The 51,601-nt window shown below is 57.3% G+C and overlaps 10 protein-coding genes across 10 annotated transcripts; 6 read left to right on the forward strand and 4 right to left on the reverse strand.

The window, feature by feature from the left end:
• Nucleotides 1–1,448: 1,448 nt before the first annotated feature.
• BESB_070780 (uncharacterized protein) lies at nucleotides 1,449–2,975 on the forward strand (the record flags this gene model as incomplete). Its single annotated transcript, XM_029365451.1, has 1 exon — nucleotides 1,449–2,975. One exon carries the CDS (start codon nucleotides 1,449–1,451, stop codon nucleotides 2,973–2,975), a length of 1,527 nt encoding a protein of 508 aa, XP_029217935.1.
• A 1,946-nt stretch (nucleotides 2,976–4,921) lies between these two features.
• On the reverse strand, nucleotides 4,922–6,895 carry BESB_070790 (PP-loop family protein; the record flags this gene model as incomplete). Its single annotated transcript, XM_029365452.1, has 1 exon — nucleotides 4,922–6,895. The coding sequence occupies one exon, from the start codon at nucleotides 6,893–6,895 to the stop codon at nucleotides 4,922–4,924; it is 1,974 nt and encodes a 657-aa protein (XP_029217936.1).
• A 1,079-nt stretch (nucleotides 6,896–7,974) lies between these two features.
• BESB_070800 (putative elongation factor P) lies at nucleotides 7,975–10,623 on the forward strand (the record flags this gene model as incomplete). The annotated part of the gene is made up of 6 exons (XM_029365453.1): nucleotides 7,975–8,368; nucleotides 8,781–8,845; nucleotides 9,424–9,493; nucleotides 9,882–9,970; nucleotides 10,251–10,305; nucleotides 10,538–10,623. 6 exons carry the CDS (start codon nucleotides 7,975–7,977, stop codon nucleotides 10,621–10,623), a joined length of 759 nt encoding a protein of 252 aa, XP_029217937.1.
• Nucleotides 10,624–13,030: 2,407 nt separating this feature from the next.
• BESB_070810 (uncharacterized protein) lies at nucleotides 13,031–14,773 on the reverse strand (the record flags this gene model as incomplete). The annotated part of the gene is made up of 1 exon (XM_029365454.1): nucleotides 13,031–14,773. The coding sequence occupies one exon, from the start codon at nucleotides 14,771–14,773 to the stop codon at nucleotides 13,031–13,033; it is 1,743 nt and encodes a 580-aa protein (XP_029217938.1).
• Nucleotides 14,774–14,964: 191 nt separating this feature from the next.
• Nucleotides 14,965–16,466, reverse strand: BESB_070820 (uncharacterized protein; the record flags this gene model as incomplete). The annotated part of the gene is made up of 2 exons (XM_029365455.1): nucleotides 14,965–15,062; nucleotides 15,548–16,466. The coding sequence occupies 2 exons, from the start codon at nucleotides 16,464–16,466 to the stop codon at nucleotides 14,965–14,967; spliced, it is 1,017 nt and encodes a 338-aa protein (XP_029217939.1).
• Nucleotides 16,467–19,116: 2,650 nt separating this feature from the next.
• BESB_070830 (uncharacterized protein) lies at nucleotides 19,117–25,252 on the forward strand (the record flags this gene model as incomplete). The annotated part of the gene is made up of 3 exons (XM_029365456.1): nucleotides 19,117–22,404; nucleotides 23,020–23,655; nucleotides 24,002–25,252. The coding sequence occupies 3 exons, from the start codon at nucleotides 19,117–19,119 to the stop codon at nucleotides 25,250–25,252; spliced, it is 5,175 nt and encodes a 1,724-aa protein (XP_029217940.1).
• A 1,950-nt stretch (nucleotides 25,253–27,202) lies between these two features.
• On the forward strand, nucleotides 27,203–29,821 carry BESB_070840 (transporter, solute:sodium symporter (SSS) family protein; the record flags this gene model as incomplete). The annotated part of the gene is made up of 3 exons (XM_029365457.1): nucleotides 27,203–27,457; nucleotides 28,048–28,505; nucleotides 28,723–29,821. The coding sequence occupies 3 exons, from the start codon at nucleotides 27,203–27,205 to the stop codon at nucleotides 29,819–29,821; spliced, it is 1,812 nt and encodes a 603-aa protein (XP_029217941.1).
• A 2,603-nt stretch (nucleotides 29,822–32,424) lies between these two features.
• On the forward strand, nucleotides 32,425–35,849 carry BESB_070850 (uncharacterized protein; the record flags this gene model as incomplete). Its single annotated transcript, XM_029365458.1, has 2 exons — nucleotides 32,425–32,936; nucleotides 33,050–35,849. 2 exons carry the CDS (start codon nucleotides 32,425–32,427, stop codon nucleotides 35,847–35,849), a joined length of 3,312 nt encoding a protein of 1,103 aa, XP_029217942.1.
• A 1,611-nt stretch (nucleotides 35,850–37,460) lies between these two features.
• Nucleotides 37,461–38,039, forward strand: BESB_070860 (uncharacterized protein; the record flags this gene model as incomplete). Its single annotated transcript, XM_029365459.1, has 1 exon — nucleotides 37,461–38,039. The coding sequence occupies one exon, from the start codon at nucleotides 37,461–37,463 to the stop codon at nucleotides 38,037–38,039; it is 579 nt and encodes a 192-aa protein (XP_029217943.1).
• Nucleotides 38,040–38,952: 913 nt separating this feature from the next.
• BESB_070870 (uncharacterized protein) lies at nucleotides 38,953–39,984 on the reverse strand (the record flags this gene model as incomplete). The annotated part of the gene is made up of 1 exon (XM_029365460.1): nucleotides 38,953–39,984. One exon carries the CDS (start codon nucleotides 39,982–39,984, stop codon nucleotides 38,953–38,955), a length of 1,032 nt encoding a protein of 343 aa, XP_029217944.1.
• Between the last annotated feature and the right edge of the window lie 11,617 nt (nucleotides 39,985–51,601).

The following is a 51,601-nucleotide window of genomic DNA, read 5'->3' on the forward strand; positions in this document are numbered from 1 at the left end:
CGCCACCCAGCGGAGGCAAAAATGGATAAGCGGCAAAAGTGCTCTGAGAATGAAAAAAGAGTGAGCGGTGGCTGCATTGTTGCTCTACGTGAAGATACAAACCACTGGCAGCCTAAGAGTGCTGAAGCAACTATCGAGTGAAACGCGCAACACTTTCTGCTTGACATAGAACACGCAGGGCCTATGCCAGATGGTACGGCTATTCATGTGTCCGTTCTTTCTGACATCCTACAATGAGGCTAGTTTCTAAATCCTCTCCTCTAAGAGTCTGCGCGATCAGGCCACCACCTTGGAGTTGCTATCCTTTCCTTCCGTCTGTGGTACGCTAGGCGCGCCACCGCGATTTCTCTCGTCTCTCAAGCGCAGAAAGGAGAGGGGTTTTTCTGCAGCTCCATAGAGGTACTGAGCGATTCGTGGGCACGCTCTACACGACATATGTTTTTCTAGAACCTGAGATAAAAGCCTGCGCACGGCGGTGTAGACCTCTCCCCGTTATGATGTAAAGTGCATACAGTGACTTTGCTGAGATGGGCCGCTTTCTAGTCTCTTCCGCGAGAAAAAGGCTATGAACTCCACGTCTATGCAGACACTCGAGTGCAGACAGGCCAGCTCCAGAGGAGTTTCGCCTTTTGTGCAACTCAGCCTCAGAGGTCGGTCTTTGTGTTTCACTGACAAGTTTTTGGTAACGTTATGCCTCAGTCCCGCCTTTACTTAACGTCTTTGCGGCAGGGTAGCTTCGCGACACCACACAGCGTCCAGTCGCAAAGGCGAGAATGAGCATCCACGCTACATCTGAACAGAGAACAAAATGTTATGGGGTAGAAGTGGTGAAACACTCTTCGTAGTGGAAATGAGCGGCACTGCGAAACGAGGAACGGTCGAAACCGTGGGAATTGGAGGCTGGCTGTCGACCCCGCATTTCCACTGTTGATTCAGAAACAAACCGGCAAACATTCGTTGCGCAAGTTGTTTAGATTCGATCGCAGAGCCGAGGGGCCCGACGACAAACAGTTCCCGCTTGCCTTGTCTGCTGAGGTCTGCTTCAGCTGCACTGGGGCTGTATGATGGCGAGGAAAGATAAAAACATGCCACAACTCTACCGGTATCTGAACATGAGGCGAAACTCTAGCACAACACTCTCCTAGTAGCCTAGATTTTTCCACGCAGCACCCTACATTCTCTGCCAGCTCGAGGCCCCTTTCTCCTTTCTACCTCGTGTCTCCATCCTTCATTCTCCCCCGTCTCCCAACAGTTCTCCATCTCGAAGAAAAGAGAAACTTTCTCACTTGGCGCCCGCGGAGACGTTTCTGGGCCGCGCAGAGGCTGCCTTCAGGCCTTGCACCCGCGCTTGCTACCCCCTGCTGTAGGCGGCCAGCTCTGTGTGGCGCAGGATTAGAAAATCCTTCAGCGTTGTTCTGACTTTTGCCAAGCTCTCACTCAGGCTAAAAATGTCCTCACTCTCTCCTTTCTCGTCTCTTCGGGCAAACTGTTCGCTTGCAGCACGCGCTGCTCAACAGGAGCGAAGCGATGCAGCACACGCAGCCACACTCACATATGGGGCTCGAGAAGATTCAGAAGAGCCCGGCGTGCTGTCCGCACCCCTCAGGGGGAGGCACTCGCGCGGCATCTCCGCCAGGGCGTGCGTCTGCGTTTGTTTCTTGTTCACGTCTGTCGCCGTCCTCTGCCTTCCACGGCACATCCGCGCGGCGGGCGGGCAGCTCGGCAGCCTCTCAGACGGTCTTTCTGAAAGACCAGATTCCTCCAACGAGTCAGAAAGAGCGCGGCCTGAGAGAAACGAGCCACGGGAAGCGCCTCTCGCTTACTTGGATGCTGCGCCTTCTCTGACCGACGAAGCGCTCGCTGCCGTCCGCACATACCTTTACTCGACTCTCGTGGCGACAGAAGTTAGAAACCACTCCTCTGCGTCTGCTTCCCTTTTGTCTTCGCCTCCTCCGCCGCGCTCTCATCCGCCCGACTCCTCGCGTTCGCGCGCGTCGACAGAGCCCTCCTTCTCTTTTCCTGCCACAGAGCCGCCCCTTCCCGGTCTCTCCGCTGCTGGTCGTCCCCCGCCTACGGCGTCGGCTCGTGGGGACTCTGCGTCGTCTTCCGAACCCGCGTCGCCTTCCGCGTTTCGCTGTCTGGTTGCCTCCCGCCTGCAAAGCCACGTGTTTCTAAAGCGGGGGCCGTCGCTGGTCGCCTGCTGCGGCTTGGCTTCCGCGCGGACGCTCGCGCGGGAAACGGCTCGACTGCATCAACCTGAGAACGCGGCGCTTCTGGCGCCTCTCGTGGATCTTCAGGAACAGTTCGAGACTCTGGACTACGAGGAGAAGATTCGCGCCTTCTCTCACAAGTTTGGGAACTTGTATGACCTCGCAAGAAAGACAGATGTCCGCATGCATGCGCTGCGCAGGCGACACAGAGAGTCAGGACGGCCGCTCCTTCCAGATGACCGCGGAGTGAAGTTTCTGCCGGCCTTCACAACTAGCGGCGGGCTCTGCGCAGGAGGGATTCAGACGTGGACGCGTCAAGCATCACCCTGTCTCTCTCTTGGGTTTCCGCGCGCGCACGCCGCAGCTACGGCGCGCGCGGCAGTCGAGGTCGCTGCGGCGATGGGCGACGGCGATGAGAGAGACAGAGGAGAGAAAGAACAAAACCAGGGAGGGGACAACGCAGACGAAGAAGGCGGGGATGTCGAACGAGGAGAGGAACGGCGACAAAGAAGCCGTGATCCTGAAGAAGCAACACCGTACCAAGACACTGCAGAAGCAGTATATCTGACTGAGGCAGAAGAACGCGCGAGGCTTGTCGAGCGAGCCCACGCGGCTCGCCTGCGCTTGCACGTTGTGAGAGTCGAAGACGTCTGTGTGCGCGTTGCGCTCCATTTCGCGACGGAGCAACGGCGCCAGGTGATTCGAAACAGAGAAGTGCCGCAAAGAAGCAACAGAAAAGCGGCCTTCAAAGGCCGCACGCACTAGTTCACAAGCGTCCAGTGCGATCCAAAAATATACGATGAACAGTCCGCGACGGCGTAGTGAAGACGGGGATTCACAGATATTATCGCCAAAGCATTTCCGTCCTAGATCGCTCACGGATCACGCACACGGGAACATTCAAGGCACACTCCCCCTTTCTTTGTCGCACGAGTTAAACACGAAACAACCGGCTCTAGCGAGTCTGTCATCTGCTCTGCAGGGATACGTGTAGGGGACGTGCGGAGACTGGAGGTCGAATTTCTACAAATCTCGTTGTTTGAAAACAGCGATGTTTGGCAATGACGTCCCCGCACCAGAAATGCCGCTTTTCTGCGCGTCGCACAGAGTCTGACAGCCACGAATTTTCCAGTTGACAGTCCATTTATCGTCACTGCTCGCCGCGCGCGTATTCTGTATCTGCGCCGCACTGAGTGAATACTTGGCGCCCTCCGCTGGCTGGCTCGTCGGCTGTACCTCTGCTTCAGAACTTGGCTCCTCCTCCGCATCCCCACGCGAGTGTGTTTTAGCTACTGGTTGCGGCTGAATCTCACGATGATGAAGAAGAGCTTAACTCCCCTACGCACCTCGCGCTCCGCTGGGTGTGACGGCAACTCGGCCGCTTGCATACACAAAAATCGATACCTTTACCAGACATATGCAGCGCCCTTTGCTCGTATCTACACACGGGTACTAACTTCCTCCACCAATATTTATATATATACATACATTATGTATGACTATTTGATATCTATATACACGCAATATACATACTTAGTGAGGTATACACCGAATGTATATATTTATATGCGTATGACTGGGAAAAGCTCCTTCGATCCTGCTCCTGCTGTATACACGCTATCGTTCCAGCGCCTTCTCGTGCGCTCTCTGAATAGCTCCCACGCTGCGTGTATGCGAATTCGACAGCGCAATCGCCCCTGATTCAACTCTGCCGTTCTTGGCAGAGGGCGAGTTCTCGCTCGGTTTCGAGGCGCCCGCGAAGGGGTCAGTTATTCACCCGTATTCCCACGACGCGGCGTACCCCTGAAGAAAGTGCTCGTTTCAGCGCGCGCGTCATGCGCTGAAAAACTTTTCATTGCTCGTGTGCTGGAGGTACAGACTCGATGAACTTCCAGATGCACTCCCCCCGCAGTGCACTGCATGTCCTGCGTTCCAGTGGATCCTAATTGTTGGCTATCGACGCTATCTAAAAGAGGTAAGGTCAGAGGAGCTGCGGTGAATGCTGTTGACCATCCTCATGGTGGGGGAGAAGGTAGAGCTCCGATTGGTTTTAAATTATCTAGAACTTGTTCATCGCCACTTCTACGCAAGTTCCTCTCTGCTGCGGCTACGGGCCCTTCGCAGGGCAGATCAGATCTACTTCTCGCGAGTGTAGAAAGAAGCCGCGCGCTCTGGACACCGGACTCCATGCCTCGTCGCTCTCTCTTCACTGCCACGAAGAGGCCGCACGAAGTCTCCACGCTGCCACGGCGTCACGCGCCCTCTCCGCTCACCAGGCAACCTAGCGCTTCCCTACAGCGGGTTTTCCGGTGGTGTCAGAAACAGAAAACACGTTGAGACGACGCGTCTGCACACGGACAGGCAAGTGAAAGTGAAGCTACATCTTCTGCAGGGCGGACTTGGACGACGCCCACGTATTCGTTTTTTCTATCGCATGCCTAGCGACTCATCCGACAGGAGTGGAGCTTCAACTCCGGCCCAGAAACGCAGCGCTTATGCGCGTGGCGTTCGCTTTGCACGAATATGAGTCGATGCCAAGATCGCTCTTCGCACATGGAAACAGGGAGAACGAGAGATATGATTGCGCGGTATGCGGCACGACTGCGCCTCTGCATCGGTGTCTCGCGTGCGCATGCCGGATGTCCACACACGTGTCTTTTCCCTTCAGAAAAAATGGATCATAGGGTCTCCCCACGGTGTGGACGCAAGGATCACCACGCGAGCGAACCCCGCAAGCCTTCGGTTCTGTCGCCGCCACCGCAGGCTTGTTGCTCTCTTTGAGGCAGTCCCTTTTCGCAGGCGCTTGCCCCCGCGCGCCCGTTACGTTTTTCGGCCTTTTTCTTTGGTTTGTTGCCTTCGCCGTCCATCAGCCGACCCGCCTTCCTCGCGCTGAGCCCGACAAAGTTGAGCTTGTTTTCGTTCAGCGCCTTCACGAGCGCGCAGGCGCGACAGAAGTCGTTCTTTGTGAGGAAGCCGCAGAGGACGCACGGGCGCAGATCGTCGGGTTTCTGAGGAGGGTGTCTCTCTCTTTCTGCTTGGGCCGATTCTCTCCGCGCGCGTGGGTTTCTTCCAGCAGAAATGCACGAACAGGAAGCTGATTTAGAGGAGGCCGCGGCACCCGACACTGAAGAAGCGCGAGTGTGCGGCGCGGGCTGCGGTGACTCAACCTCCAAAGAGGCGGAGTCGGGTTCCGCAGACGGCAGACCGCATGCCTCAGTCGAACTCGCGTCCTCTACCCACGCTGCGTCCTCCTCAGAACCCCTCTTCTCCGTCTCTCCTCGCCCTCCTCCACAGACCACATCTGCTTCATCGCCCTCACGACCTCCGCCTCGAGCACTCACGAGCCCTTCCTTCTCTTCCCTCGCGGGCAAGGCGGGGGCCGGCGGCTGCCACAGCATGCGCGCCGCCCGGAGGAGGTCGAGGACTCTCTGTTGCTGGTGGTGATCTTGGAGCGACGAGAGAAAGTTGCGGACGAGCCCGCGGTAGGCGGCGCCGCTATACGTGCACTCGGTGGCGAAGTAGTCCAGGCGGGTGAAGTGCGCGTAAAGCACGATTTCCTTCTGGTACGCAGCGAACAGCGGCTTGACGCGCATCACGCTCGGCCCCTCGCTCGAGCCCGTGAGCGGCGCGCCGGAGACCGGCAGCCGCTGCACGTCTCCACGCAAAATGTTCATCAGAAACGTTTCAGCCCCGTCGTCTGCGTTGTGCCCCGTGCACAGCACATCGGCGCCGATGTCCTGCGCGCCGCGCTCGAACGCCTGCCGTCGAAAAATCCCGCAGAAGGTGCAACTGTGCGTAAAGCCCTTCCCACCGCTCGCCTTGTCGCCTTCGCCGCGACCCCTCTTCTCCGCCACCGACGCTGCAGAAGACGACGAAGCGGAAGGACAACATGAGGGGATCTGGTCGCGGTCGCCTGAACTGGAAGATGGTTGTTGCCCCTCTGCGTCTCTGGGCGCGCCGGCGCAGCTTGCGCCGCCGACGCCTCCCCCCCCACGACACGAGCACAACCGACTCCCAGACGCAGAGGACAGAAGGCGAGAAGACGCGGCGGCGGAGGCCGCGCAAGCCTCAGCAGCTGAGGCCGAGCCCGTCTTAGCGTCGTCCTGAGGAGGTGAGGCTTTGCGCATCGCGAGATCCTGTGCGGCGATCCGATCCATAGTCCATCCCTGATAGAGGGCGTCGTAAGAGACCACATGGAGAGGCAGCTGATAGAGTTGGCTGTTTCGCTGGACGGAGGCGAGTGCGTGATCGCGGTAGCCTTTGATGCCTTCGTCGACGGCGAGGAGGTGCAGGCTGAGCCCCAAGTTCTCGCGCTCGTTCAGTGTGTGGAGGACGTGAAGCAGGACGACGGAGTCTTTGCCGCCAGACACGCAGACCGCGACCTTTTGGCCGCGACGGAGGAGCGAAAACTGCCGAATGAACGCCAAAACTTCATCCTCGAACGCGCGGATGAAGCAGCTGCGGCAGCTGCGCAAACGAGAGGCTACGCGAACCAGGCTCACGCGCGGCGAGCCGCAAAACTGACACCGCATAGGTGGAAAAGCCTTGCTCGAGCAAGACGACGACGAAGCAGCGAGGGCAGTAGAGGAACATGCAGAGGGAGACGCAAAAGTGACTGAAGGCCCAGATGCGGCGGCAGGCTCGGCATCCACCGGATGCGGCGGGGAACTCGCGGCTTCCTTCATTTTCAATTCCTGCTCCTGACAATGAAAATGTCGAAAACAAGTGACGGCATCAAGTGTACGTTACGTTCACTCGCGTCAGGTCGTCGGTGCGTGTCGCCTCCTCAGGACGCAGATCTTCGCTTTGCATGAGACATCTTACGCTACGCGCCGCGGCAATGCCTAATGGGTTTGAAATCTGTCGACTGGGCGCCTCAGGACGAGTGTTTCCACAGAAGCCGGGTATCACGGTGGTTGACGAATCCTCACGCTACATGCGCACTCCGCAGTGTACAGACACCGCAGTCATTGCCTCAACTGAACTTCCCTGATCCTCGAAGACGCCTCCTCCCGCAGCTATGCATAACAGCAGAGTGTCTTCTCTTCTCGTTCTCTTTTCAGAGACGAACAAGATAGGCGAAGATGCTCCCTGGAGATAAAACGCCGGGTGGGAGAGGGCGCGGAGGGCTGCTGAGCCTAAGGAGGGAGTCCGGCTCCTGTTTCGAGCGCTTAGTTGGAAACACAGGAAAGACTTGTTCTCTCAAGAGAGCAGAAGTGAAGAGACTCATGCGAATTTTTTCGCTGCTTGCGCTTTTATTCTGGTTCGCGAGAACAAACTTGACGCTGTCGCATGCAGTCACTACACGCGTATCGTTCCGTCGCAGTGCATGCGCGCGTTCGGTTTTCTCACGGGACCTATCGAGACTGTCACGAAGACGTTTTCGGAAGCAGGCTGTCTCCTCTTTCTAGATATGTCCTTCTCACCACTTCCGTCCTGCCCTTTCTCGCTGAAGTAGACCGACTCTGCGTTTTCTAGATGCGCGCGAAGTCTCAGCGCCCCGGCTACGTACATGCACAGCGCGCAACGTTGTCTTTCGCTGCACCGAGTCTGGAACCACTGAGTCTCCTCCTCACCAAAACGTTCCTTTGTCGTTCTTTCTCTTGCCTACACTACTCTGTTTTCCTCTGTTTGTTTTCCACGCTTTCGGGTGCGTTTCGCGCTGCCCTTTCGCGTATCTGTCCGGTCTACCTGTCTCCGTGTCTGGCTCCTTGTAGCACGCATTCGCATCATGGCGTGTCCGGTGGCCTTCCTCGCTTCCCACATGCAGATTCGGAGAGCGGTACCTAGCCATTTCTTCTTTTCCTTCTTTCGTTCCCAGCCTCACACCAATCAAGTTGCGCTGTCTTCATCGCTTTGCGTTTCCCAACCAACCAACGCTCCTGTTTCGCCGGCGCATGGCGGCCTTGTGAATCGCAGCGCTTTTGCTTCTGCGCATTCCGCCGCGTGTCGCTGCGGCGCATGTGCCCTTCTACCCGCACGCGCAGGCTCCCAGCGCCCAGCCGGAGTGGCGGCGCTCTCCACGCAAGCGGCCTTCCGCGCTCCGCTCGCTGGAAATGCATCTGATTCCGCGTGTCGCTTCCTCGCGTTGCACGCGCGGGGCTTCGCGACTGTCGGCGTCTGCGACATCCGGCAGGGCAACATTGTTGTGATTGACGGTGAGGAGTGAGCATAAACAGCGGATGCTGAACGTCATAGGCCCATGACCTCGGAGTCCTTTCCTCACGCCGCCTGCGGATGGAGCCTGAGCGCCTCTCCATTTCAAAGCTTCACAGATTCCTCTGCCTTCATGTCCACATGGATGCGGACTGGCGTCCTCTTCTATAACCGTGTCCATTTGCTGCACAAATCCTCTTTTTTACGCATGCACATCTGTGCTTGTTAAGCTGATACATGCAGCGCGTCGCGCCTCAGCAGGCAAATGTGAGTGGATTAATTTGGCTGCCTTTCGAGACTCTGGTATGCGCGGCGTATGTACGCGTGATCCGGCAACAGGGACTCCAGGCCCTTTTCTCCGTTCTGCTCCGCTCCAGACCACGTTTCCATCTCCTCCGTACCTCTTTTCCCCAGGCCGAACAGTCGAAGTCACCGAGTGGCGGCAGATTAAGTCGGGACGAGGGGCCGCGTCCATCGGGGTAAGGAAGTTCAAACTTCTTCCTCAAAAAGCACAAGCAGAAAAAAAAAAAAAACGGGAAGAAAACTGCAATGGACGCCAGCTGAGAGGCCACTGCGGAAGCGCTACGCAGCGCGAGGAAAGGCGAATCAGAGAGTGAAGCGGATGAGAGAGTGGCGGGACGGATCAACACAAAAATCAGACAAGAATGCGAAAGACAGCGATGACAGATGTTTCCAGAAACCTTTCACTTGCGCTGCCTCTAGCAAGATTTCGTTCAACAGAGAGCGCGATCCTCGGGACGAGAGACAGATGGTGACCTCTCTTGCGCGCAGGCTTACGCATTCTCGCTGTCTGTAACTGTAGATGCACTCTTGATATTCTACATGCCTCTGCAGATACTCGTGAGTATATATCTATCAGGTGTGAGCTGATCTTGCAAATGCAGGGCCTATTGCTGTTTCTGTCACGTGGTACGGAACCTGGGTGCTGGCGGCTCCGGCGTGTGGACAGCAGACTGTCCTGAGAAGGAGTGGATCGCTTCTGTCGTGCAGTTTGCGATAAAAAACTGGACTTCTCTGATTGTGCTGTGCCTCGCAGCTTTCGTTCATCGACTTGGCGACGTTCAAGGCGGGCGAAGCAAACTTTTCCGTGAACAAGAAGCTGGAGTGTACGTGCCCTAGGCAACGAGGTTGCTCTCCAGCTGTCCTGCGGAGTTCGCCTGTTTTTGTCTTGTCTCCGCCTGCCATCTGCTTTCTGTCCATGCATCCGGTTCACTTTTTTCTCGAGGCCGGCTTGATATTTGTTCCCTTTTTGCTTTCTTTTCTTATGCTCGCATTGCGTGCGGCTGCGTCCACACACATTCGAGGGCGCCCACAGTCGGCTTTTCTGCCTCTTATCTTCTTTGTATTTCTTCTGGATGCTCGCGTTGCTGCGCCCGTGCCTTGCGTCTTCTGCGGTTTCGCCTGCGCGTATCCCGAAATTGCTTCTCCTCCGGCCTCCGCTCTCTCAGCTCTGGCGAGTCATTCAGGTTGTCTGTGCGGTGTACGTACACGCAGCAATCCAGCCGGAGAAGAAGACGTACCAGGTGATGTACGTCGATGAAGAAAACAGCGTGGTTGTGCTGGCAGACGAGAACTTTGACGAGGTAGGTGGCGGGACAGCCCTACTTTACTCCGACAGAATAGAGGGCCGCCAGACGCGAGGCGAAGCGCACACCGAGTCAGCGATCTACGCACACGACAGAGACCCTCTCAAGGTGAAGAGCGTCTTGAGTGGAGAGCGAAAAATAGTGAAATCATCGTTAGGCATGGCTAGAGATGTAGAGCTGAACTCCGTCAAGCCTGTTCGTTCGTCGGGTGAGACAGCTGCCGCTGCGAGACAGTCTGATGCTTCCGCCTTTCCTTTCGGATGGCGTTCTTTCTCAGGCGGAATTTCCTCTGAGGCTCTTTGGAGGGCCGTCAGTTGCTCCTTTTCTGAAACGTAAGCGAACAGGGCTGCAGGCGGCGGAAAGAAGCAACGAAAGCCACGCCCGCGCAGACGTCTGCCCATACATTTATCTATATCTATCGATCTACCTATCTATCTGTCCATCTATCTATCGATCAATCTATCTATTTGTGTACATATATATATATATATATATGTGGGTGTCTGCTGGGAAAGCTCTTTCTCATAGCCGCCCGGTTTTTTTAGGGGGTTTTTCTGTTCGCAGCGGAGTTGAAGGTGGTGGCATCGCTGCACGACGGCCTGCCTATCAAAGTTTCGCTTCCTCCAGCGGTTGTTCAGCAGCTCAAGTGAGTATCGCGGACCGACTTTGTTTTCGCAAATGAACTTCCAACCGGGTGGCTCGTGTGTATCCTGACTCTATGTCTTCTGTCTGCTCTCCGTCTGCGCATTTCCCAGCACACTCACACCTGGATGTCGCATGTAACCTGTGTAGAGTTGAACGACTTGCGCATGAGCGCCCGCGTTTCAGGAGCAGACCCATCCGTCGCCAAAACAGATCTCAACACATCCACAACATAGTGCCTGAAATTTATCTGCGACCGGCATGCCTCCTCATCCATCTGTATAATCATATGCATATGCATTCATGCCACTGAACAGACTTTGAATAGTCTGCTCGCGTGTGTTTGTGTTCCTGTGGACGCACGCAGGTCAAAGAGATGAGGCACCGACAGCAGACGGCTTCTACGGGTCTTCGTGTGTCTGTTTCTGGTTTCTTGGCCCCCCTCTTTCGCTTTCCTGCTGTTAAATACAGAGTCGCGTGTGACTCGCGCCACCGTATATACATATATATATGTATATTTATGATTATGTGCGCGCGTGTGTATCCGTAAGACCGGCGTGCACGCATGATATACATGGGACGTCGGGCCTTCTCTCTACCTATGCATATGCTTTTACCCGCTCGGAAGTTTCAGCGCGGCTCCGTGCGCTGCGCCGTGTGTGGAGGACGCATTTGGGAGATGATGTCCTTTCTGTCCCTTGAGTATGAGCGCCCTATTTTATAGATTTTGTATGCCTGCGTGCATGGACGTACCAGCTCCGAGCTGAGGGGCCTTTCCCAAGAGGCGAACTGACCAGGCGAAGAGCGTCGGCGTGCAGGCTGAGGGTTTGCGTCGTCGTGTAGCTTGTGTATATACGGATATCCCCATGTGTATACGCTCGAGCTTATGCGGCCTCTAAACGCATCTTTGGTTCTGTGCCCAACTCGTGGTGCGGCGGCGAACGACGAGCCGTGTGCGTTACAGGCACGTGTGTATCTTGTCTCTGTGGGAAGAGACTGTAAGTCCTCCTTCCCGAGAACTCACCGGTGCGCCGCGTGTCTTCCTTGCTCGCCTCCACACTGTCCTTCCGTGTGCCGTTTTTTTTGCGCCCCTACGCCGTTCCAGTGTCAGACTCGTTCTCTATCTTCCTCTCCGGTGCGGTTCCTCGCTTCTGTCGCATTCGCTTCACTTCGCAGGGGCCCGGGCCCCGGTCGTTCGACTGAAATCCGCTGCTGATGTCTGTCGCTCTCTGTGGACCGGCTTCTGGGACCTGCAGTGGAACACTTACACTCGAATCCGCAGCCACCCGTGCACTGGCTGGCATTCAGCACACTCGGGTACCGTACAGCCACGCCCCGCTGCGTGCGCGGAAGTCTGAGTGTGCTGAGCTCTTAGAAAGTGCAGCAAAGTGCGGAGTAGGGACCCTAAACCCGTAACGACCAGCGTGCGACTGTGCATCTTTGCATACCCATGTAGGAATAAACACAAAGCCAATAGCTCCTATGAAACGTCGCCACGGGGGGCCACAGAAAGTACACACACGCTTGTCCATTTACACCCAAAGCGGATGCATGCACCTTGTAAACCCTAAACCCTAAACCTGCGTGGACCTGCGCAGTCGAGAAACAAATGGTAATCTTAGAGCGGCATAGACTGCTTAGGGGGCCTCACAGAAAGATGCGCAAACACATGCACACGAGCATGCATCTCTACGCATATCGCGGCGGACATGTAGCGAACCTATGGGAAATAATCGCTCAGTACAGCGGCCGAATGGCTATACGCACACATCACGAAAAAGACTCAGATACACCCGCAGCCAGGGAACTCCCTAGCCAGGAAGGCAGATTACTTGCCGCTTCGGGATGCATTAGAGAGGCCTGACCAAGGCCTTCTTTTTCCGGTAGGAAACACGGAAAAGCAGATAAGTGGTTTTGCTCCCACTCTGGAGAATAATACTAATATACATACATGAATTTGGAGAGCATCGCGCAGGCTGCCATTCGTCGTCCGGCGCAGACTCTGCACGCCGTCGATACATATGTATCTGTACATATATATCAAGGCAAACAACATCAAAGGATACCATGCTCGTCTTTAATTTTCCTAAAGCGAACAGCTCGCGAAATTAGCGAGGACAAATCTATGATGAGGCGGCGCAGGAGAGGCAGGCGTTTCTCCACCCGCTGTCTGTCTCGGGTTCCAGCCGAACGTTACGCGGCTTGTTTGGCTTGTAACAACGCGGCTTCCTAGTCTCGCATGCTATTTCACACCCGCGATGCAAGCGCGCGGGGCCTGCATAGGGGGACGCCGGGCGCCCAACCGCCACACACCGTGGTCGGAGTCTCTTTTCCATGGTTGCCCGGCCCTCTAGGCCCTCTAGAGCTTTCACGGTTTTCCGCCGTCGTGTTGTCGATTCTAGTTTCGTGTCGTTCTCAGAATTCGTCATCGAACGCCATATCCCAGGGGCCCCTGTTGACGGGGGGAGGCGTGGGGTAGACTGCAGCTTGCCCTCCGCGAGCGTCTTGGAACGCTCCGGCATCGATCGTGTAGCTTCCACGCGCACGAGGCAGAGCGAACCACCGTCTGTCGGGTACTGGCTCGATTCGCGCAGGCCCGCCTTTCTCTGTATCCCACAGGAGAAACACAAACGGCACAACGTGACCTGGCGCCACCGACTGGAGCAACAGCGGGTCACTCGTCCACTCGTCTTCAGCGCCGTCGCGTGGCGCTACCTGCTTCAGGAGGAGCGGAAGCCGCGAGGAGACGAGGAATGCGGAAGATGAAGACTGCGAGGGACGCGCCGACCCCGCAAACGGCGCTGACGCCGCCGGTGGACCCAACGACGCGACAGTCGAGAGCGAACAGAGAGATTTGGGAGCCTCGCCGAACGAACAGGACGGCGATAGCGGCGGAGAGGACGACGCGAAGGACGACGACTGGCACGCGACGGATCGTCTCGAGTATGCGGGAGAAGAGAACAGGGGGGCGAGCGGGGACCACGCAAGTTCTTGGCATTTCGCTACCAGAGCTACGCAGATGTTGCGGTGAGCCCCCTGCTTCCACTTGACGCGGAAATGAACTTGCAGGGGTTCTGACCCGGAAGACGAGGCGCGAGGCCACTCGGGCCAAGCCAGTGCAGACGCAGACGACGCGGAAGATGGCGGAGGGCGAGCAGCAAAAATAGGAGGATGGATATAGGGCGAGGGCGGCGGCGCATCCAAAGAGCCGGAAGAAGCGGTGGCAGCAGCTGACCCCATAAGACAGGCGTGCAAAGAAGAGGCCAACGACGCGGAAGGCACAAAGTAAGGGAACGGACCAGAGTCGCACGCGTGACCGGGCACGGCGCCGTTTGTTGCCGTTATGGGATACTTTGGATTTAGTGTGCCACCGAGATCGGGTTGGCCTGATTCATCGCTCCCCTGGTTGCCCGCGCGAGCCTGTCGCTCCCGCAGAGTCTTCAACACCCAACTGTAGACTGCTCTTCTCTCCTCGTCGGTTTGGCCGGTCGACCCTAGTTTTGCTCCTGCACCTGCAGGCGCCCCAGCAAAGAAGCTTTTCTGTACTGCCACCGGAGTCGCTGCCACTGGCGCTGTCGGATGCCCTCCCTCTTCGTTCACAACTAGCCATTTGGGCGGAGGTGGGAGAATCCGTGAAGGCAGAGGAGAAACCCAGGAAGCGCGCGGAGGCGGCGGCGCAGCTAAAGAGCCGGAAGCAGCTGTGGCAGCAGCTGACTCCACGGGACAGGCGTGCGACGAAGCGGCCGACGACGCGGAAGGCACAGAGTCAGCGCACGCAGCGAGGTGGTACGCATGACTAGGCACGGCGCTTTTGGTTGTCGTTGTGAGTCGATTTAGTATGCCAGCGAGTACGCGGCGCCAGACTCGTTCGCTCTCCTGGTTGCTCACGCGGTACCGCTGCGCCAGCATAGCCTGCAACACCCGCGTGACGAACGTTTTCCTCTCGCCTTGGCTTCGCCCCACCGACTCTAGTGCAGTCGCTGCCGCTCGCGCACTCGGATGCACTCTCTTTTCCGTCGCAACTATCCACTTCTGCGGAGGGGGGAGAAGCGGCGAAGGCAGAGGAGAAACAGGGAAAGCGCGTGGAGGCGGCGGAGAAAACGGAGAGCGAGTGGGAGGAACGAGAGACGCATCGCCGTGTTTCTTTTCCGCCCTCATTCCGGAAACCCTGTGCGTTTTCTGGGCGGTGGAGGCCTCACGGAAAACCCGGTGAACACGCGGCGCAGACTTCTGCACGGGGGGAAGCGCTGCAGACACGCGGCGCGACACACTCAAAGAAGGAGCGAAGCTCGTGAGTGTCAGCCTTGCACAGGTGGAGCTCTCAGTACGACACACGGCAGGCGAGGCAACTACGTCATGCGCGACTTTCTGACACCTGCGCAGTCCGTTTTAAGATGCTTGAACGGGCCCGGAGGAATGGGAAGGGCGAGGGACAGCCAATCTGCACCTGGAGAGTCAGCAGCTCTGGAAAACCAGCATATCCGACACGTGTGGCTGTCTTGACTATCAAGCGAAAAAACAGGACACAGCAGCACAGCGCGGTCCGGTTTGCTGGCATTACTGCGCCTTTCATAAGATGACCTGTTATTCAGCTCTTGTACCATATACGTCTATGCTCAGTATTTCAGTCGACAGTTGGAGCCGAAAATGCCGAAACAAGCCAAGACGTACACTGCTGTGAGGCACGTCTGAGCAGAGAAATGCTTTCCGGGACGAATGTGCAACTGGATAGGTCAATCGACTTAGAGGCTCCCGGCCAGCATAGGCAGCGTGACAGGGAAAGCACTGTAGGGCTACATAGTTGTGCGCATATATGATCTTTGCGTTATTTCGTGACACAATCCATGCCTGCGAGCAGGCGTGTAGACCTTGGCCTTAAGGGTGCGAAAGCTGTTTTTTCTGATCGCTGCACCAGCGGCTGACATTCCTTACCAGCTGGTCTTCCATGGTTCCTTGCTGTCTTCCAGGCAGCCGCCGCTGCAGAGCCCGAAGCGCCCGCGGCTTCGCGTAACGGAGCAGAGCGGAGGAGGCCCGCGTCCGGTGACAATGATGGAGAAAAGAGACTGCGACTCCTTTGTCTCGCCTGCTCAGCAGTCGCTAAATACCTTTCGGCGGCCTCCTTGGCCCTGTTCAGTTCGTAGATTTTCCGGTGTCTGTGACGCCTACTTTTACGCTTTGCCCGAAATGTCTCGCTGGAGTGGTTGTTTGAATCTGCGTCAGCGGCCTGCTTGTTCTCGACCCTGACCCTTGGAACCTCGGCGTCTGCTTTGCCCACAAGAGCGGCAAACGCTGGATGAGTTCGCGTGAAAATAGGACATCCGCGGGTACGTGTATGCTCCCAGATTGGAGGAGACGGCCGCTCGGCTGTGGCCTCTTTGCCTTGCTCTGCTTGAGGTGTTTCGTTACCTTCGGCTTCCGCAGGCACCTTAGCAAGAAGTGCAGTGGCGCGTGAGGAGGTGCTCGCTTCGCGCTTTGGGTTATCCTCTCGCGGAGCGACCTTCACCGGCTCGTGCTGGGGCCTCAAACACTCGCGAGCGCTGGAGCCGCTGCTCCCAATGGGGGGTCCAGAACGTGGCACAGCAGAGGCAGGCGAAGCGTGCGGAGGCGCCGGCGACGGAGGCACATTTGGCAAAGCGGGGACGGAAGATGAGGAGGAGGAAGACGACAGATAATCTGCGCGCCTCAACACCTTGGGGGGGTGCATCACCGTGGGGCGTTGGCGAGCTAAGTTCGTTGCTTCGTTCGCGGCCTTGAGAGCTCGTGTGAGGAGCGCGATGCGACTGGACGCCTCAAGGATAGTATCAGTGGAACAGGACTGAAGCGCTTCGGCGCTGTCAAGAGAGAACCCCATAGTGGTAGGCTCCGGAATGAAGGGAGACCAAATACCACGCTCGAAGCCGATACCAGAAGAATAACGCTGAGAGGAACCGAACCTACGCGGAACACAGCGCTGACGAGAAGCCAGATACAGCTGAGCAAGGAGAGGCACACAGAGGAAGGGAGGAGCCGTAGACGAAACGCTGGCGGAGGACACAACGATGTGCGAGGATGCGAGCTCGGACAAACAGCGATGCGAAGGCGAATATCAACCGCTAAACAACAACGCTAGGAGTCGAAACAACCAGCGCACGAAAAACTATTCGTGCGGAAGAAGAGGTAGGAGGCATGGCACTCCCGGGACAGACTCACAAATGCGCGGTGATAAGAGCAACGCATGGAAGTCTTCAGAGTTACTTGTGAAAATGTGAATATTTTCAACAGGACTGTGAAACGAGAAGTCATGAACATGACATGGCGATATTTTCCACGCCAACACATTGCACCGCCGCGCGCACACGTCTCGGTATTCGCACTTTGTCACTTTCGTCTCGGTTCTTAGATCTAGTAGACCTTGCATAGAGCTACACACGTAACTACGCAATAAGAACTGTTTCTATACCCATATTGTGGCGTACACTTTCTCCTAGGCACACACTGATGCCCCCGTGCAGCACGACGAATTTTACCTTCACACTGCATACACTTCCATACCGCGAGCAGCAGGCTTATGAAGAATTTCTTCTCTCTAAAGGTATCTATGCGTAGCGCGTTTGATGCCTTGGTACACACCAGACGCCTAGGGGGGGTATTACTGATTATGTAAAACTATGGACATGTTCGGTTTCCATACAGTCGTCCCGCGCGCACCAGACGCGCATTATATACACGGAAACAGTTGATTCTTCGCCAGTAAAAGGGCGAGAGACGTGCTCTATTAAGAATTCATCCACTCCTATGGTATGCGCACATCCGAACTTAAGCGCCCACATACATAGGCAACCGCGCCCGCTGTCGCACGCGCACTTGTCTCAAAGGGCCGCTGGGCGGGCGACCGCCTTGCTCAACCTCAAGGTGAGTGCTGGCCGCTGGCGCAAAATAAAAAACCGGCGGAACCGAAATTTGTTCGAGCTGCACCGAAGGAGATGTCCTCGCAGCTGCATGGAAAGTCCGGGAAGATTTTCCGGCACCTGGCCAGCCGGTAACAAAGGGCCAAAAAACTGGAAAAGGACAAGCTGGCTGGAAGAAGCTCGAGAGAGTCAAGACGGAAAGGCGAGGCGGGCGGCGCGCTGGGGTCACTCGCGGTATACGCACACCGCAGGGGAACAACTCTCGCAATGCTGGGAGGAGAAACTGAACCCAGCAGATATGTGTAGCAAGCCTGAGGCAACTGAACGAGCGGCGAAGGCTTTTTCTAGAGATCAGGCCGCAGCGACGCGTGGTCAGCGAGCTCGGTCAACGAGCTCTGCTCAACGGGCTCGCCAGCATCGATGGTCCAACCTGCGCGCATGCGCGGGCGCACGCTCGGTCGCGTGAAGACAGCCGCGCGCCCGCCCGCCTAACTTGAATTTTCGTCTCTGTTTTTGAACCGCGACGTGTTGCATCACACAACAACTTGCCCCGTCCTACCTGTGGTGTTTGTATGCTTCGTACGCCGAGAGAGAAACGATCTATGGAGGGTGTAGCGCTACAGGGGGCTCTACACTCTGACGAATTCGCGAGCTGCGGCTTTTCGAGAGACATCTGAGTAATATGCGCTGTGTGCGAGGGTGAAGTTAACAGATATTTATACCTGCACCCACAAACCCGCAGCTCCCTTCGTATACACTCTACCACGCCGCCCGTTTGAGTCCATCTGTGCAGACTTGTATCACATCTCTTGTGGGCGACGCTGGATAATAACTAGTCGTCGTAATCGGCAGCGCCATGCAGTCTCCCTCTCCCGGCCTTTTCCTCTGTTCGTAAGGCACAGTTGTCTCTCCATGTACGTGGGTTCGTTTGTTTTATCCATAGCGCCGTCTTTGTTTTCCCGTCTTCTGTTCGGTGCCCGCTCGTCTGCCCTCTCCGGCGCCTCCGCGTCGTCGTGTATGGTGCCAGCATCGAGAGGCCGAAAGAAACTTAATTGGTTTTTTTTTCGAAGCCAGACTCTTGAAGCCTGGAGAAAGTCTCTTGCTGTAGAGGGCAGACCTTTTTCAGTGTCGGGGAACTGCCTGTCTTCTGATGCATCTATCTGCATCTCCGTCATTCTTTTCCTGCGTATGCGCGGTTGGGGCGTCACTGCTTGCATGGCCGCTGCTCCTCTCGTCTCCCGCTCTTTCTCTTAAACTCGTTTTTCTTACCCGTTCTTCTCTCCTAGAGATCCTAGATGAATGCGTTTTGCGAAGCATGACATACGTTGAGAGAGGACATGCTTTCGTGTCTCGACTCCTCTCCCTTCTTGCATCTCATCTCGTACACCTCCGTCATGGTATGCTGGTCTGGTTCGCAGGGATTCGCGAAGTGCCACTGCCCGATGCCCTTTCAGGACTCTGAAGGGCTTTGCGATTGCGCCCTCTCGCTTGCTTTTTTGTGTTTCTCTTGTGTGTCAGCGGCTTGACGATGCCGTCTCTGGGCCTTCGCGGGCCTTTCTGTTGATCGGTCCGTGCGCCTCGATCCGCCCCCGTTTTCTCGCGCCTACACTGGCCATGACGCTTGTGCGGTTCAGGACGCGGGGCGCAGCTCGTGCGGTTTTCCCTCCCTTTTCTTCCTTTCCTTTCCTTTCCTCTCCCCCGTCTTTCTGTTCCCTCCTCTCGCCTGCACCCGCCTTCTGCTCTCCGCCTGTGTCTCTGCCGGAGTCTCGCGCCGGTTCTCCTCTGGCGATTTGGCGCTCTGTTCCAGGGCCTACACTGCGAGGCCAGCGAGTTCTGCCGCTGTGCGCCGAGAAGGCGACACAAGCTTTCGATGGGGGAAACTCGCTCGTTTCAACACCTCACCGCAGCGCATCCGCGTCGCGCCGACGCGCACGTCGGCCTTCGCGTTTCACTCTCCGGCCGGAAGACGGTCGAGCTGACAGCGACGAGAGACAGGCGTTCGCACTGGAAGTCGCCGGCGCATGCGCGAGGCATGCAGGGACGCGAGCCCGCCATGTCATCGTCCTCAGTGCCGGTAGGAGAGCCCGCGAGCGCCTGAGCCCCCCAGGGCGGGTAGAGCTCTCGGCCGCGCCTTCCCCTCGCTCGCTGTGCCGGGAGGCTCCGTGGGACGAACCGAAGGGTTTCTTCGCTTCTCTGCGTAGTGGGCGAGCGTCTCTCGTCTGCGGCCAGAGGCGATCGATTTCCTCCCTGCTCCATTCTCGTCCTGTCGACGCGAGCGCGAGCGCGACGCCGGATCCTCCGCGAGATTCTTCGCCTCTCTGTTCTTCGGCGACCCCAGAGGGAGGCTGTTCAATCCTCGAGACTCAGGGCAGCGAGCGGGAGTCTTATCCTTGCGCCTGGAGGCCGGAGGAGAACGAGCGAGATGAAGGGGGCAGGCGTGGACTGCATGCGCCTCGGGCCTCCACCGGTGGGCGCGCCGACGGCGGTCGCGGACTTGCCTCTGGGCGCGAGGCTTCAGGAGACCAAAGACACACCCCCGCCGGAGACTCCACAGAAAGACGCCGGAGGGAGAGAGAAGAGACCCACCTGCAGACAGGAAACAGGCCCGCTCTTTGCTGCAGGCCGCCCAGCGACGGCCAGCCGACCGCGGACTTGGAAGCGCTTCTCGCTTCTTCGAAAGCAGTGGCGCTCTGGCTGAACGCAGTCGCTGGAGAGCTCGAACGTTTGCAACGAAGGCTGCTAAAGAAAGAGGCCGGCAGACCTGCGAGTGTAGCCTCCCCGGGAGACTCCGGAGGGCTGTGGGCGCTGGTATGTCGCGCGGCGGAGACGACGTGTGCAAGTTGCGAGAAAAAACAAACTCTCGCGGAGAGAAAGCGGCAGCTGCCTGCTCAGCATGAGGCGACTGAGACGCGAGCCCCGCCTCTCGGGAAAACTGCAGCGACACCCGCGCATGCGCCGCGTCCCTCGTGTCCATCGCGTGCGGCTGCGGCCTCGCCAGTCCGGCCTCTCGCCCTTGCCACGAACCTTCCTTCTGGCGTCCCTCCTCCGCTGCCGTCGCCCTCCCCCGCGTCGCAGCACGCTGCGGTGTCTCCGTTTGGGTCGTCGTCTGCCTGGCCCCCGTCAAATTTCTGGGTGTGGGCTGTCCGCCTGCTTTGCCGCCGTCAGCGCGAAGAGCGGGAGGCAGCTCGCCACGCGCCCGAGGTGCTGGTAGGCACTCCCCCTTCGTCTTCTTTCTCTTCCGCGTCGTCTCCGCGCGTCAGTTCGCGCTCAGCCTCCGCGTCTCCTCTGCATTCTTCTGTACCGTCCTGCGAGCCTTCTGTATCGTCTTCTGAGTGTTCTGCCGCTTCTTCCGCGCCTCCGCCCCCCGTCGTTGGTGACGCGTCACCAGCTCTGGAGCTTCGAGGCCTCGCGACGGCAGCAAATGCATGCGTGCGTCTGTACAAGCTCGGGCGGGAGAACCCGGGTCTCACTTCTTCACTGTTTTCGTCCGGTCCTCCGGCCCGCACGGCTCCGCCGGCAGCTTCAGGGGCTCCGGCGCCCCTTGCGGGTGTCTCTGGAGCAGACGAGAGAGGGCAGGCGCTCGCCCCTCGGTTGGCTGCGGCCTCGTCTTCAGTGTCTCCCGTCGCATCTTCCTGCGGCGTCACCGGGCGGGCTCCACAGTCGCCGTGTGACGCGCAGGAGACAGGCGAAGCACACAAAGCTCCAGCGACTGGACGCCGCCTGGTTGTAGTTGGTCGCGCCTCTGCTCTAGACCTTCCGTCCTCGTCCGAGCTGCGGGACTGTCTGCTCACGATGCTCTTCTCCGTGGAGAATTGGGAGGAGGCTTCCCGTCGAATGAATGAACAGGACGCCTCACTCCTGGTGAATGCATGCGCCACCGCCGAGGTATTATTTCCTCCGCTTTTCTCCGCGCTCAAGCGGCGACTTTCGCAGAGTTCTCAGGCCGTCGAGCGTGGACGACCCCTGCCGCAAGAGGAAGAGGCGCAGAGGGGGCGGCGGTGCGCACGAGCCGGTGATTGCCTTCCGCCTGCTTTGTCGTCTTCGACTTCTTCGCTTTTCTCATCTGCGTCTTCGTCGTCGGAGTTCTCGTTTCCCTCGCGTTGTGGTGATTCGCCGTCTGCGCGAGGAGACAGCAAAGGCGGGGCAGGCGGCGCGGAGGATCTTGCGGTCCCTCGGCGGGGGGCCGGAGAGGGGGACTTTCTGTCTTCCTTCTCGCCGCAGGGCCTCAGTCTTTTGCTCCACGGCTTCGCGTCTCTGAGCGTGTCTCTGTCGCCTACGCTGGGTGCACGACTGGCGTGTGCTGCGCTCGACAAGCTACATGCAACGCGTCGCGAAGAAACGGCATGTCAACAATCGGCGAATGCGACTTTCGGCGGGCGGGGGAGTCTGGAGCGTGCTCACGGGCTTAGAGACGCCAAATTTGGGCATCGCAAGCAGGCGTTTGAAGGCGAATATGAGGAGGCCGACTCCACAGAAACACGGGGTGACGCGGCCTCTTCGGTGAGCGGGAAGCAGGCGCAGCAGCCAGCGGACGCTGCTGTAGAAGGCAGACCTGGGGACTCCACTCAAACCAGAGACCAGCGGCGGGTGGTGCAGGTTCGCAGCAGCGGACCGCTGGTGGCGGGTGAGAAGAAAGAAGAGAGGCGGGGCGGGGATGAGGGCGCGCAGGAACGAGGCAAGCGCGAGGAGACGTCATGGGTATGTACTCCTGAGCAGGCAGTCCGGCTCGTGTATGCGCTAGCCGAGCTTCCGGCTGTCCCGCGACCGATGGCCAGGCAAGCAGCTGCCGTGCTTGCGCAGGGGAGGCTGAAGTCCAGCCCAGAGGCTTTCACTATCCAGGGCAGACTCTTGGCGCTCCGGAGTTGGATTGCCCTCGAAGTCGACGCCCGACAGAGCGTTCAGGTATGAATAAAAGACGCGCGCCGCGAGCGCTTCTTTCGCAAAGGACGAAGCTGACTAGTAGTCCCGGAACTGGGTTCCTCCCCGCGAGGCGGTCGCGTTGACTGGGTGCCTTATCATTATGCTTGCATGGCGTCGCGTAGACGCAGCCGCCGCGATGTTCTATCCGACGAGGCGCACACGGCGTGCATGCATATATACCGGTACACGTGCATACACACATATATGTACATGTGATGACATCTGCTTCTAGGCTGTTTTGCATGCGCCGGTGCTCTAGGGTGCGCGTATATAGGCTGGACACCACATCGTGGCACGAGTACACGCGAGTTCGAAACAAATTGCAAGGCAGGAGGTCCCGACACGACGATTCACTTTCGGTTTTACGCAGACTCGGCGGCCAACACTCCGGTGACAAGAGAGCCAACGAACGGAGGGCTAGTCTAGGTATGCTTTCGAGTGGGGTAGCGCGCTCTCGGACTTGGCAGCTCTTCACTGTCTCTCGCATTCTCGGTCTGTACTCTAAACCGTAAACAGTACCGATTCATATTCGTCTGCTACACTTGCGTAGGCGAGGTGTGCCGTGTTGCGTGTCTGTTCGTGGGCTCTCCTGTTCAGGCAATTCTCGTGTCCCTCCTCCGCCCCGCGTCCTCCTTTATTTCGGCGTCTCCTCGTTCCCCGTCTGGCTTCTCGTTGGCCTCCTCTTCTGGCACCGACTCGCGTTCTGTTGTCTCGGCTGCAGCCTCAAAGCCGCCCACGCTGCTGCGCTTCTCAGAGCAGCACTTCGCCCTTCTGCTCCATCTCTTGGCGACGGCACAAGCTACAGGAGCGCTCGAAGGGGTCGCCTCGTCTTCTCCCTCGCGGACTATGCAGGCGCCGAGCTCTCGTCCGCCTCTCGAGGCGGAGGCGCACTCGCGCCCGCCCGCGCGTGCGGAAGGCCACGACGACGAGGTGTGCCCCGGCCTCGCTGGCTGCACGGAAGGGACTTCTGTCCTCGCCCTTCTTCCCGGATTCCTGCAGACACATCTGCCTCCGTTTCTCGCTGCAGCGACGCCGCAGGGCCTTGCCAACGTGTTCGCGGCGCTCGCCAAGTTGGATGCCGGAAGCGTCCGCGTGCGTCTTCCACAGCCCACAAAGGGAGCCCCTGGGGGGCAGCTGCCCCCCGGCCCAGCGGGGCCGCGCGGAAGAAACCGAGAGATCGTCTACGCAGATATCTTGCTGGCGCAGACCTGCGCACGCCAGTTGCTCTCGAGAGTAAGGAAGCAGCGGTCGGTTGAGGGAGGAAGGCCGCGCCGGGTTTACGAGTGGGGGGAGTCTCGAGCAGATGCATGCGCCTGGAAGGGTTTGCGCAGGCGTCCGTCTTTTTCAAGAGGCGCCCAGGTAGAATCTGCAGGAGGCGCATGTAGGATAGGAGAGACACACATAGCCGTGTGGCGCGAGCGGTCCCCTCCGCTGGGCTTTTCCTTCCTTTTTCGAAGCCTACCAAGTGGCTCGAGACGACCTCTCACGGGCCGCTGCAGAGACCAAGCGTCTGGCGCGGTGGACATCCTCTGTGAGGCGTATGCATAGTTGCGCTGTGTTTGTTCTCTGTGTGTTTCAGCGAACAGAGCCTCGACACGTGATTGCTTGCTGTTTTGCGGCAGCTTCGTCCTTCGCGGGAACCCCGCAGTGGCACGCCGCGTTGCTCTTCCACGCATTTTACATTTCGCTAGTGAGCCGTCCGTCCTCGTTCACTGTACGTGTGTCTCGAGAGCCAGACGGCCATGGCTGCTGGGAAGACTCCGCTGGCGACCCACGTTTTTCACGGGGGAGTCGCTGCACTCCTCTCGCCACTCTCGCGGCGAGCCTAGGTCGGCAGTCACTGTACGATACGTTCATTCTCTTCGCGGGTTTCGCCCGAGACTCCACTGGAGTGCGAAAGAGAGAGTCGCAGATGTCTTCCCCTTCGGGAACCTGGAACGCGCCCAGCTTAGGGGCATCTCCAGAAAAGGCCGAGAAATCTCAAGAGGACTGCGTACGCGTCCACGAACTGCCTCGTCAGCTGACGCGCTTTAGCGGCAGGCAGCGTCACCAAGGCACGGCCGAGGAGATGGAGGCGCACGTGCGGCACGAGGCACTGGAGCAGCGGGAGCTAGAACAGGCGCCAGCGGCTGTGGAAATGGCGCCCAATTGCTCCACGGAATCGGCGATGGGCGGGACGGCAGGGAGCCCCGCACACGCATTGAGCGCATGCGGCGTGACCGTCCAGACTGCTTCGCAGCTGCAGGCCGTGCTTCTGCACTTAGCATTAGAGTGGGGCGACTTAGGGGGCCTAGCCGCGCTTGACGCGCGAGTCCTCAGAGCATCCCTTTGGCTGGTAGACTGCTTTGCGCACTCCTCGCTCGATCACGATAGCGTCCAAGAGAAGGGCGTGCCAGATTACGAGAGGCGAGACGCCTTAAGCAACCGCCCCCTGAGCGGCGACGAGCTGAACAAGCCTGCAGAATGGGGTTTCGCCGGCGGGAGCCGCACGAAACGCGAACTTGAGTTCGAAGGAGCCTCTATTGAGCGAGAGCCGGTGTACGGCCAGTCGGCGGGGAGGGACAACTGGAATTCACACGAGGCAGCTCGTCGCTCAGAGTCATATTGGGAACACGGGCTGCCGCCCCAAGTGAAATCATCCCATCTGCACTCCGAGGTGCTTAACTGTGTCCGTACCTTGCTCGGAGTTCACAGTAGGTGCGGAGGTTTGAGCAAAAAGACCCCTCCGGCGAAACCTGGCCCGAGACCAGACGCCTACGTCGTCGTGTCTGAGGCTCTCGTTCCTCCGTACATCATTGACATTGCGGTGCATCGTCTTGCCCGTTCGTAGGTGCAGTGCATCGTCATGCGGCAAGGATACAGGGCAAAAGTTCTGTATTCTTTCTAATTCTTTTTGGCGTGAGTGTGACAACCCTGCGTGTTCTGTTTCCTCGGGGGAATGCTGCCCCGTCTGAGGTACTACACCGAAAGGAGGTAGAAAATTAGTGTGTAGATCTCTGAATATCCGAAAAACCAGAATAGATGCTGATAAAGTTTCAACTATAATTCTATTTAAAAGTGGTGTACATAAACGACATGTGAAGAGTCGGACCAACTTTCGTGCATCGCCGCATCGGCTGCATCCTCGCGCGCCACTACATGGACAGGAACGAAGCAAAATCGCGGCAAACATTGAAGCGCCACACACAAGGGATTGCAGCCTGTCAACTTTCTCGGGTAGAATTGTGTCTCTGTTCCCTCCGGCGGGAGAGCAAACGTGTGTTTCTGCTACTCCAGTCACGGGGGAAGACGAGGACGAGTAGGCAGGCGTGCCCTGGGGGTCACCCGCGTACTGGAAAAAGCCGTGTCTGCTCAAGGTGCGTTGCAGAATCATGCCTCCCTCCCCCCTGGTTTCTGGACAGAGCCGCGTCACACACGCTTTCTCCAGATACATCCCCGCACTCGTGACTAGCGGCCACGCCTTCTTGGTCTCCTGCATGACCTGCTCCGCACTAGCCGCTTTTCAAGGCACGGTTTCGTGTAGCCAGTTTGCACTGCAGCGCCAGCCCTCTCTGGGTTAAGTCTGATATTTGCCCTGCGTTGTTGGCTATGCACTCGATTCAGGTTCAGGCGCATTCCTCGAGGCAGCGACGGAAGTCGCGAGCAAACAGGGAAGGAAGCGGAGTTGGTGTGCGCAACGTAACGCTGAAGTGCACGCCGGAGGAGACGACACTTTCATTGCCTTTACTGCGACACACAAAGATTCCTGCTGCCACATGAGACGTCCGTGTTGCTGAAGCGACCCGAAGGCCCTGCTTTGCCTGTTTCTCAGCCTCTGGCTCCTTAAGAAAAGTTCAGGAGGAGGGCGGCGGCTGAGCTAGAGGTCGCGGGGGCCGCGCCGTCTCCCTTCGATTTGAAGGATCTCTTTTCGCGCTGTGAGCATGCCGGCAACCATGCATGCGCCTCGTCTCGACTTTCGAGGCAACCCTCAGAGAAAAAACTCCCGCAGGACGACCAGCTGCGTTGTCCGCTCCCAAAAACACATGGAAATACTCTGTTTCTCGACGTGTCAGGAGTTTCGCCCTCGAGCGGCGCATCTGTGCGTCCATTCTTCCTGCGCCGAGCGTGGCTGCAGCAACTGTCCCTCGCCTGTTGAGTCGCGCGGTGCAGCTACCGCGGAATTGGAGCCAAACCTCGTTTCGAAGGCGCACCAAGCGATTCGATGCTGTGCTTTCCTGTTTGGAGGGCATTTGATGACTGTGAGAGGCTGTCCGCAAGCGCCCTGCGTCGCGTTGACCGTGGGGCCTGGGGGGGGGGGGGGGGGGAGGAGCGGCTAGCCAGGGGCCCAGACAATCAGAGTCCCTCCACGAAGCCAAACGCGTAGCCGCTGGAGGCTGTGAGACTGCGGTCCGTGTTCTTGCCGCCAATTTCTCCTTGTTTTTTCGTCGTCTTCCCTTCAATCGCTGCTCCCGGCTGCCTCGCCCCCTCCTGTCCCCAACTCCACCAGCGTGTCCGCGGCCGGCGTGCCAGCAGATCTTCGCGCGTTGATTGGAGGAGGTGTCGCCTCAGCCCCCGGCTGCAACTGCTTTCCCCGTGCGCCGCCGCCCCTTCGCTGCGTCCGGCCGTCGCCTGCGGCCCAGACCCCCCTCCCTCCCACGGACGCCTGCGACCCTCATGCCCTTCGCGTAAGCGGAGCACCCCGCGAGACTCTTTCAGTGATCGCTGCTGGGAGGCGCGGCGAGGCTCTCGAACGCCTCATGCAGATAAGACAGCTTCTTGACTACGTCGGAGAAGAGGCCGAATGGGATCCGCTGCAGGGCGGGGAGGGGAGGCCGGCGAGGCGGCGTCGCGCCCGGTCTACGAGGGAGGTGGAACCGCAGACGGCGCGCCGTCCAGTGACTCGTGGGCGAATACACTCGACGCGCCTGTGGCTTCTGGACTCCTCGCGGGGACTCTCTCGCTCCTCGCAGTCGTCGTTCTCGTGGCGGGTTCCCTGCGGAGAAGGCGACTCGGGCGGCGGCTGGCGAGCAAGCTCTTCCCGCACGCGTTTGCCAAGGTAAGCGACGCCCTCCAGCGTGTCACCCCCGTGTTCCTCAGGTCGCCGAAATCAGACAGGGAGGCCGTCCCGCCTTCGGCCTTCTCGAAGGCAACATTCCACTTCCCGCAACACATCCGTAGCAGATGTATCTCTATATTTATGGTATGTGTTTATAGCTATCTATATGTTGTTGTCTCGCCTCACTTCGTGCCTCCGCATGCTGATGCAGAGGCGGAGGTGCCAGACTCTCCGACAGAGAGACCCAGTATAAACGCTGCGTGTTTGTTGTTCGGGACGCGCTGCTTGTGCTGCCGCCTGCCGTCGCGATGTGACTCGACATCTAGCGTGAATGCTTTCTCATACGCATGCACCGCGCGCACCGCTGCCTAAAAAAACACACGTAAGTAGCTGTTTCTGCGCGTGTGACTGTTTATCGATAGTGGGACGGTTTGGGCGACTGCGCGCTTCGGCCTACGTTGTTGCTTCAGCAGCTGCCTCCTTTGCGAGGATTCCGCGCCTGCGCCCACGCTTCCTCGCATCTCGTTCGCCGCTTCCTGCGTCTCACGTGATCTCTCTCTCTGTCTCTTGCGAATTGGTTTTCTGCTCAGCGCAGGCATGTGTCGCCGGCCTCGTCTCTCTGCGAGGAGCCCAGCGCCGCGACCGCGGGCTCTGCGGGGTCTCCACACCTCCCCTTATCGGGCGTCCAGAAGATATCTCCTTCGACGCAGTCCTCGTCCCTCTGTGCGCTAGGGATCCCGGGGCGAGAGCGAGGCGGAGAAGGCGTAAAGAGCAGCGCCAGCTTCGGGCTTGAGCCCTCGGCGTTGTTTGTCAGCGGAACGCGCAATCGCTCGGGCGCGCGACTCGCGCTGTCCTTCTTCTCCTCCGGCGTGGGGACCTGGATTCTGTACTGCCCCGCGGAGCTCTCGTCCATCAACGGGCTATGGCCGGCGCTGCTCTACGGCGTGGCGGTGGCGACGCCCATGTGGATTCTCATGTACGCAGGCCCGCTGGTTCGGGAAGAAATGAAGAGAAAAATGACTTTCGGCCTCACCGACTACGTCCACCAGTAAGTCTCCGCGGCTCTGGGCGCCCGCGGCCTCGCCCAGGCGCGCGCCCGACAGGCCGCCCCCGCCACCGCGGAGATGCACGCCGCCAGGCGACTTGGCGTTCCATCGCGACAGCTTGCCCCCGTCGTCGGCGCAGGAGTCGAGGTGCTGCGGGATGCCTCGACATCGTCATGAGAGCGAGCTTGCGCGCACGCGATGCCGTGGGTTTGTCTGCAGGCGCTTCGGGCGGAGCATGCAGATCTTTTCGACAGTCGTCGCTTTTTTCTCGCTGGTAGCGGCCATCGCGGGCGAGCTCGCGTTCGTCGCTTCGGCTGTCCAGACGCTGGCTCCGGCGGTGCCTCGTCTGGCCGTGATCTTAGCAGTCGCCGCGACCACCTTCTCGTACACAGCGGTGCTGGGGACCGACGCATCCGTAGTCACAGACTATTTCCAGAGCTGTCTGTTGCCGGTGCTGCTGTGCATCGTCATGGTCGCGTCGCTGCTGTACTCGCCCGTGACGGCGGCGGCGTGGCGCAGCGCGGCGACCTGGACGCCGCAGGGGGCCTTCTCAGGCGCGCTGACGGTCTTGTCGTGCAGCCCCGCATACGCGATGGATCAAGGCATGTGGCAGCGCGTGCTTTCTGCGCGGGAGACGCGCGATGTGCGCTTGGGGCTGCTGGGCGGCTCGCTGCTTGTCTTGCCCACTGTGATGCTGCTGGGGATGACCGGCATCCTCGCGACGGCGACGGCGAGGGCGCTCGAGGCCGAGGGATTCGACGTCAAAGAGGAACTTCTCGGCTCCGCTCCGTTCTTCTTCCTCGTCCTCCCATCGCTCCGCCGCGGCCTCGTGGCGCTTGTCCTCGTCATCGCCGTCATTCTTTCGGCGTCGACCATCGACACCTTCCAGAGTGCCTTGCCTTCCCTCGTTGCCAAAGAGCTGCGCGTCCGCGGCTGCTCCGTCGGGTGGAGTCGCCTCGTGCCGCTGCTCGCGAACGTCCCAGCGGTCATCCTTGCGTACTCCTGGAGCGAAAGCATCATCCAGCTCTTCCTCATCGGCAACCTGCTCACCGCGGCACTCTTCCCGCCCGTCTTCCTCGGCTTCTGGCGGCGCACCACCACGCTTGGCAGCGTCGCGGGCTTCCTCTGCGGCATCTTCAGCATTTTCCTCTCCGGGCTGATCTTCGCCTCCGGCGACCTCGCCCTTGCCGCCAGATGGTTCACGCTCCCTCTCGGCATGGGCGACCCCAGCGCAACGTACACCTTCCTCATCGTTCCCGGGGTCGCCGCCGTCGTCACGCTCGGCGTCTCGCTTCTGCAGCGCCCTTCCAGCAGCTAGCGGTCCTCGTCCTGTGTGGAGAGTGGCAACGACTCCTCCGAGACGCCCGCTGCCTCGGGATGAATCGGCCGCGACGCGCTGAGCGTGTGAGCCACCCGCACAAATCGCTGCTGAGCGGGCGCGCACGTGGTCGTACCCAGGCGACGGATGCGGCTGCGCGACGGATGCGGATTCGCCTTTGCGCTCGCCGCGAGCGCGCCAGGGAGGGAGAGAGATGGCTGGGCTCTCGAGGGAAAAAGGGAGTTGGCAGCAGGCGAATGTCGAGGTGCCCTGTCTGTGTCGTAGTCTGCGCCCCCCGGGACGATGCCACAAGGAGGCGAGAGAGGGATCCGCGGTTGCGGCTCTCCACAGCCGCAGGTTGCATGCGGGGAGCGTGGAGGAGGACAGGCTCGCAGGCCTCGTCTGTGAAACAGCGTGAGTGGCTCCGGCGCAGGAAGGGGCAGGCGCGTTCTCTGTAAGTCTGCGAGAAGCGCAGGACAGATGAAATGGCCCCCGACTGAGTTTCTCGAGGAGGCTGGCGGCGAGTCATCTCCTTTTCGTTGCTTTCTTGTGGTCTTTCTACCCGCAGAAGACACTTTCACGGGCTGCAAGGAGGCACGCAGTGATGGTTTTATCCTCGTGCCAGTGAGGTTTGTCGCCTGTCCTCTGTTTTCGCTCCCTCGCTCCTGAAGAGGGGAGAGGTCCACACACTGATTCGATGTTCATCTTCTCCTCTGCCTAGCTCCGCGGCGCAGAGACTGTCGCGTCTAGTTTATTTTGTGTTTCGGGTGCGCGAGGAGGCTGGGTTCTCTGTTCCGCAGGCCACTGTTCGCTGCATGCGTGTGCGCCTTTTCGCTATCTCCGCATGTGCTGCATTTATGTGAAAACAGGCATGCGCGACGCATGCTGGTGACTCGGCGGCTGCCGCCTCATTTGCGCGGTTGGCTCTACAGAGCCTGTGAGTGCATCAACAGGTTTCCAAGTGACAGAAAGCGTGGCCGCTGCTCGCCACCTCAGAAAGATCGCCCGACGTAACGTGATGGCGCGGGCCTGACTACGCTTCCACCAGTACGCAGCATCTACACAGCAGCCGTCCTACAGCTGAATCGTGGGCAGTCTGCGCGTCTGATCGTTTTGCGGATGCTCATAGTCTGACCGACAGTTTTCTAGAGCCGCCCGTAGCGCAGTGCGTTCGACATTGATGTTATCCTCGATATGCACCAACCAATTTTTTTTTTTGTGCGGGGCCGTAACGATCCACTCACGACCGGAAGCCGCGCCAGCCACTGAATAAGGTGCGTGGAGAAACGCACCACGCGAAAGCGTATCTGCAAAAGGCACGCCCGCGGGTCGTACGCATGCAGCGGTCCCCGTTTCTAACTACCATCTAAGGCAATATTTGATGTGCTTCGATACTGAAGCTGGAACACGCTTACGGTATCCTCACTGTACCCTCAGAAAGCCAAGCGCGCCAAAATCTTGGAGAACTTGATTGAGGCTCTGCGGTAGCCGTACCGTGTGCTGGGAGCATATATATATATATATATATATATATATATATATATATATATATATATATATATATATATATATATATAGGGTATACATATATATTACCGCGGCGTTAACACTCAGAGTTCGTTACCACATAATGTTGGACCGTGCGATACTCCTGAAAGCCGCTGCTCTGAGGCTCCTAACGATCACTGTCCAACGGGTGGAGGTAAGCCCGCAGAAAACGGGTGCAGGTACTACGCAGAAAATGCTGCGTAGAAAAGGACTGAGGAATATACATATGTACTACTTACGTGTATGCGTCGCGGAAAGGGAAAGCGGAGGATGGCGGCAAGCGCGCGTCACCAATCCTTGCGACAGCGGTCGCGGCCGTGCATGCATGGGTTTCAGTATTTCTGTGTGCAGACATGAGAACCTGACTGTTTCTTTGTCGCAGCAACGAGATTTGAAGCTGAACGAAAATTATCTGCGAAAATGACAGTTGCTTTTCAGATGCTTGCATACACTGCTGTGGAACGGTGACCTTGATGGCGCTCACAGTCGCCGTAATCCGCGAGCCAGCGCGCATGACTCGAGCGATCTGTTTTTCCATCGTATCTCTTTGCTGGCTGTGGCCTCCCATGCTCCCCGCTCTCGCTGAATCAGGTGATTTGGTGTTTTGCTGGTGTCCTAATCATTTTCTTTGTGTCTGACTGCCCGGGTGTCGCCGCCCTTGCTGGCGTTTCAAGGGGATGGAGCATCAGCCGTCCTTCGCAACGGCTCAGCGGCGACCACCCTCCGCGTGCAATCTTTCTTGCCCCCCCCCCCCCCCCCCCCCCTCCCCTCCCTGTCAACACGGCCGATCGAGGCTTGCAACAGGCAGTCAGGGAATTTCGTACTGCTTTGAAGCAGCTTTCCCGGTTCCATTGTTCGCCCCTGGCCTTCTCTGCGCCATGCACGGACTGGCGGACTGACCCAGTATCTGTGACTTGGGTCCTTCAGCTCGCTTTCCGCTTTCCTCTGGCCGTCAAAGGGGTTGTCACAGTCACACAACCTGCAGCACGCAAGCTGAACCCCCTCAGTGCTTCTCAGTGAATTGAGTCAGTTCCAGCTATACACGTGCGAGCAGCATGCAATGCCAGACGCCTGCCTTGTCAAACGTGGCGGCGCCGGCCGTGCAACTCTGCCGCGCTGGAAAGAAGACAGCGTGGAGTGTCTCCTCCTCCGCCTTCCGTCGGCCCAGAGAAAGCCTGCGGCCACGACACAGACAGAGAGAGCCTCCCCCCTCTTCCAAGGCCCCGGACTCGAGCAACGATTCGTCTTTTCCAGAGACGCGGCAATCCCCGGCGGCCGCATGTGTAGCAGCATTCGTTGGGTACGGCTGGCAACACACTGGGCGGAGTCTCGTGTCGCCAGCGCCACGGCAGGCCTTCAACTGGCTGCGAGAGCCTCCTGGATTCTTTCGAAAGTGTTCGAGGCGGACAGGTCGCACGGGGGGCGATGCCCCGGGCCCCGCGCGCGACGATCTGGAAGGCGAGCAGTTTGTGGGGCGTTCTGGGGAACGGCAGGTGTCCCAAAAGCGCGTGGAAGCTGCAGCCGCGGCTGCCTCCCTCGTGCGGAGTCTGCTTGTCCGGCCCAGCCGGTGTGCTTCTAAACACTCCTCGCCTCCGTCTCCGCATGCCGCTCTCCCGGCGCCGCTCGTCGCGGCTGCCTCCTCGTCGACCAGCCCCCTTCACTCGCCGTTGGGATTGGCAGGAGGATCTGTGGAAGCTGGCGAACGTGTGTGCGGAGAGCCAGGCAGCCCTATGTGGGACGCCTCTGTTCATTCCAAGGGGGTGTTTGTGACCGGGGGGAGGGCGGCTGCGTGGCGCGGAGTAGTGACGCGGCGTTGCCTTCGGTATTTAGGGCTCAACAAGCCCTGTCGGGTTTACTCCGTTGCGAACGCATGGGCGGTCCGTCGCAGGGAAGTCGCGGCTCGCGTTCAGTGACGCCCGATCTCCGCTCCAGTTTCATTTACACAGGGGGCCCTGACTCGTCGCCTTGTGTCGATGTGGCGTCGGTGCCCCCTGACGCTGCAAGCTCGCCAGCCTTAGAGACGGTGCAGTTATTCCAACCCTCTGTAGACTTTGTCAGTAAGGTCCTCCATGCGGCTCAGTCTGCTCTGGAGGCGCCTGCAAGCTCGAGCGTGCCTCCGAGCAAGGAGACGAGAGCCTGTCATCTCGCGGCGCCTGGCCGCCGCGACCCCCCGCTCGGTGACATCCCTTCCGCATGCAGAGCCAGCGCAGAAGGGGGGAGGGTCAGGACCCCTGATCTTCGCCGGCAGCGCGAGGCGCCAACTAACTCCGCGTCTCCGCGTTCGACACAGCCTCCCTGTGGCTCAGAGCCGCCGCCTGGCGGATGCGAGGCGGCAGAGACGACCGTGGAACGCGCCGTTCTGGAGGGCGACCTTCGGCTCCTGAACGTGGCGCTGACCGAGGCCCTTGCGCGGGCGTCCTCTCCGCAAGAGGTGTTTCGTCTGGTCGTTCAGTTCCGCGCGTTTTTCCTCCCCGCCAACGCAGTGACCGCTCTGCACACGCTGGCGAGAATGAAGCGGACAGGAAGGAAGGCCGTCGAGTGGGTTGAGGTGTCTCCTGCCGTGAAGGCCGACTCCAGCGGCTGTAGGAGGGGCCTTCTCCTACATCCGTGTGTGAGCATGCTTCTCCGCCAGTTGGTAGGGACGAAAAGGTTCGATATCTCCGCCGTGTCGCCGTCGTCCCTTCCGACAGCGAGCTGCGCAGGACCTGCGGAGCAGAGTCAAGAGGCGGTCACACACGGGAGCGAGGCTGCCACCGACCAACGCAGGCTCGTGAGGCGGCAGCCCCCCTCAGGCGGGTGCGTCGCGAGGACTGAAGCAGACGCCCTCGGGAGGAGTTCACAAAGTCGAGGCAGAGAGAAGGGCGCCACGGTTTCGAGGCTCGCCAGGCTGTCACCACGCCACTTGCCGGTCGCTCTGTGGAGCGTTGCAAAACTGCTGAAGACGCACAACCCCGCGCATCCGGGCTGCGGCCTGCCGAGAGGGACTGATTCGGTCTCTCGTACAGAATCCGCGCGATCGAGAGAGGCAAAAAAGGAACAAGCCCGCCGACAGCCGGAGCCAGACCGCGCTGGTGCTGTTTCCGCATCTGGCCGTCCTCCCGGCACAGAAGAAGGAAGTAGGGGAGCAGCTGCAGAAGCGAGTGAACTCGGAATGCCAGAGCAGCCACCCGTCGTCAGCCGAGACTGGGAGGACCAACAGAGTCTCCTTTGCGCATTTTACTACGACGCTCTCGTCTCTGTGGAGAGCCGCGCAGCTGAGTTGGCGCCCCAGGGTGTGACTATGATATCATGGGCGCTGACCAGCTTCTGTGAGGGTAGTCTGGCGCGCACAGTGTCGAAAACGCTTTCTTCCGCGGAAGTGGCAGGTTGCCTACAGCTGGCCCTAAACGCTCTTGGCCGAAGGCTTGTCGTCTTCCTCGAGCGCCAGATGCGCCGGGAGATGACCGCGGAAGGCCGCGTCTCATCTCTGGACTCTGGGGCGCCAGCTAGGGAGACAGGCGAAGGTGCGGGAAGGGAAGGGACAGCCAAGTGGGAGCGACACAGCGCGGAAGACGCTCTTTCCTCGACGAGCGCATCTGACTCTTGTGGCTGGAGTACGACCAGCGAGGAGGAGGAAATGAATCGGCGACTGACGCAGCAGGCGACGACGCAGGGCAGGCGCGCAGTAGACGAGGGGGCCGAGGAGCGCGGCGAGGACCTCCCAGCGAAAGGGCCTCAAGCGTTCACACAGCGTGGAGGGCGTGAGGTGGAAGACAAGGCGAAGCGGCAAGATCCGCACGACACCAGAGAACCCGTAGCAGGACCCCGCGAGGTTTGTACGTATTTGAGGGCATGCAGCAGCGCGCGAGTTCGCGACTGGAGTGTCGTTCTACCCGTGATCACCACGGCGTTCCAGTCTTCGGGGGAGATACAACACGTGGCTGAGTGCCCTCGGCAGCCTTACGCGCAGCCTGGCGCTTCCCGTCTGTCGCGTCATCCCGGTGCGGTCATCGCGTCGTGCTCCCCTCATGCGGCTGCTACAACCTCACAAAATGCGTCATGCCGAGCGCCTTCGGCGCCGCCTGGATCTTGCGGACGTGGTCTGAACTTGCTTCCGCACTGCAGGCCACAGGACATCGTGTCGCTCGCTCATGCTCTTCGAGAGTTCCTCCCTTATTTCCAAGAGTTGCTCTGTGAGCAGCTGCATGCCACTTCACACAGCCCCCTCTCCGGATGCCCCGTCACCGCGAAAGGCCCAGCGACAAGTTCGCTTGTTTTCGCAGCCTGCAGGCTCCCCTTAATGATTGCAAAGCGTGCTGAGGAAATGGCCCCGCAACTCGGCGACTCTCAGCGGACCCAGGTGGCTGCCCTCGTCAGACTGGCCGAGTCGCACTGTGTTGAGACGCAAAGAGAAAAGCAGAATTCAGCAGCCTCTATGCTGGCCACAGGGAGCTTGAAAAAGGACAGCAACTTACAGGTACTAACAGACATCAGAATGTAGGCGGTGTTTGCGTCGGAGGGGAATCATCTTGACACTACATGCTGAACGTGGCAAAGACGCAGTCCTCGTGTCGAATTCTTCCGAAAACTGCGAGGCAGGAGCGGACGACACTGCTACGGTTTCAACAGCCGGGTGATCGGCTGCCTAACCCGCATGCCTCACTACCCATGTTGCGACGGTTACCCAGTAGTCTCTCTCTTGGATACGAAGCGTACGTGAAGCAGGAGCGACCCGGAACGGTGCTTCACCCGTCACTCCAGCTGCAGTATACATTACACATTTAGAGGTGATTTAATTTTTCCGAATCAAAGAGTGAGAAAGGAAGCAACCCAAGTTACACGGTGCTCCCGGGTCTCTTCTCTGTCATGAATGATGAACGAACTTGGAGATCGCAGGTAGCTTCCGCAGACCACCGCAATACTTCTAGTGGCTCCGCTGGCACCAGTGACCGGCTCCTTTGTACGTTTCACTAGCAGTAGCAGATTGTTTACATATGTTGCACTGGTGGTGAGGGGTTAGATTTTTGGCTAACCCATATCTATCGTGCAGCGCAACGTCGTAAATTTTATGAGAGGTCACGGTCAAGCGCGACTTTGGAGGCGTCAAAAAGCTTGTTCGAAGGGCCATGGCGATACATTCAAGCGCAACAGACACGTCTCCCGTGTCTGCATGGTAACGTTCCTTGGCATCAGTACCCGTGCGGAGCGATGTTGCGCTCGCTCAGACACTGTAGAACTAAACAAGCCCTGCACTTGTGCCAGTTGGCCAGATATAAGTCTGCGTTATTATTTCCGACGTAATTTGAGTGCGACGCCAAGAGCTGTGTGCTCGGCGATGTATGATCGGGCACTCGCCTCAGCAGCAAAAGTACCCTATTGCATGTTAAGCTTCACTGGCCGGATCGAGAGAAGGTCCGGGAATACGGTAGCATGCCTTTGCTATTCGTATACAGCGCAGGTTCTCATCCGGCCCCGGAGTTTTCCCCAAAGTTTAAGACCCCGTTCCCCGACGTCATCCTAGAACCCCCTCCGAGATTTGCAATTAACAAGAGACGAGTTGTTTTGGCGGCCCGCTTGGAAGTTGTACGTCTGCGTCCGGCTCATATTTCCCGCAATACAAGAAACATATGCGCTCGGTCCGATGGAACTGATATGTTTGGCACCCATCGACGTCTGGTACGTGGGCTGGTCTTTTTTTCCGTTTAAGTGCGTGCCGTACACTGGATGCGGCCACATGCGGCAGGCACTAACTTACCGATCGGCTCACTGCCCCACAAGCGGCACGACGTTTCTGTTGCAACTGCAGCAGTTTGTCTTCGCCAGGAGTGCGTTCTCCAGGAGAACGGTCGGAGGGACGACACGAACAGGTGGGTTCTCCCGTCGCGGCAAGCTACGAGTTACGGGAAAAAGCGTCAGGAACAGAAGGCGTGACAGTTTCGTGCAAGTGGGGAACGAGCAAGCGATCTTCTCTTATCTCTACAACAGCGTTCAACTCGTGTCATCCACAACTCAAAATTACCAGTCAGGGTGCTCCTTCTGAGGGATGAAACCCCTGCTGTTGCCGTCGAAGAATCCCGCTGGCTGTGTACTCCCCTTTCGGACCGTCGTAAAAATGTCACAACGTATAGGGATCTTTCTTTGGGTGGTGTTCGCGTTTGCCTTTGTACGGGCTGATCGGCAGCAAATCGGCGTAGCTGCCGCAGGGGAGCTGCTGTTCGAGATCGGAGACTCTGGTCTCATAGCAAATCGGAAACTGTCCTATTGGATGCCAAACGGTGCCGCGTTCACCATCCTAGATATGTTTGGTCGGACGACTCTTGAGCCACACGATGTAGAGAAGCTCGCCTATGCCTATTCACAAGACGGTTGCCAACTTGATCAAGCAGTTGAATACAAGGATCTCTTTAAATTAGTGCCGGAAGACTATAAGTACTGGGACATCAGCCAACAAGAATTTGAGTACGACAACGGTGGCAGTCCGCAGCGAGTAACGGGAAAAAAAATGGTTTTCCATTCTCCACCCCAAGATTATCTCGATGAAGTCGTAGAGGTGTGCTTCCGCCTGTACGACAAAACGTCGAAACACGAGAGCATTTTGATCTTCGGAAACATAGCTAGAAACAGGTCGCCAATTACAGTTATATTTCTGGCCATCACCTCTCTCTCCTTACTCCCACTTGTCGAGCTGTAGAGCCTGCCGGGTGCCGTCACCGCGCTTTGCAAAAGTCCTTCGGTCTCGCTTTTTCACTGAACAAGACCTGCTCCGCCTACCCAAGCGGGTGGGAATTGACTGGTGCCCTCGAAGTGTGGGCTCAACCAGAAGAAAAGACAATGCTGTTTGCGTGCGTCGGTCGCCCTGGCCCGTATTTCCTCATGTTCAACATACCCCATCACTATAATACCACAGCTTTCTGAATCACGTTCGACAAGCTGTGATGCTGGTGGCTGCTTCTGCTGTCGCGACGCAGTTTCCACGTTACCAGCTTTTTCCTTGTTTTGCAGGGGTCGCGTTTCGAAGGCGCTCAAAGATTCCTCACTACGCCTCCTCTCTCAGATGTACATTTCACTGGGTTAGGCATTCAATCTGCCAGTGAGCTGAGGGGCGAAGCCGTACTATTCATGCCAGACCTGCCGCTTCGGCAAAAAACGCTTCCTGTGCTTGATCTTTCTTTTGGCTACCTACCTGAGTGGTAGGTACAAAACTTCCTTCTACCGCCTTCCCCGCATGTCCCGCAATGAACGTCAAGGCAAAAACACTTATCGGAGACTGCCTTTTCGGGCCCCTGGTGGGCACACTGGTATACATACTCATTACATGCATCACGTCCTGGCAACACTGCCATTCACATTTAGCCAATCCCGGAAAATACAGACGATCAGGAACAGCAATACACAGCGACGTGTTTGCAGAGGTAGTCACACTGTAACACTTACAAACAGCGCCTCGATTCTCAGAAAAAACGGCTGCGGGACAGCCCAGCCTCTTTGTCACGCAAACTCGACCCAAGAAACGTCTTCCCCCCGCCTTCCTAAGGAAAGCTACGACCGCAATAATTCCAAACTGTGAGAACTGTTTCCTCGTGGCGCCAGCCCGGACATGGAACTCATAATTCCCGGTGCTTCTGGAGGAGGTCATCGTATCTCTCTTGAAAGATTCCTGCGAGCTCGGTGCTAGGTTTCAACACCACAGGAATCTGCGTCTTGTAAGAGCTATATTCGGGGCTTTGGAGCTGGATGCTGACAAGAAGAACAGATGGAGAAGAGCTGAATAACGTTGCTTTCTGTACGCGCATAATAGCGGATGCCGACGGGTATTTTGTTGCCCACTGAGTCGCCCATTGGCACAGCTTTGCATCCGCGGTCAGCAATCTGCCATCAAGAAAAGCGCAGACGCCGTCAACTTTCACGAAGCTGCGAAGCAGCACAGGTTGCTCAACATGTACTGGCAATTCTTCACCTTCCTTGACGTTTGCTTCCCTGCCGAAATATGCTGGAAATTCCCCCGGAGCGTAGTTGCCCAACGACCGCAGCTGCTTAGATATCTCGGGGGTTATGAGCAGATGCACTTGGGTAGGGGAAGAAAGATCCGCTCCCCTTGCAACGAATGGAACGCTCCGCTCACCAAACTCCGGTGTTGGAGGATGATATGTGAATGTGGCCGTCATCCACGGAAGTGGAACATGACCTCTGACACCGGGGACGCGCTCGTAATTGACGAAGTCAATACGAGTGACAATAACTTCCAGGTGATCTTCAAAGCGGTACATTTTGTCACTTTTGAGAAATTTGAAAAACCCTGTTGGTGGCTTTAGAACCCTGCGACCAACGGTGTTATGCCTTAGCAACTGAGCGTCGAGCCAGTCACACAACTGGCCACCGATGAATCCCGGAATATTCACAGACTCCATAATGTTTGGGAAACCCGGGTCTACAACGACATTTGCCCCGCGACCCACCAGACAGCCGCCAACATTAATCTTCTTCCACGCTCCTGCTGGCAGCTCCTGATGTAGCGCTGTTTCATAACCGTCCTCTGGTCGCCCGACTAGGCAGCTGACCGATCCAGCCAGGCTTCCCAAAATCGCCAGTACCACGCAGACGGCCCGGGCAGCCGCCGCACCTCTAGTGGAGCCCATTGTTCTGAAAACAAACCACACGCGGACAAAGTGACAGTGCCAGAAACCGTCGTCCCCGAGAAAAACAACACCCACGTTCAATGCATCTCCTTCCGCTCGTAACGCTGCCAATATGCCCGCGAACATGTGACTGTCCATCACACAGTGTCATAGATGCTCTGTGCATCAGACCGATCACGGGCATCCACTGGTATCTGGATTATCTGTGGTGATGAAAAGTACATGCAACAGTCTATAAGGTGACAACATATACTTCTGAAACAGTGGACATTGTTGTTCCTCCATCCGAAGGTGAAACATCACTACTCCATCAATCACAGAAAAGATTAGTGCTAACGAGACCGCTGCACCACAGGGATTGTACCAGACTTCACAGCAGGACACTTCATGGAATCGAACACCACGGGCACTCGTTTTCGCGGCATCGTAGCAGGGGCTGCCACCAGTGACGGCTCCTCTGTGGTCCGAATCAAACCACCTCCGCCTCCCCAAAGTGGCAGTCGCCCGCATCCATAGGCACTGAAAACGTTCCCAATCGGAAACGGTGTATTCCTATTAATGTGAACAAAGTACCTACCGTCCGGGATTTGTTGTTCCAAACTAAAAAGAAGCCGACGCCGATCTCCACCGTCGTCTAGCGACGTGTGCCTGGTGAAGGAGGTGAGTGTATGTAGGCGCTCCGACGACTCCAATGGAGAGTAGAATCCCGTTGTCGCAAACAACTGTTCTGGACCGCGAGACAGACTCTCAAAATCTACCAAGCTTGCTAATCTGGTAGGAATGCGACGGGCTCCAGCACTCCCCTTGAGTCTCCCGGCAAAGGGCCCCGACTGCAACCCTGAGTGTTATGCTGGTTCCGCTCTCCCCACCAGCTCTTACGTCCAAGCCATCGCAACTCGCGGAAAAAAAAAGAGACGACAAAAAATGACGGAAGTTCCCTCTGCCGTTTTTCTCTCGTCGCATTTTGTCTGCCGGTCCTCGCGTCGCAAATTAGACGGAAGCGGACGCCGCGTGCATGCATTTGGCGTTTTGAGATGGGTGTCAAGTTGTGCCGAATTCCTGCACACCCGAATCGACCGGTTTCTCGGGTGACACCTCTTCTACTGTGTCTTACTCGGATCAGATCTAGTAAAATGTGAATAGAGGGGGAATGATTGAGGGCGAGAAAGCACTGCGGGGTTTTTGTTTACCTGGACCAAATCAGAGTGGCCGGGAGACAGCGCGCGGCGGATAGTGAGGTCTCCCGCTAGCACATTCTGCGATTGGGTAGAAGTGCCGACATTGATCCATTGAAAAGGTCAAATGAAACCGTATACGGGTAGGCAGCATATCTGGATGCGACGCTGCAACAACTTGGTTTGATAACGTAGTTGCTTGTCGGCTCCACCACCAGTGTCTCATTTCTTCCTCGCGTTCGAGAGCCGCTCAGATGTTACACCGCGCAGAGTTACTGACGTCAGGGGAACCAGACCTGGGATCAGCACGCTCACTCACGAACCAGAGTACGTAAGGAGATGCTCAGAGTAGTCCATCCGTTGACAACAAAGAAAGAAGCAAACGGAAGGAGCGCATGCCGCCGTGCCGCGATGGATACTACCGTGAGTCTTGGCAGAGTACCGTTCTTGTGTTTTGTGCCGCTATGATGCTAGGAGTATGGGAACTCAAAAGATAGTCCTCTAGTATTGACTCTGTCAGTCGTGAAGTCCTGCAGGCGACTGCCCGGGCCCTGCAAAGCCAAAATGTCTGTTGGCTGTGGCTGGGTGTAAGCTGCCCAAAACACAGAGCCGGTCTGCTCTCCTCGGAATGCATATCCACGCGTACCCGATGTGTGGAGCGCCCCGAGAATTAGATGCAGTGTTGGAGGATGTCATATTGACCACTCGCGGTCGGGAGACTACACATCTCATTTGCAAAGGCACTGACATTCTAGATGCTTCACCGGTTATTTGAGCGGCAGGATAACCTTGAGTTTGCCCGTAGGCCAAAAGTCGAACCCAGCATTGATAGATATTCTCGCAAACACGTAGAAGGTTTCAGTAGGGAGAGGCGTGAAGCCTGAGTTTCTCATAGTAGAGCGTGAACCTAATATCGTCTACGGTTCCTCAGCGCCACGTTAACTATAGGCCTTTCATCCTAGAACCTAATATCGCGAGCGAGGATCCTTGTTACTCCGGGAGCCCGACACATTTGCGTGTAGCGGCCAACCAGGAAAAGGTTAATGAACCGACCTCTATGGTAAGGGGGGGCTCACCAAGCTGCGGATATGCACGCTAACGGCATGGTACGCCAGGTTCGACATGCGACGCAGTTTTCCGCTCTGCATGATACCAGCCGTCAGGGAAAGGATATGGTTAAGCACACCACCGAAACCCTCGTGCATGAAATGTACCTTGGCCGATGCCGCCTGCTCTCCAAACTGTTTCTCTTGGAATAAAAACGGCCTCCTTCCGTCTTCAAACAATAGCCACAGCTTACCACCGTATGTCCTCACTGGGGTATGACGCTTCCAGAAGTCCTGCATGCATTACCTTTTCAAAATCAATCTTCAGAAGGAGCATAATTTTTGTGAGGCTGTGACGATCTCCCGTTAGCACCACCGCCATCGGGCGCGAACGCATTCAATGCATAAGATACGGACGGCGATGCGTCAAATGTGGATCCCAACGGTAGCCACCTCGGGTCCACCAAGAGTGAAACCGGGCCTGGACGGGGAACCGACCCGACTGAGCCCAGCCAAACTTGTCGGGAGAACAGCACACGTTCTAGTTTTTCCGCCTCTGAACGTCTGGCAGCGCTCCGACGCGCAGTCTCACCCGTCACTGGCCAAGGACCGATGAATTCATCGGTCCTTGGCCGGGGCGTCCGCGTCACCGGCGGGCCTCGCAGCTGCCTTCCTGTATAATCACTGCCTTCGAACGGCTGAAGAACTGGTTGAATTGGTAACACGAGAGCACCGGAAGGTGGAGGTAGACTAGGACTCGTCAGTTGCGGCTGAGAGAGTGCGTGAGGGGCTCTCGAAGGGTGCAAAAGCCCGTGGTCCGCCTGCATCCCCGGCTCTGCTCTACCACCGTTTGCAGATGTCAACGCGGCGGCAGAGTACGATTCACGTCTCAGCTGTAAAGGAGAACCCAGGCCTGTGGCCATTTGCCAGGATGCTTGTATCTCCTCGTGCACATTTGTCGGGGGAAGCAGCTGAGAACGAGCGTCACCTCGAAGCTCATTTTCCAGAGGTGTGGGGCTACCAGGATGCCTGCCGGAATGAGGAGGTGACCAGAAGAAGTTTCCTCCTATCCCCCGACTGAAAGGGGCCGCGTCAGCCGCTGGCCGTTGAACCCCGTCGCCCGGATTATGCTGGTCCACATTTGAAGCGCATGAAAATACAGGGTCAATACCGCTTACTATAGAGACGCCGATGGCCAGCAGTCCACCGGGAAACATGAACACCCCCATTGCCCACAGTTTCTCCACGAAACGGTTTGCGGAAGAAGTCGCGGCGGCCAAGAGAACGGTGGGAGGCGTGAGCATGCCGTTCCTGTCGTCCCACACGCTTCGAACCACCACGCAGTTACACGCGCAGGGAGTTGTCGTACTACCGCGGGGAAGATCTGTTCTGCCCCACGCCAGACAAATGGCAGATGGGCGCAGGGGCTGCAGGCCAAGCAGAAGCCAGTCGGTCAAATCCCACCATCCAAAGGCTAAGAATCGAGCTTGAAAGTGGCGGGTTACCTTCAGTGACTGAATCGACTGTGTCGCCGGGTGCCTTGGCCGCCGGTACGCAGAAGAAGACAGGAGCCCTGTGAAAGCGTTACAGAATGATGAAGGCTTGAAAGAAAGACGTAGTGAGCGTCGCTCCCAAGCCAGCAGCACAGACGGATGCTGAATAATCTGTCAATATAAGGAGCGACATCCCCTGTGGGAGTGCGCATGCAGGTAACGAGTCCCTCAAGCGCACTCGCGTGACCCCACGATGGCCCTCTATGCTTTCGCCCGTGCGAGAGAACTCAATGAACGCATGTACAGTATTCTTTTCAACGATGGAGTTGTTGTCGCCGAAAACCTTGCGTTCCGAGTGACACACAGCACCTTACGTAAAATGGACAGTGTGAGCCATCGCAGGGGCTCGCTGCCGGCAATTGGGCCCCCACAAGAGACGCGAGTGTAGTACGGTCAGAGACGCGGCGACACGGGCGCCGCCTCTCATTTCCTCCCGTCCGTTCTGCCTACGATTATGTTTTGCCATGCGAGCATTCTAGGTCTAACATACCTCCAGATATTCGGGATGTGGCGCCTCCCAATGCTGAACCAGCCAGCAGCCGGGTTCCTCTCGACTCTCTACCACGGTAGGCCTTGTACCGCGACACAACGGAGAGATGAGGAGTTCCGTGACAGATGCTTCTCGCAATAAAAGTAGCCACTCCTGTGGGAGCTCGTGAAAGCATACTGTGCCGTTCGTCAAGGAACCATCTCCTTCATAATCTTCTGCTTTTGGAACTGCGTGTCCGGAGCCACTGCGGATCGACAAGTGCCGCCATGTGTCCAGAGAGACAAGGACTCCCCAACGAGATAGGGGCATGCACACGGAAGCTCAATTTGCCCGTCTTCGTTGGTTCCCTAACGGTCCCAAGCAGTGTTTCGCCAACACAAGGCTCTAGATGAAAAAGTGTGTTTGAATAATGTCACACCATCACACTTTCCGTTAGGGGAGTTCAGGCGCCCCATGCCGGTCTACCGCTCCGCAGTTTGCACACCCGTTTTCTACCAGGCGGGTCACGCAGCGAGAATCATTCCGCTCGCTGCACTGCGGGTGGCATCCAAACAGGGCCTCGGCACAACGCCATTTCTGAGCGTGTGATCCAACACACAGTGTTATGTACTCGCAGTCGTGTGAAAGTCTCAACACCCGCACACATTGCCGCCGTAGACTACGAGGAAAACTACGCTGCCGCTTGTTGGATATCTGTGCAAGAAACAAGAGAACGAATACTAGGTAAGCTTGCGACGCGGATGCCTACGGATTGTCAAAGCGAACTGATCCTCAATCAACAATCAAATGACCGATTTAGATTACTATTCCCGCACAGTTCCCTTCTGCCCCGAGTGGGGTAGGACGGTAGCTACGGGCATCGGGAAGTGTGGCAGTCAGAGACGCTCCGGCCCAGGGGGGTTATTACGCGTTTTCCCAGGCGACCGTCGCGAACTGGAGGTGGTGTGTACGCAGTTCTGATCACGTGCACCATGTAGCGTCCTTCCGCAGCACCCCTCTCAATGGTTACCAGCCCTGCGGCAAGCTGGCTGGCCGTTGACGCAAGGCGCTGCGTGGAAGTCACCATGAGTAAACAGAGATGCTCACGATGGAATGTGGCCTGGTGAAAGAGTGACTGAGCCCGTCGATATGCCGTGTACATAGTTTGCACGCAGCATCAGCACCTGCCGCTCCGTGCCTTGAGAGAGATGCAAGCACGCGCACGGGCACTATATACAAGTCTTATAGAGACTCAGTATACCGCTAGTATATGTAACGCACCGTCGCTGGCCGGTCGAGCTTCATGGTCTCATGGTCGATTCCGCAACAGACCCCTCTCAACACCACGAGTTACGGCAGTCGCTACAAAATGTGAGAATATCATGGCATTCACTTTGCTCGTCGCCGTCTTGCGGTGAACCTGCACGGAATACACGTATCGAATTCGCGTTGGCCTGGCACCTGTCTAGAAACTGGATGTTATGGTTTTATCGCAAGCAATTAAGATCACGAAGTTAAGGATTTGGCGCATGCCTCCCTCCCGATCATAGCTGGGTTCTTGAACGATACTTTTTGAGCGACGTGATTACTGGTGCATGCTCGCTAGTCCCCTACCTTGGCGCGGGATCCAAGTGCCCCCTAAGACTGACGCGTTCTCGGCTATGGATGGTCACCGTTGTTGTGGAGATGTGTAAATGCGCAGGCAGCTTTTGAAAGAAGAGAGAAAGTGCAAGTGGCGCTTTGCTTTGCCACCAGAGCCTGTTACTCCAAATAGCACCAGCCACGAGCTCCCGGTCAAACGGTAGCAGGGAGCCCGTCGTGCGACGCCCTGGCTGGGCGGCTGCAGGTTCACCAAACTTGATTCCCGCTGAATAGGCGTTTGCGCAAGCTGGGGCTCGGGCCACCTTCCCAGCCAGGAGGTACGTGGCAACAACAAAGAGCACCTACCGAGACGAGTACAGACTTGCATGGTGTGCCGGCGAGGCGCCCATTCATGGTACTTTGACAGCAGAGTAGGAAACGTTACTTATTCACATCATGAGAAACTAGGCCGCCCCAGGCCGGAACGATCGAACTTCATGCGCCGATGCCAGATGGATGGCGCCAAGTGAAAGCGAACGTTCGCGAGGTGCAGTAGTTGTGGTCTCTTACATCTTTTCAACAGCACGCGTCTGTTACGCAGTTTGACTGACAACCAAGCGGCGTTGTTGTGATACTCCGTCCACGAACGTCTCCCATCATTCGCGGCTCCACACACTCGTGCCTTTCCCGGTGGGAAAACTTCACCAGTTTCTGCCATAGTGTCAGAAAAAATCAACCACAAACAAGAGATTGCATGAGTATATTCTGCGAATTAGTGAATATGAAGACCAACTGTTTCCAGGAAAAATGTACCTCCGTGGACTATTCGAGTGACCAACACTAACTTAGAAAGACTGGAAAGCCAAATACTTCATGCTCATTCATGGTGTAGACCAAGGACATACCGCTTCATAGAGACAGCAGAAGTACAGGTGCGACTGCCACTGTAGTCAACGATTTCGGACCAGACGCACCCCCCAACGGTGTACTTTGCTGGCTAACTGTTCGGCGGTGGCCTAGACGGCAGGCACTTCCATTGCGTGCCTCCTCATCCAGTCTTCTGCTTATGACTATCGTGGTACCATGGTACGATCCGACCCAGCAGCGAGGTTTGACGTGATACGCTGCTGGAGTAACCGTCAGACATCGCAGTACGCGGATGTTTTAAAATACGAGGTGTCGCGTTGCAGGCGCTCTAGTGATAGTACATATGAAGGAACGCGATATTCAGGAGCGCACGCAGTGGCACGCATGCAGAAAACCGAACCGCCACGCTAATATACAGCAGCTGTGTTTTGTGCTGTGGAATCGGAGACAATGACTGAATCTTGTAGTTTCTGACTCCAGCCCTCTGCGACCACAGATCCATCCATCTTGCAGTGCAAAATATAGGAATATGCGTGAAAACGTGGCTTCATTTTGACAAATCTGCGCATCTAATGCGTCCAAGCAGCGGCAGCCACCCCTACTTTCGCTTACTATCTGACGCGCATGGGGGGGGGCACGTAGACGTCAATGTGGAAAGCGACGCGTACGATGGGATTCCCTGTGGGGTGCCAAGGTGCCAAACCATGGAAACCGTCCTGGATACCTGGAAAAAAGGGACAGTGGCAAGCGTGCACCAATGGCATCTCAGGAACTACGCATAATAGTTCACCGTGCAAAACTCAAGCCACAGAAACGGTACTTCAGAATAAGAATGGGGAACTGTTTGGCGCGTTAGGAACGTGCATGCCCAGAGCGACTTCGCGGAGGCTGGATAGGGTTCGCCATGCAACAAGAAAGGCGATATTGCTTCTCCTTCGAGTTCGAGAATATACAAGGCTCGAGCCGAGGCTGCGCAGCAAAGCAAACATCACAACTGCATCGTGCCGTCTTCTTTTTTTCCCAACCGCAGCTGGGATGCGGAGTTATTGCTGAACTGCTTCTTCGCATGTAATTTTTTCGTGCTCTCTTGCCCTCCCCTCCAACAATCGCAGCGTGAGAGGAGGCCAGATCTCCGATGATGAAAGAGCCGCTAGAATCGTAGGATGCGTCCCTCTGGAAAGGGAGAATCGTAGATGCGCTGAGTCACTCATGATCTAGAAGTCGCCTCCAAGCATGAGTGATGCAGTCAGCTAACTTCACACCGCACAGCATGATGCAAGAGTTTTTCCGTCACTTGCAAGCGAACAGGGGCGGAAGTATCGATGGATGGTCCACAGGACGGGGGCCTGTTGTGCCACCGCGGAATGACAAAACTGTGTTGTCGTGCTACAACAGAGCAGTCAGACAAGTTGTACAGATTCATCGGAAACGCCATTCTGTTGGTGATACGGTAGACCGCGCTGCTCTCACAGCTCTGCCGTGCGTAACGTGACGCTGTTCCGATGATTACGCGGAGGCTTGCATCCACGTTGGCACGGAACTATGAGCCATCTATATGGGTACACCGACAGTTGCTGGTGGCTGGCTTCGCATACTGCGCCTGAATGTTCCTGCTCACTTTCATTCGCTGTTTTTGAGGACCTTCGCGCTGACAAGACAACTAAGGGCAATTAGAATAAGAACAGCCAGTAATCCTGCAAGCGCCCAAAATGTGACCTGCCCGCAACGCTGTTTTCTTTCTGCACTCATCGTTTGCCATGTACCGGCACAGCAACAACGACACCTCGTGCTAACCCTGTCAAACAAAGATGCCATACAGGCTCCCACTTTCCATCGGTTTTTATCCTCTTCCAAGAGCCGTTTCATCTGTACGCGCACCATCATTCGCGCGGTTGCGATGCGCTCTTCGCGTGACCCAAAATGGAGGAAGCAGGATTCTTTCCCTTGTTGATTTTCCTCTCCATGGTGCAAACTTCTTTCTGGAGAGATCTGATATGAAAGTGTATTTCTGTGCCCTGACCCAGGGCATGTTTCAAGAAAGGCCGTACCTCCCTCTTCACATTCGGTATTCGGTCGCGGCACCCTCTCCTCTCGGTAGATCGCGGACGAGCATACCCTAGCCCTGTGGGTACCCACCGTCTGTTCAGGTACAGGCACGTCTTGTAAGGCGGGCAGACGTAAACACTCGGTGTGTGGAGGACTGCGCCCAGGTCCACTCTCAGGTACCGGTCGTTGATGGAGACACGATGAGGCATGCTGGGTCTTTTCCAAAGAAGCCACCGCTCCCACCGGGTCCGTGCAGAGGGGAGCCTGCAACGCGCCGAAATGGCTCGGAACGACGACAAGAGAGTGATTTTTGTGGGCGGAGACCGAATGCTCACCAGTCCTGTCGTTTGGGCGGTGGAGAGAGTTGGGATGCCAAGTCTCCCATCTTTGTTTGTTTCCCTGCTCATCTTCTAGAGTACATACGCGTGCAGTGGAGGCGACGGAAGTCTCTAGAGGGGTCTCTCGCAAATTTTCTTCACCTGCTGTAAGGCAGAATGTTCCGAAGCTTGCAACTGATAACTGCGGCATGCGCCTTCCTGTAGGTTGAGGCCTAAGTGATATCTTCCCGTCACCCCACTGCTGAAAGCTTAACGAAGGCTCTTCGCTCTCTTGCACTCCCTCCACCACGACTTTCACAAGGTCTTTATCCCTTCTTCCCCGAGTGAGGTCTCCCCCCCAGCACCGGCACTTTTTTAGTTCCTTTTTTTTCCGACTCTCAGAAGGTTTCACCCGACTTTGTGGAGTGACTTCTCGTGTAGTTAAGGGGCACTCGCAGAGTGCATCACCTTCACTAAGCCCTGACCAACACTGGGGAACGCCATCGCGTAAAATCTCCGACTCATTGTGCCGGATATTATATTTAGAGCGTTTTCTTGTGGCTGGCCCTTTGCGCTGGAGATTACCAAATCGAGTCTCCTCACTTTGCGGGCATCTACGCAGTTGGGCTTGGGCATCTCCTCGCGTAAAGCCTAATCCATCGTCCTTCTCCAACGTCACCATTACAGCGGAGGAGTTTCCCTGCTTTGGAAGAGATCTTTTTATGCTAGGATGTCTTCTACCGAGAGCCGCCCCGTAAAGACATGCTTTCTTAAAATTCTTTACTGTAAAGCGAGGCATCCGAGCCCCACGGATCGGGCTGTCTGGTTTGGGGATTCGTGTAGGCGCGAAAACGGACACAGCAGCGGTTTGTTGGTCCAGATAGGCCACTCTGTGTACCAGTTGTAGCTTGTGGACCCTGCCACCTTGATGCCGAAGGCCTTCCTCGTAGCCTTTACGTCGGATCGCGGAGAAGGGACTCCCGTCCTGCGGACGCTGCGCTGGTGTGTTCACAGCAAGGGGCTCTTGCGGCCGGAGAGAAGCGGTTGAACTCCGTTCGCGTGACGAGCCCTCGTCGTCTTCATCCGTATCCGGAATCTCTCTTTGGTGAGGGCGTCCGCCCCTCAAAAGCAGATTCGCAGAACCACGCCTTTGGCTTGCAATAGAGCATTCTCGCCCCCCGGCTGCGAGTTCTTGCATGTTTCTGTTCCCTTCCCGTCTTCCACTGTGACAAGTATTTCGCGCCGCTACTCTCCGGTTTCCCGGCAACGGTCCATCTCCTGGCAGGTCGTGTGTACTGATTATGTTGCCCAATTGCAAGCTGTAATGGTTCGTACACGTATTGTCTTCATTCTGCGGCGTTGGGTTCAGTTTACTAGCGCCAGAATCTGACCCTGCAGCAAGGTTTTCATCAGAGCGTTTCGATCTAAGCAGAACATCGGGTCGCAGCGTATACACCCCTTGTGTTCCCATCCCCCGAGTTTCCCGGGGCAGAAGTCTGTTTTCTTCACAGTCACGTTCCATTGCGGCTGTTGTCTTCTCATCAATGCACCTTTCCGGCTCCTGCCTACTTGCTCCCTCGTTCCCCAATTGTTTCCAGGCACCAATGAGTCCCGTGCCGCGCTCTGGGACTGTTCCTACAGCTTCTCTGCGGTGCTCTGGTGTTCCTGCCTCGATGACGCCGCTTACCACTGCCGGGCACCACCGCGGACTAATGATACTACTCCTAGCGCTTTCAGCAGGTTCTGTTGTCCGGAATGAGCGTGGCTCTTTCCCTTTCCTTGTCTCCAAATTCACTTGGCCCTCGGTTTCACAAACGGCGTCGGAGAGTTCACAAACGTAGGCGGTGAAGGCACTACCGCAGCCAGTCTGTCGGCTCTGGCACGTGCGCCACGCAGTGCTGCTCGAGGGCTGTGCGGTAGACGAGAAAGGGTCACGTTGACGGGGACGGTACCTGTCGGTGAAAACGCCGGATGCGCCATCCATCGTTCGCAGGTTCACACTTGGCGGCCTGGCATCAACGGTCGAAGGACCAGAGCTCGAAGTGAAACTAGTGGAGCAACGAAGAGATGATGGGGAGGCTGGTTCGAGAAGAGGGGAACTCGTATCTGAGCAGCCTTCCAAGATCGCTGTCGATGTGCGATGTGGTCGGGTGCGTGTGGCCGTAGGCCGGACACCGCCTACATGCTCCCCAACTCCGTTTTCACGCGGCTCGGCGGCTGCGGTTGACTCAGGGGGGGCTCCTAGTTCCCCTGCAGGAACATGCTTTCCCTCACTATGCTGTCGTGAGCGCATTCCGCTCCAGAAGCGTTGCGCGCTCTCGACAGACGCTAAACTCGATCGAGCTAAGACTTCAACCGAGTCCCTGGATTGTCGTTGCCGCTTCAAGCTGCTTTCGGTTTTTCCGCAGTCACTGGGCAGTTTGTCTTCACATTTCTGCGCTTCTTCGTCTTCACTGCTCGTCTGGTCCCCTGGTCTTTCGTTCCGAGTACTCTCTTTCGTACGGCCTACACAGGTGATTGTGGCGTTATCGATCAACACAGTTTCCAGCTTTGTGTCATCAGA

Source organism: Besnoitia besnoiti (genome assembly GCF_002563875.1).
Source record: "Besnoitia besnoiti strain Bb-Ger1 chromosome Unknown contig00007, whole genome shotgun sequence".
In the NCBI taxonomy this organism is placed as follows: domain Eukaryota; phylum Apicomplexa; class Conoidasida; order Eucoccidiorida; family Sarcocystidae; genus Besnoitia; species Besnoitia besnoiti.